Below are 72,089 nucleotides of genomic sequence, written 5' to 3'. Positions count from 1 at the left end.
GTTTTGAAAAAAATATGACTACAAAATCTATTAAAATTCCAACATTTTGCTGTCTTTAGATTTTTGATGCAACAAAAATTGAGTTTACTGGAATTTTTCAAAGTTCACTACTTTGCGTGATTTTTTTACAAATTGAAATTTCATCTGTTTTTGTGGTCCACTGTCAGGTTGTACCCGGATTATCAGTGCTTTTACTTTGTTTGGACCAATCAAGAGTATATTCATTGGAAAGCACATTTAATCTACATTCTAGTGAGGTGCTACAATTCACGCTGTGAGATTTCCCAAAAATATGAAAATTATAAACGAAAAATCATTCCTGAATTTCTTGAACTACAAGCAGCGGTCCAGCAAAACGTGTTTGTTTGCTCTCCGAGTAGGTACGGTGGGTGGTTATTCGGGCAGAGAGCGAAGCCGACAGACCAAGAAATGCACGACACGCATCGTTATTTCGTCTCTCGGCTTCGCTCTCTGCCCGAATAACCACCCACCGTACCTACTCGGAGAGCAAACAAACACGTTTTGCTGAAACGCTGCTTGTAGTTCTAGAAATTCAGGAATGATTTTACGTTTATAATTTTCATATTTTTGGGAAATCTCACAGCGTGAATTGTAGCACCTCACTAGAATGTAGATTAAATGTGCTTTCCAATGAATATACTCTTGATTGGTCCAAACAAAGTAAAAGCACTGATAATCCGGGTACAACCTGACAGTGGACCACAAAAACAGATGAAATTTCAATTTGTAAAAAAATCGCGCAAAGTAGGGTAAATGATCTTGAGCGGAACTAGTCGAAATCTGACCTTGAGCGGAACCATTTACTGTTCCTAAGATCTAGGCAATGATTATTCATGAATCTTATCGAAATGTTGAAATAACACTTTTTTAAGATCCTTTCATACAACCTTTGTCATTTTTGCTTAAATTTATGAAATGAAATAATGTTATTAGAAGCTGTTGAGGATTCAGGGGGTAGCATACCGGGTTCTGTGATCGGAGGGTTTATTATTTGCTGCTTCCGTGGCAGCAATCAACAGCAAAGCAGCGGGTGCACCTCGGGTCGGTCAAAATAAGCGCTATTGATTCGTTGCTAGCAGCCGACGGGTCAGGAGGAAAGTTTTGTTGCACTTAATCAAAGCCGCACACAATTCACAGCAACATTCGCGCCTTTCCGGGTTTCGGATGTGCTTTGGAAACACAAAATAGACGACCGATTTACGACGACAAACAAATGAAACACCACTTTATTAATTTAATAACTCGACCGACGGTACAAACAAGTAGTACGGAGCTGATGTTGCCACTACGAGACTTTATTTCAACTGATTTTATGTTGTGTTTTTGTTGTTGCATCAGCTGGTTGGTGAGTTACCGCGTCAAACAATTCATTCGGTAACTCACTGGAATGATGTTTCTTAACTAGGGTGTTTCACTTTTTTTACGTTTCACAATTAATAGAAATAATTCAAGGAAATTTTACACATACTATAAACTATAGGTTTGGTCACAAACAGAAGCTTTAAAAACATACGTATTTCTGCTGCAATTTTCACCAATTTAAGCTGACTTTGAACGTCAGTGTATAACCCTTGGCCGTTATAAACTGATTTTTAATGACTAAAATGGTAGAAAAAATCATAAAAAAGCATTATTCGGATATTTGTAACAAGTTTTCCATCAAAATATCAATTAATTGCGTGGTTTTTTAAAGTAAAATATGATCTTGAGTGGAACCATCTTTGATCTTGAGCGGAACTACTAGCTTCCAAAATAAACCGCTAGGTGCGCTGCCTTATGCCTTATGTCTCACACGTGATTTTTACCCCTGAATGTATGCAGCACCTTTTGTATATCATTTTTACGGACAGAAAAGATGTAAAATTAATTTCGAATAGAACCAAAAATTACTTTAATTGGTGTCACAGCGTACCAAACCAGGCCAAACCAGGGACGACGAAAAGAGGAGGAAGACGTTCTACTTTTTTTATGTCATAGTTCGAGAACTAATGAAGCCAATAAAGTATAGTCATTATTTCAGAATAAGAATCAATCTTCATTGCCTTAACTATTATTCGAACTTCAAGAAGCAGCTTTCATTTCAAGAGGTTGTTCTTGATGTTGAAATTCCAATTGAAAACTGTATACTAATAAACACAAATTCAAATATTTTTACCACAAATTCCTTCAGTTTTACAAAGTGTAACAAAGCACACCGGGTTAGTCATTTTATAATACTTTAAGATTCAATTGGTGGCCTGGTATTGATAACCTATCCGATTCCCTAGTGTTTGATGTTACACTTGAGCTCAAGCTCATGGAAATCGGTTTGGAAAATACTTGTTTTTATCAATTGAGCTAAATACTTAATGTTTCCATATTTTTTTAATATAAATAAATTTTATCGTAATTCATGCGAAACTAGAGTTTATTATAAACTTGATTCTATGAATTGCCGAAATCTCAGAAAAATCTGTAGTTTCACTGAATTTTGATCAAATTTTTATCACAGAATACATAATTTCGAAATATTCATAGATTTCACAGAATTTTTAAATTTTGAATGGATTTCCAAAATTATATTTTTATGGTCAATATAAAATTCAGGTTTCTTATTAAGAATTAGAAAAGTATGATAAAATTTTCATTGTAAACTGATTTTCCCCAAATAAATGTAAAAAAGATCCAATTTATCAGGAATTTTCAATGGATTAAATGACCATTAAAGGAATTAGCATCATAGAAATCCATCACATAATATTCGGATAAAATCACAAAAAATAAGATTTTTATTCTCAAAAACACCTTGATTAAGAGAAATGTACAGTTTTGTTTTACAAAATCTGAAATTGAAGGCATCCACTTTTGTCTTACTGACTTTGTCGTTACCTTCAAAAGTTGTTCGGGGCAATATGACCATATACGCGCATATTCAAATAAACATTCAAATATACTTACGAATTGAATTTTTTAGACAAAAAAACTGAAATTTGAGTTTATAGAATCGATTCTTTCGAAATAAGATACGGAGAATCAAAGTGAAAATTGTATATCTTTTTTTAAGCAAGAAATAAATTTGAACGGATATTTTGAGAACAATTTTGGATGGCTAAGTTTTTGTAATTTACGTAAAAACATTATTTTTTTAACTTTGAAATCCTTAAAGATGAAATTTAATTGTAGTTTTCGCAGTTACACAAAGATTAGGAATGAGAGCAATTAAAGACGTTTACAGTACAAAATGGTTCCGCTCAAGATCATATTTAAGTTCCGCTCAAGATCAGCGTGGTTCCGCTCAAGATCAGAATTCTTTCTTCAGTAAAACAGCTCTAGAGTTATTATGATTTACTCTAAAATATTCTACAAATCATCATTAGAAAGCAGAAACCAAGATCTATCCGCTGAACTAAAAACAAATTCGTTCGGATATAACCCCTATCCACACCGCTTGATCAGATGTTCCGAGTTGCATCGAATTGGGTCATTTAGTTCCGCTTAAGATCATTTACCCTAGTGAACTTTGAAAAATTCCAGTAAATTCAATTTTTGTTGCATAAAAAATCTAAAGACAGAAAAATGTTGGAATTTTAATAGATTTTGTAGTCATATTTTTTTCAAAACTCTACCATCGCTCAAACAGTATTTACTAGCAATCGAATGAAAACTAGGTTTTTTAGACCACTTTTTTGAACTTTTTGTGACCATTTCATTAAAAAAAATTTAAAAAAATATTTCTTGTCTTCATGATATAGGCATTAACTTCAGCTTTCATATGCATAAGACAAATATTTTTTTAGACGTGTAACATATGAACTACAGCAGTTTTCGTAAGGCATGTTTTTTCGGATTTTTTTTCTTCGATGCTGAATAACGAGAAAACTTGTAACTTTAGCTGTATATAACGTTCGAAACATATTTTACTGACATTACAAGGTTTCTATTGATATAAGTTTTATATGAAGTTCATAATAATTCAAACGAATTAAATAGATTTTACTTTTGGAGTGTCAAAATGACACTCTAAGTCGGAAAAGGGAGTTTTTTTGTCCAGGCTTCCAGGGTTCGTCCATAAATAAAGTAAAGATGCAATATTAAAGAACTTTTGAATTCATTAAGGGTCCCCGAAGAATTTTTTCTTTTTTGAAGCTTCTGAAAAAAGTTACAAGCATTCAAACTTGCAATAGTGACAAAATGACACTCTAATGCGGATGAGGGTTAAACACTCTTCTTCGTCTTGTTACGCGAATTTTAGATGAAGTGCGTAACACTCCAGAGTTTTTGTATTCAACTGTACTGAAATAGTTTTTTGTTCCAAATTCTTTGCTGAAGGCATGTTTTTTTTTCTTTATTTGAGAGGTTTTCAGCCACAGGCTGGTTCGCCTCTACTGAAGGCATGTTGATTTTCATTAAGTGAGTGGCTTTTTTTCAATGTAATTCCGAAATCGACGGTCTATCATCCTTTCATATATCTTACTGGGGCAAGATGTTAGAGAAATCGGTCGATAGCTGGTTAAAGTTTCAAAAGGTTTTCCAGGTTTGTGTATTGGAATTATAATACGTTCACGCAGGTATTCATTTTAATTTACAAGCTGCCACTGGTTATTGAAAATTTCAAGCACTAGTCATTTAGCTACTAGAGGAAGATGCCTTAGCATTTCATAAGAAATGTTATCTGGTCCGACTGATTTGCCTTTCTCACAATTTAGGGCAAATCATAATACTTGCGTTGAAAAATCACAGTCTATAGTTGGATTCGCTTCTATACTTGTTATAAATTATTCTCCATGTCTGTGTGAGACTCTAGGAATTCACTGGCGAATATGAAATTTTGTTCAAACTTCGATCAAAGTATTCGGCAATTATTCTTGGATCTTCTAACAAAAACGTCATCGATTTACATTTTCAGAGTTCGGACTTATTTGCGACCAATAAGTTTCGAAAAACTTTCACAAATAGTGCCGATGCCTGTGGAAGGGCTAAAAGAAGCAGCAAGTGTTTCCAAACTCTAGATCAAATCAGTAACTTAGCATGATTAAAAATTGTTAAGTAAAATGATAGTATTAAGATGAATGTTAATTTTTAACCACCAAGTATTAAGTGATTTTCTATCTCTTCAAATATTTCATTTCCAATGTTTTCACAATCAGAAAACCTAAACATAATGGATTTTTGGTGGAATTGAACTTGAAAAAAGCTCTACGAAACAAACCGTGAGCTGGATTACTTCGAACACCTAATTGCTCAAAAACGATCAGTTAATTTAGTAATGAGCAATTTCTTGTTCAGTAATTGACGCTACATGTTTTCCTCACTAGAGCTAGATTCAATCAAATTTATTCCACCTAACCGGCATGAGCTCACACTATGTTTCCATCAAGCGGATATCAGAAACGTGTCCTAGTTAAAACCGAATCGATTCCATCGCCATGCGGCTGTGGCCTCTCGTAGCGTCCATTTCCACTTCCAGTAGTAAGTACCCACCTAGCTAGTAGCAGCAAAACATCGGTAAACGATGATGGTGGTAAAATTTGATCAAGATATGCGACACTTGCTTATTAGTACGCGGCTTTTGACTCATTCCGCTCATTGCTTAACGGACGTTCGTACATAAATTTCGTTTATTTCAGTGTTGGAGCTTCGAGTAGTTGCCCGAAATGCAGCACTAACTATGAGGAGACGTTGTTCTCATCGTTTCCCTATGGATACAATTTCAATTTGCCGGTTAACCCTCGTCGTCGTCGTTGTCGTCTAGTTTGTACTTAGTTTGCGATCCCGCATCATCAAACATGCTCGGTCTCGGCTGGACCAGTCAGGCTAGGTCCTGTGAGTATATAGCTTTTCTGTGCTTCGAAAAATGGCTCTAAAATTTACGTTTTCCAACAAACAAGGACCGAGAAGACAACTCGAACATTACCGCAATATTTATGAAACATAATGAAGTTGGTGAGCCCGTGAGGGAAAAACTAGTTTCGGGTGCTTTTTTGGGGTGGTATCCGTACATTTATCTCTGTACTCTGTACTTCTGTCCAGCATCCTTGGGCCAGCTAGCTAGAGACTGTCATCGCAAACCGTAGCTCACCGAATCAATTTTCATTTTGGATAACAGATGACGCGTCCTGTTGGAAAATATTTCCACTTCAACAAATAAATCGATACAAGTTGCTTGTTTTGATCGGGAATTCTTCACCGTCGGATGCTGTCAATAATGTGCTGCAGCTGCCAAACCAACAAAAGGTTTTCCTCGCTCTCACTCGGTTGATTCATATTGCATTTCTCTGGAAGCTAAAAGCGCCACCATCTGGGTTTTTGGCCAGAATAGATGTCCCGGATAGCCATTGGCAGCCAGATCTGTTCGAATTTTGCTTTGCGAAGAGAGGAAGGCTACAACACGAAGTGGTATCTTCTATTTTGCGCTCAGATGACGCGATGGAATGAATTCTAGTTCGGTACACTTGAATAATAATTGGTGCAGCGGAAAATTCAATCTCAACAAAAATTTGGTTTCATGAAATTTAATATTTGATTGTATTTAAACATTTTTCAAAAGTCATAGCTGTTTATTTAAAATAAAATCTATCAAGAAAGTTGTTGAAAGCTCAAAGGTTTAAGATTCGTGGTTATTCACAAGATATCCTTAAACTCTTTTCACCTCTTCCGGTTCTTCGGCTACTCTTTAAGTGCCTGTATTCATAAAGCCTGCAAGCTATACAGTAGAAAGGCAGTTTAAAGAAATCATTTCAGATAAACTGTATTCTGCCCTGCTTTTATTTCACCATTTTTCTGCCAACAATCTGCATAAAATGCTGTGCCATAAAAAGGAGAGAAAAAAGTGATGTCTCACTATAGTGCCCAGCATCGTTACCACTTTAATTTGATTTTTAATGAAACATAAATATTATCACAGAATTAAACCGCAAATAAAATCCAACTAGGTGGAGAACTCGTGGCGAAAAGAGCGCAAAAAGCTCCCGTCGAATGTTTTCCGAGAGCTGGTGGCAAGCGCCAGAAAAAATAATTCTTGGCAGTTGCAGTCATTTTTCGACTGCCGGTTGGCTGGCTGGCTTGGAGAAAGAACGAGAGAAAGAAAGTCCTGCCTGGAGCCGTGTGCCTTCCGGTGTGATGAGAAATGAAGATAATCGGAATCGAAAAACGAAAAACCGTTCACACCGATGCGATGATGATGGTTTTTCAGCAAGGACCGAACCGAAAACGAATTGTTAAGCGAAACTGTGCTGTTTGAAGAAACAATTAGGTAATCAAAGCAGAGCGCGCGATGATTGAATCGGATCGGGGATTGTTGAATGAAAATGAGCAGATGTTTAAATAAGCAGCAAAATCGATAGGATTGGCGATAAAGCATTCATGATTCACCGTTGTCCCGCTTTTTGTTTCCAAAGGTGCTTAGATCTATCAATTAATAAATTCTTATTTGCTTTACACTCTTCAAATGATTATGGATCAATTTCTTCTTTAAAATTTTGGCAGCTCTGTTATGATTCGGTTTCGAAAAATACCAGAAGTTTCTTCCTTCGATTCACTTATTTTAAAAACAGCAGATCTATTGTATATTGGTTATCCACCATGGATGCATGGAATCACCGCAGTTTCTGCCTAAGTATGAGTTCACATGCATTCTTTAGATTATTAAGTTCGACAAATATCCAATGCAGCGCTTACGCCATAGCCGGACCCCATGGCTTCGTATGAACTGTTATGTAGTGAATGTATTGTGTTGATATAGGTTTATTTTGGAAGAACGAGTCAATTAAGTGGGCTAGTTCACTTACAGGTATTCCGGCATTCGTGTATATACCTGGCCAGCTTGCAACTGATTGAATATTCTTATTATATAGTCAGTTATATTATAAATGACATCCTACCTGTCGGCCACTAATGTGATTCGAACCCAAAAGTTTTCTTGCCGATACCGGGAATCGAACTCAGTACGCCTGGCATACCATAACCAGACTCGCGCTAGCCTATCCGCTAGACAACATCGGCGCTTTTAAAAAAACATTCTCCTTTAAACCAAAGAAAAACCAAAAATATCATCTTAGAAAAAAATATTTTGGAATATTTAAAGCATTATTGTTCAAATTTCTGAACATTATGGTCTGGTTATGTTGCATGATCAGATTATGTCACGTGATCGATTATGTCACATGGTCAGATTATGTCACATGGTTGATTAAGTAGCATGCTCTTATTATGTCACATGGTCCGATTATGTCGCATGATCAGATTCTGTCACATGGTCGATTATGTTGCATGATCGGACTATGTCACATGGTCTGATAACTTTGTATGGTCAGATTATGTCACATGGTCGTATTATGTCACATGGTTTATTATGCTGCATGAACGAACTATGGCACATGGTCCGATTATGTTGCATGGTTAGATAAAGTCATATTTTATTTATTTATTATATCACCTTCGACTATATCGCACAGGTGTGTACTTATTAACTAATCCTTAATCTAAAAGAACACTTACTTAAATTAAAGTCGAAAAAGTTGTAAACGTTATTAAAATGCCGACAAGTATTTTCCGGAGGGTTATTAAAGCCATATTGTGTACGATGAGTTGGGAGTCTTAGGATATAGTTATTGCATAACGTTCTAGACGGTGCACTGATCTGCAATTTTTCGACCAATTCTATGCTATCTATGTTGCTCATCAGAAGATCATAAATACACAAACGATGTAGAAAAGTTCTTCTTTCAGCGAGAGTCGGCAGTCCAATAAGCCTGCACCGCTGCACGTATATTGGTAAGTTGACTGGATCATTCCATCGTAGCGTTCGAAGTGCGTAACGTAAAAAGCATTTCTGGACTCGCTCGATGCGGTTAGCATGGACGTCATGGTAATGGGCCCAGACTTGAACACAGTATTCTAACACGGTCCGGACAAGTGAGTTGAACAGCGTTACCAAACAATAGATATCCGTAAAATCTTTCGTATTACGACGTATCAATCTTAGTGTAGCAAAGGCCTTTGCTGTGATTGCTCCAATGTGCGTTGGGAACTTCAGCTTAGAGTCATAAACGACTCCTACATCCTTTATCTCGCTCTTCCGTTGCAGCGTAGTCTGACCCATTCTATAGTCGAATAGATTGGATTTCGTGCTCTAGTAAATGATACAGTTTTGCATTTCCCTGCATTTGCTTGCATTCCGTTTGGGTTGCACCATTTCAACAAAGTGTCGTTATCATTTTGCAGTACGTAAGAGTCTAACGGACAAGCTATCGTTCTGAAAATTGTTCTGAAAATTTTCAGGTCGTCCGCGTATAGCAGTTTCGATCAGTGTATTAGAGAACATAAGTCGTTTATAAAGAGAACAAACAATGGGGGGCCGAGATGACTTCCTTGTGGCACATCTGAGGATATTGGAAAAGCTTCGGACACCACGGTGCCTATTTTAACGTAAGCTGTTCTATTCACTAAGTACGAACTTATCCATTTTGTGAGCCAACTAGGAAGACCCATCTATTCCAGTTTCTCTACTAACAGTTCATGTGGTACTCTATCGAACGCTTTTGTGAAATCGATTTGGACTGCATCAACCTGTTGTCGTTTCTCTATTTTATTTATCAACGTTGAAGAATAACACATCAGATTACTCAAAGTTGAACGTTTTTTTCACTAAACCATGCTGATCAGGTGACAAAACATGTTAAACACTTTGATATATTCTCTCGTGCATCAAACTTTCCATTAATTTCGGAATACAACTCTTCTTCTTCTTCTTCTTGTTTGGTTGTGGTAGCAAGTGCGACCACATTTAGATCGGTGACTGTGATCATATATCCAGCGGTATTCTTGTATGTGTTTATTTTTTGTTACGTGATCGTAAGGATTTTTTTACTAAAGTTTCTTTTTTAGTAATCTAGTTACAGTTTAGATGTTCATATACTATAATACAACTCAGTATAGATAAACCCCTGAAGGTCTCGACATTCTAAAGGTTACCTGATTTGTGTATCGGTGTGACGCAAGCGGATTTCCAAAGAGACGGAAACGTACTTTCATTCAACGAGCGAGCAAGCTGATGGGCAAGGCAAGTGAAATTGCACAGTTCTTCAACAGCGAAGGCAGAATATCATCTGGACCTGCTCTTTTGGATGCATCGATGGAACGTAATTTCATGTAGACCTCGTTTTCCGAGAAATTCATCATTGGTATGAATATTTCATAACCAGGCAAACTATTCAAATATTCATGGTCTATAGGAGGTGAACAAGTTCTCATAGCTTTTTTCGAAAAAAAAATAGCAAACAAGTTAGCAGATTCTCGGAGAGACTTTGCAAATTTTCTATCCAACTGAACCCGTTTGGGAGCCCCATTCGATTTCTTACGATCTTTCATAAATTTCCAGAAATTTTTTGGATCACTTTTTACCTGTTCTTCAATTCGGTGGTATAACTCCTGAAGCACTGGCTATTTATGGCGTTGTATTCAGCTTCTATCCTCAACTACGTAATCGACCGTCATGTGCCGAAACGCTCCACCAATGCTGAAAGCGACAAAAAGGCGGGCTCTTCGAAATTTCAACAAGCACAAATCTCCGCATACCAAGGAAGAATATCGCAAACTCAACTCCGCCTTTAAAAAAGCCTGTCAACGTGAAACGTATCAATTAGTTAGGGCTAGGAAAAGCTACTCTACGTTTTGATTGCCCGGCTGGGCGTTCACTAATTTTGATCTCCTGGAGAATTCGCTGGGGGAACTTTTTTTTCCCAAACTTCTGCTGATCGGGTGGAGCTATTGTGCAAAAACTGACTGTATTGAAAGGCAAACTAGTCTCGATTGGAATTTTAACAACCTGTAAATTTAGGGAACATCACTTTATGAAAATAATAGCACACAAACAACTGATTTTGATTGGACCATACATTTTAATTTTTATTGAATTTTTAGATCATTTGACTTGATCTTATTGCATGAAAACTTTTGATTTTAGTTTTAGGTTATCATTTTACTTATGCATGATTTTGCATTTTTGTACAATTCACTGTTAGATGAAAAGAAATAAGGTAAGTACTTGCGCTTTTAGTTTCTTCTTTTATTTTCAGGATGATGCTGGACTCGTTGCGGCCGTGATGCTCGTTGAGGGACCTCGATGAACAGGTAGGTAATGGCGGAGATGACGACGGAGTAAGAGAAGGATTCCAGGTAAGTTGCATGCGGTTCGGAATTGGTCGTCGTAGCCGACGGCTTCGACAGATTGGCCTATGTTGACGGAGGCCAGGTAGGTAACCGTTAGTTTAACGGTCCCATGCGACGAATTGACCTATGTTGACGGAGGTCAGCGTTTCTTAATGTCCGGGGAGTGGTTTTATGTGCACTTTTCACTGTAGGGTGTCTCACGGACAATTGAGTGAGCGTTTAACGGAGTCGGTCGGAAATGTCACTAAAAGGTATCTCCCAGGTCACACCAATGCACTTAGAACCTCCCAAAATTGTAACGGAAGTGGAGGTTTATTCACAATCCCTCGACCTTTGATGCACCCACACAGATCACCGGTGTCACGAGGTACATGGTGCTTCACGACACTGAGGGATAAATGGCCTTTTAGTCCACTACACTCGCGCTCACCCAACCGATAACCCGGGAAATTACTTTCGTGTAGGCATCCGGATTACCGTTGTTATACGGATCTTAACGGTTCGAAACGCGATCACTTGTAGCGTGTGATGTTGCAATCATCACTCACCCGGACTAGACTTTGATAAAGAAGACCTTGTTTGGGGTCCTTCGACCTATATATAGGTTTAAAGCTTCATCTTCTCTCTCTCTCATTTCCGCTTAAGTCCCAGTCCCCATTGATGACGTGTCCGTTGGTTGACAGGATAAATACAAAATTTTGGTTATGGTTGATGTCTTTCTATTCGATGTTTTTGTGGCATTTTATAGCACTTTTTGAATTTGAATTTTTGAATGTGATGTTCCATAGAATAATTAAATTGCGTATCCTAATAAATTTAAACATTGAAAAACTAGACCCTATCCTAAATAAATAAATAAATAAGTGCATGCCAAAACAAATAAATTCATAGACAAAATAAATAAATTTAATATTTCCTACACAAAAAGGAACAAACAAGAAAATTGATAAATAATTAAACTAACTAATTTCGACACCAACCTAGAGCTGCTAAATACAGGATTGTATTTAGAAATTTACGAACAATAATGAAAAAAAAATATAACAATATTTTCAAATATCAAAACCAGGAGACCCGAGCAGCAGAGGCTGGTTACAATCTTCCCGTACTCGGGGGAGAAAAAAACCCGAGAAAAATTGTGCAATGGACTATGGTGCTATGTCCATCAACCGCGGCTCCCTTAGTTCAATAAGCGCGCTACCGAGTACTGTGATTTTTCATGCTAGGCAGAGGAGCTGCTAAAGTACTAATTGCTCAATTTTCAAACGGGGTTACAAAGCACGGCCACAATTTTCCTGTACTCAGAACATTGTAACTTAGAAATACTTGTAAATCCATTTCCGCGGCTCCCTTGATTCGATAAGCGCATGCCGAAGCAGTGTCATTCTTTTATGAAACTGCTCCTTCGTTCAATTTTCGAATGGGGTTACAATGCACGGAACGACTTTCTCGTACTGATGAAAAAATTGCAGGATGGAAGTACAAGCACTAATGCGCGGCTCCCTTGGCTCGAAAAATACATGAATAAGTAGTGAGATTCACTAAATCTTCGAACAACTTTTTGAGCGGGGTTACAAAGCACGGCACAAACGTAGCTATCAAAACCATCTTAGTCGAATTCAGCAAAATCTCACGACTAACCCAAAATCCTTCTGGAATCACGTCAAGAATCAGCGGAATGAACCTGGAACACCGTCCTGCATGTTCCTGGATGGCATCATGGCAAAATCTGACTCCGGAATCTGCGATCTCTTTGCCAATAAGTTCTCGAGCATCTTTGATACATCTTCAATAACCGACGACCAACTGAATTGTGCCATCAGGAGTGTTGGAAACTGGCTGCACTGCGGGATTGGCAGCGGCGCTTCATCGGTGGTGGGAATTTCTCATCGTCGCGACGCCGGTATATTTGACGTCTCAACCCTGACATTCTACATCCGGCTTAGACCAATTACGAAGCGTTAAGCGAAGGAGTAAAAACCCAATTTATTAAATCCTAAAATTTGTTCCTGCTCACAATCAAAATTTCATTTAACTTGTACCAAAGTGCTATAGTGCATGCAAAGAACATTCTTCCGGGACTGCTCCAGTATAGTTTTGTGAGCTGAACAACAGAAGCTGGACAGTTCGGTTGAATCCGTTCCGGTAGACGTTAGGAAGCTTTCTAAACATCCACACTAAATTTGTAAGTCCTAAACTAGAATCGCAAAGCTGAAATATGAAAATTTACTAATTATACCTAATAAATTGCAGCTTGAAGCTGTCGTAAAAACTGCTATCAGAAGTAGTGTCTGCATTCCTTTCGTTGCTCGGAACAGTTCTTCAAGAAATTTAATTTCGACACCGCGAGAATGGCAGCTGTTGACAAAAACGCGCCTTCGCCTGCGACAGATACCGAAGGAACATCTAGCTGTGTAGCTTGCGATAAGCCGGACGGCGCCGGGAACCTTGTCCAGTGTGACCAATGCGACGATTGGTGGCATCAATCTTGCGCTGGTGTCACGGATTCCATCGAAAGCAAGCCGTGGACTTGCCGTAAGTGTGTTCCAGCTCCAAGTATCGCGAGTAGCACCACCACAACTAGTTCACGCAAACGCATTCAACTAAAATTAGAGAAGCTGGCTGAAAAGCGCGCTCTAGAACAAAAAGTTCTACAGGTTAAACTGGATGCAATCCATGCCGAACAGAAAATGGTCGATGAAAAGTATAAACTCCTCCGAGCAGCAGTCGAAGATCCGGAAGAAAACGGTAGCCATCGAAGTCGGGTAACTAGAAGAAGCAGTCTTCAACGTACCAATGATTGGCTCGACCAAATCTCAGAGCCCGAGAACGGCGTGTGTGATGCCGCTGTGCTCGAACCCGAAATTAGTCCTACGATTCCACAACATCCACCAAATTCTTTTGCCACACTTCCCCTAGCAGCAGGAATGCATTTCGGAACCACGCCCAAACTAAATGCAACCAACAAAGGCGGAAGGGGAGGAAATTCGAGGAAATTGATACCCACATTGAATGCTGACGTGCAACACATCGAGCAGCTGCAGAGAAAACGCGCCGGTTTGAAACAGCATCCGAACGCTGCGATACCAACTGCCTTTCCTCTTCCGGAGTTCAGAGCAGATCAACAGGAAAATTACTTTGTCCCCAACGTAATCACCGAAGACGGAGAAACCGAACAGCCTTCCCCTCCGACCAAATATACCTCCAACCAACACCAACAAGGTAAGCCCGTTCCAACTACTGATTTCAATTGCCAACCAATGTCTCCCATATCAAATATAGACCATTATGAGTCCCTGATAAGCCAATTTGGACACATGTCGCCAAGTGAATCAAATATAGCCCAATTTATGACTGATTATAAACCCACTCCCTCTCAACTTGCTGCTCGCCAGACCATGAATCGTGACCTCCCTACCTTCACTGGGAACCCGGCAGAATGGCCTATGTTTATAAGCATTTTCACAACCACAACATTGGCCTGTGGTTTCAACAAAGCCGAAAATCTTTTACGCCTTCAGCGATGCTTAAAAGGCGCGGCTCTTGACTCGGTCCGGAGTCGCCTTATGATGCCGAATTCCGTTCCGAACATTATTGATACACTCCGAAGCTTTTATGGAAGACCGGAGTTATTAATTAACGATATGCTAGCCAAAATTCGTTCTATTCCCCCACCTAAAAATGATAAACTTGAATCGTTAATTGAATTCGGCATTATCGTCCAGGGTTTTTGTGATCACCTCAAAGCTGCGAATCAAGAGAATCACCTGTCAAATCCGTCACTACTTTCGGAGTTAGTACAACGTTTACCTGATAATTACAAGATGCAGTGGGCGGATTATAGTGTAGTGAAAAGTGATGTCGATTTGCATGATTTTGGAGAATTTATGAACAAATTAATTACCTCCGCCAGTCGTGTTACCTTGTACACGGGGCCAACTGGTAGATCGGAAGATCGTAGCAAACCGAAGCGCGGTTTGCTTCATGCGCACATGGACGTCGGTCAAACAACTAACCGGGTACTGAAATGCGTTGCGTGTGATGGAGATCATCGTCTCAAGGATTGTGCGGAATTTACATCGTTCAACATAGACAATCGTTGGCAGTTGGTACTCAAAGAAGGACTTTGCAGGAACTGTCTTAATTTCCATGGTCGTCGTTCCTGTAGAGTGCGTGGTCAATGTGATGTGAACGGTTGCCAGCAGCGACATCATCCTCTGCTACATTCCCCTCGTCTCCCTCCTCCTTCTAATGAAACTTCGAATAGTTTCGTAAACCATCATACTGTTACGTCAGCTGAAAATCACACGCATCGGAGTTCGACCTCATCTCATCTTTTCCGTATTTTACCGATTACTGTGTATGGAAGCGGAAACCGAAAGCTAAATACTTATGCCTTTTTGGATGAGGGCTCATCTCTTACACTCATGGAAGAGGCGCTAGCTCAGGAGCTTGGAATCCAAGGTGACCCTCAAGTGCTCTGCTTGAAATGGACTGGAAACGTGACCCGAACTGAACGCAATTCACAAAAACTAGAATTAGAAATATCTGGAATTAATCTTACTAAATATCACCTACAAGATACCAGAACGGTGAAAGCTTTGACACTTCCAAAGCAATCATTGCAATATGATTCACTGTCAACAATGTTCCGCCATCTAGAAGGCCTGCCAATCTCCAGCTATACTCATGCAGTGCCACGGATTTTGATTGGAGTGAATAATATTCGGTTAACTGTTCCACTTCGAGTCAAAGAAGGCAAGCTCAATGAACCAGTTGCTACCAAGACACGTCTTGGTTGGTGTGTATACGGGGGAACGGTCGGTTGTCTAGAAAAAGCAACGGTGAATCTTCATACATGCGTGTGCATAACCGATAGAACCCTTCATGACACGGTTAAAGATTACTTCGCATTGGAAGATACTGGTATTGCGACTTCAAAGGTTTTAGAATCAGCAAACGATATCCGGGCAAATAAGATTCTGGAAGAATCAACTATTCGTGTAGGCCAACGATTTCAGACAGGTTTATTATGGAAATACGATCTTGATCTAATAGAGTTTCCGGATAGTTTCCCTATGGCCATGAAACGGTTTGAATGTCTCGAAAGAAAGCTGGAAAAAGACCTGAAAATTAAACAAACAATTGAACAGCAAATTAAAGATTATTTAACGAAAGGATATGCTCGTCGAGCCACTAACGATGAACTTAAAAATAGCGATCCTCGGAAAGTATGGTACTTACCTTTGGGTGTAGTAGTAAATCCGAAAAAACCGGGAAAAGTACGCATGGTTTGGGATGCTTCCGTCATGGTAAACGGAGTTTCGTTAAATACAATGCTGTTGAAAGGACCTGATCAGCTAGTTGCATTGCCTAGAGTTCTTTTTCGATTCCGTCAATTCGCAATCGCAGTAACGGGAGATATAGCAGAAATGTATCACCAGATTCTCATCCGACCACAAGACCAACAATCTCAACGATTTCTTTGGCGATCCGACCCGAACAAAAATCTTGAAGTATTCATAATGCAGGTTGCGACGTTTGGATCTACGTGTTCTCCCGCATCCGCACAATACGTAAAAAACCGTAATGCCATGGAGTTTGCTGAGAAATATTCGAGAGCTGTAGAAGAGATTATAGACGGTCACTATGTAGACGACTATATGGGAAGCTTCGCCAGTAAAGAAGAAGCTAAAAACGTCGCTGTTGAAATACGCGATGTTCACGCCCAAGGTGGTTTCAAAATACGAGACTGGAAGTCCAATTGTTCCGAAGTTATCGAAGTATTGGAGGAACAAACAACCAGCAATCCGTCGCGCGTTGGAATTAATTCGACGACTAGCGAGAAGGTGTTAGGCATGCAGTGGTTCTCAGGGGAAGATCTCCTAGCCTACTGTATCTCATTTCAACCAGATTTGCAGAAGCTTATTACTAACAGAAATAGACCTACAAAGCGCCAAGTGCTTAAATTTCTGATGAGTGTGTTTGATCCTCTGGGATTGTTAGCAGCGTTCGTGGTGCAAGGAAAAGTGTTGTTGCAAGATGTATGGCGTGCTGGAACAAAATGGGATGAAGAAATTGATGACCAAGGTTTTGCGAAATGGATACGATGGACTGACCAATTCCAATTGATAACGGATCTGAGGATTCCCAGGTGTTACTATCCCAGCGCTACCGATCTTCAGTACAAGTATTTAGAACTCCACATATTTGCTGACGCCAGTGAAGACGCTTATGCTGCAGTTGCCTTCTTTCGTATTCCTGTTTCTCATGATTCCTTCCAATTCTCCTTGGTTGCGGCTAAGACAAAAGTAGCTCCTCTGAAACACTGCTCCATCCCTCGTTTAGAACTGCAGGCGGCCGTTTTGGCGACTCGTTTAGCAACGTTCATCAAAGAAGGTCATACCTTGACAATTGACAAAATAGTATTCTGGTCAGACTCTAGCACAGTTTTGGCATTGATACGCTCTGATCATCGGCGGTATAAACAATTCGTTGCTTGTCGGGTTTCTGAGGTCTTAACGACAACTACGATCGCTGACTGGCGGTGGATATCGACCAAACTTAACGTAGCAGATCTAGCAACAAAATGGGGCCAAGGAGGCCAACTGAATTCAAACAGTCCCTGGTTTCAGGGCCCTGAATTCTTGAAATTGGATGAACAGCACTGGCCTAAACCGAAATCAATTTTAGCTACCAACGAAGAGATGAAACTTTGTGGAATACATCATGGTATTACTGTCCCAGTACCTATAATTGACCCTTTACGTTATTCGCGATGGACTAGGATGCTAAGAGTGACGGCGTACATTTTACGATACTTTAACAACGTTCAGAAGAAGAGGTCAAAGCTTAATAGTATTTATCTCACTCGAGATGAACTGCAGAACGCTGAAAATTATCTTTTTCGTTCCGTACAATGGGAGGCGTATCCAGAAGAAATGTCAGTGCTGCTGTCGACTACAAATGTTGGTGTAGAAAAGAATAGTCCACTGTACAAGTTATCCCCTTACGTAGATGAGCAAGGGGTGCTCAGAATGGACGGACGAATAGGAGCAGCTAAGAATGTAGAAGAAAGCACCAAGTTTCCAGTGATTCTGTGCAAGCAACATCCGATAACTGATCTTCTTATTAGTCATTACCATAGCAAGTACCATCACGCAAACTTTGAGACCGTGGTGAACGAAATCAGGCAGTGTGTCTACATTCCACAGATTCGATCGCGCGTCAAGATCATAATAAATGGATGCCAATGGTGCAAAGTGTACAAAACCCGTCCCCAAGTTCCCAGAATGGCTCCGCTACCGGCAGCGAGATTATCATCATTCACTCGACCTTTCAGCTATGTTGGGCTGGATCTTTTCGGACCCGTTTCGGTCAAAGTTGGCAGAAGCAAAGTGAAGCGTTGGGTAGCCTTGTTCACGTGCTTAACTATACGTGCAGTACACGTGGAGGTGGTGTATAGCCTGGACACTCAATCTTGCATCATGAGTATCCGTCGTTTTGTCGCTCGACGTGGTTCCCCGCTTGAGTTCCATTCAGATAACGGTACAAATTTCCGTGGGGCAGACAACATACTACAAGAACAGATTAGAAACATCCAAGAAGGACTGGCGTCAACGTTTACTAACACTGTAACAAAATGGGTTTTTATTCCTCCTGGAACGCCCCATATGGGAGGCTCCTGGGAGCGTATGGTAAAGCTTAGTTCTTTTAGAAATGGGACAGTTACGAATGCCTGTATCTAAGAAACCATTCGTGTGAACGAAATACTTTCTATGGAGAAAAAGAAGGTAATGTTATGATCTTTCATGAAAAAATTTGAAAAAAAATATTTACCGTTTTTTGTTAAAGAAATTTCTACTTTATTCTTGGTATCTCCCATTGGCTGGCGCACACTTTTTTCAGTCATGGTATTGATCAGTTTCTCCAACTTATACTTCGTAAAATCTATATTTTAGGTGGCTTCACCCTCCTTCTTCAATTTCTGATACTTTTTTGTCCAATACTTCTCTGGAAACTGGAAACTGGAAGCATTTTAGTGGATACAGTTGTTTCGAAATGAACAAATTTGATTATTTTTGACCACATTTTTGAACGTTTTTTTTTCGGTACCGGTTTTACAGCTTAAGAGCTTTGGAACTATCAAAAAATGTTTGTTTGAGGTTGGATTTCAATGAGTCATCACTAGGCAACACTTTCAGCTTATCGGAGAAAATTGTTTTTGACATTTCAGCGATCTACCCTTAGTTTTTCGTTTATTGAAAATTAAAAATGCTGGTATGAAACTTGACTTCCTTGATGATCCTTAACCGTTGTTGCCGATCATGTGCTTCTCTCCAATGCTTGATTTGAACTTTGTGGACATTATTGACAGTGTTTTTTCATACTTATCCACCACAAAAACTCAGTAATTCCTTGAATAATCAACGGTTTTGTCAGCCATCAATTTGATAATGACGTATTTTCAAGGAAACTGTGCAAAATTATTTTTTTCTTTTTCTCTTGCATCGTACATATCTCAAAAACGCATTAATTTTTAATTTTGAAAAAAATAGGTCGAATAGTACTTTTTACAGGCAACAAAATGCTGTCAAAATTTTCAATATCCAATAACTAGGTAACGAGCTATTAGCAAATGAAAGTGTCCCATTTCTAAAAGAACTAAGCTTTACGCTCTGTAAAAACGGCGCTGCGATCAAGTATTGAAGCCGGACGAGCGCTGAATGACGAAGCTCTTTTGACCCTACTGGTTGAAGCTGAAAGCATAGTGAATTCAAGACCGCTGACATATCTTCCATTAGAAGCTGAAGAGAAAGAGGCCATCACTCCAAATCATCTCTTACTTGGCAGTTCAACCGGCGTAAAACAACCCGGTATAGCACCGGTCGACGAAAGATTGGATCCGTTTGACCGGTGTTACGGGGGGGAGGCTGTTGGAAACTGGCTGCACTGCGGGATTGGCAGCGGCGCTTCATCGGTGGTGGGAATTTCTCATCGTCGCGACGCCGGTATATTTGACGTCTCAACCCTGACATTCTACATCCGGCTTAGACCAATTACGAAGCGTTAAGCGAAGGAGTAAAAACCCAATTTATTAAATCCTAAAATTTGTTCCTACTCACAATCAAAATTTCATTTAACTTGTACCAAAGTGCTATAGTGCATGCAAAGAACATTCTTCCGGGACTGCTCCAGTATAGTTTTGTGAGCTGAACAACAGAAGCTGGACAGTTCGGTTGAATCCGTTCCGGTAGACGTTAGGAAGCTTTCTAAACATCCACACTAAATTTGTAAGTCCTAAACTAGAATCGCAAAGCTGAAATATGAAAATTTACTAATTATACCTAATAAATTGCAGCTTGAAGCTGTCGTAAAAACTGCTATCAGAAGTAGTGTCTGCATTCCTTTCGTTGCTCGGAACAAGGAGTGTTTCACCACTGGGCTTTTCTTTAAACGGTATTATAGTCGAGGACACAACCATCTTTAAAGCAGCCACTAAGCTCAAAAACTCCTTCTCTATGGGCCCGAATGGGATACCAGCTACCTTCCTGAAGTGATTTATGCCTTCTTTGCTGACTCCTGTCAGGCTTATCTTCCAAGCTTTGCTTGACCAGGCCACCTTCCCCTCACTATGGAAAGAAGCTTACATGTTCCCGGTTCATTAAAAGGGAGATATGAAAGATGTTAATAATTACCGAGGAATTTCAGCTCTGTGTGCTATAGCCAAACTTTTCGAATTGGTGGTTTTAGATCCCTTTTTCATGTTCTGCAAGCACAACCTCTCCAACGACCAGCATGGATTAATGCCTCAACGCTCAGCTACAACTAACTTACTGACCTTGACCTCGATTGTGCATGAAAGTTTTGCAAAGAAATCCCAAACTGATGCTATTTATACCGATCTGTCTGCCGCATTCGACAAGGTGAACCATGATATTGCCATCGGAAAGCTCGTGCGTTTAGGATTTTGTGGATCTCTTATTGGCTGGTTCCGCAGTTACCTTACTGGACGTAAATTAACAGTTCGTATGGGTAATTTTTTTCAGGCAGTTCTCAGTTTCATCAGGCGTGCCTCAGGGAAGTCATTTAGGGCCGTTAGAATCCCTAATTTACTTCAACGACGTGCTGCAACTCCTCGATGGACCAAAATTGGCGTATGCCTACGACTTGAAACTGTACTACTCTATCAATGGCTCCGAAGATGTGATCTTCCTGCAGAACCAGTTTAACCTCTTTGCCTCCTGGTGTGATGCCAATCGCCTACCTTTAAACCGTAATAAATGTGTAGTAATATCATTTTCCCGCAAACGACGCCCGTTCTCAGCCGTTTATTTCCTTGGAAACGATGCAATCTCTCGAGCTCAACACGTGAAAGATCTTGGTGTGATCCTCGACGCGCGGCTGGATTTTAAGAATCACACCATCTATATCGTTGACAAAGCCTCCAGAAGCCGGGGTCTTCTTTTCCGCATGACGAAGGACTTTAAGGACATCTATTGCCTGAAGAGTCTTTACTGCAGTCTGGTTCGATCGATCCTCGAATATGCTTCTGCGGTTTGGTGCCTATATTATCAAAACGGTTCTGATCGCATAGAAGCCATCCAACGACGTTTTTTGATGTATGCCCTTCGACACTTGAACTGGCAAGACCCTTTTCGACTTCCCAGCTACGAAAGCCGCTGCCGGCTGATCGACATCGACAAGCTGCAAGCCCGCAGGACCGCCACTCGTGCTTCTTCCGTCGCTGATCTGCTTTCATCAAGAATCGACTCTCCCGCACTTTTGGAAGTTCTTCCACTTAGCGTCCGACCTCGTGGTTTGAGGAATCGGGGTCTTCAGCTCTTCGTTCCTGTTAGACTAAACAATTACGGGTCAACTCTGCAATAATTGGCGTCATCAAGACCACTTCTCAGAGCATTTTGATTTTGACGTTTCGAAGGTTGTATTCCGAAAAAGAATTCTTAGTGTTCTCAGTTCAGTTTAGATTTGTATTTGTAGTTAGTCCCTTAATTTTTAAATATCATTTGGATCAATCTATGATCTGTTGATTTAATAATAATAAATAAATAAATAAAATAATAATTGAATAAGAGCTGTATATAAAAATGTCAACCTTGCTGTTGCATCTCGTATGACGGTATATCATATTTTCAGTTTATGTGTATGGGATCCTCTATTCCATAAAAACTGAAATTCTTAAGTGTATCATACAAACCATCCTTGACCTCGAAAACCCTCGAAAACTTCACGTCGTTTTGATCACCCGTTTATAAAAGTTATGGTGTCATTTAAAACAGACCTTCATTTTTATAGATCAGATTTACCAGGAACTGCTACAGAACACTAGGCAGATGAAAACTATTTTAAACTAGGTTTTTATCATCTTTAATGGTGATTTTGTTATCTTATTTTAATCGCCGCTGGGATATATTCTTATTTAATTTTTGGCATTTCGGCGAGTTGTGAAAATTCAAGGTAGAATATTTAGAAAGAACATGAAAGTATTATAGGTGGAAAGATCAAAGCTAGAGCGCTTTGGGTAGAAGAAATTGAATAGTTGGTGAAAATGTGAGCAGGGCTTTTGTTGTGTGAACAGCTTTTGAACTACTTGCGTGATTCTTTGCCGCGCGCCGTTTCAATGTTGATAGGAAGCGATGAAGAAACCCATCGCATTCCTACCCACATTGAAACACGGACGGGTCGAACACATGAGATTGTGTCCGACCGGGCAAAAAATCACCCAAGCAGCGCTCACATGTGCTGTTCTATTGCTAAGCCAATTCTATCGATGCGTGCTACTTTTTTAGGTACATCGGATGGTTGCTACTTTTGTTTTCGCATATTATCCATCCGATGCCTTACTTTTTTGCCAAATGCATCGTGGTGAATTGTGTTGTAATTTTTGTTATCCCATTTCCCCCCTTCTTTAGCCAAGTGATTCTGTTATCTTATTTTAATCGCCGCTGGGATATATTCTTATTTAATTTTTGGCATTTCGGCGAGTTGTGAAAATTCAAGGTAGAATATTTAGAAAGAACATGAAAGTATTATAGGTGGAAAGATCAAAGATTGAAACCCGTCCGTGTTTCAATGTGGGTAGGAATGCGATGGGTTTCTTCATCGCTTCCTATCAACATTGAAACGGCGCGCGGCAAAGAATCACGCAAGTAGTTCAAAAGCTGTTCACACAACAAAAGCCCTGCTCACATTTTCACCAACTATTCAATTTCTTCTACCCAAAGCGCTCTAGCTTTGATCTTTCCACCTATAATACTTTCATGTTCTTTCTAAATATTCTACCTTGAATTTTCACAACTCGCCGAAATGCCAAAAATTAAATAAGAATAATGGTGATTTTAGAATGCGTTTGTTCGTTACACTTTCGTAAATCCACTCAAAAGAAGAACAATGATGCGGCGTGTATTGAATATATAGATGTAACACCAATTAGATGGGACGATATTTGCAATACTTTAATTTTGTTAAAAAAACACACATGATTTATATATGAGACAAACACAGGCTGAAATTAACGTGAACCGGATCAACACAAAAATTATTAAAAAAAAGTTTTTTTGTAAAGAAGAAATGACTTGCATGACTAAACATTTCATAGCTATTTAACAAAGGATTATTTATTTGTATTTTTCCGTGCTTCATATACACGAGGAGCAGCTTTAGATTGATTCTTCATACTTCTCTTGATGTCATCTCGGCAAAACAAAGGTTCAGAAAGCTTAGACTGCTAATTCCAAAATTCTGATACAATTGATTCAAGACTTGGTTGGATTCGATTAGACAAATTGATTTAAACTTTGTACATGCAACGAGACAAAGTATGATTGTTATTTCATGAGTGAAATTGCATGCAGTTTCAGTTTTCCCAAGAATAAAAACTATACAACACCAAACGTGTTCCATCAGTCTCTCCCTCACTCACTCAAACGATTATGTAGTTATACAGTAGCAGGAACGTTGAGAAAAGATATAAGAAGAATCAACCACGCAGCATTTCGTTGTTCACTTTTTTCTTACCCAACCCATCCTCATACCAACAATTTTCCGAACCACAAATCCGAAAAGCAAATTTTGATCCGATAAGAGAGCTTTCGTTTCAAATTTGTTGAATGAGCCAAATCAAGTTTTGTGGCAGAAAAAAAAGAGATAAAATCCTTCGCCTTCCCCACTGCTTCCTTTTTCGACTCCTAGAGCAGCAACCTTTAAGCTTGGTGAATATATTTTGTCCATGTGTGAGAAGAAAAAAAAATGTCGTGTTTGAGCATGGGAGCTGTTTTTCCGAAGTTTGAATCCGTAACGATATCCTTTGACACAGCAGCTGGGAAAATCTGGGCAAAAAAGCCGGACAGACGACACAAGTTCTCCCCATATTCACAAGTCGAATGCTCGGATATTATGCTTTGCGGTATATTTTCAAGCATAACATTTGCATAGAATCTAAATATTGTTCCTCGGGATAAATGTTGAGCCCGGAGGGGGGTGGAGATTTTGCAGGCAACTCTGCATTTCTGGAATACCAACTTCAAATGAAAAAGGAGAATCATCGAAAAAAAAGTGTTCCCTCCTAGTCTCCTCCTTGTTGGGGTATCAGCTGCAGCGACGACAATCGAATGGACTGTGAATAGTTCAACGACATCTGTTGAGCTTTCTACTCGCCAACCACCACGACTACGAAATACCTACTATACTAGAAAAATCGAGCTTCTGCGAGTTCCTGTATCGATCTTTGGCAAATATTGAACATTTCAACAACCACAACTGTCAGTGTGCTTAGTAATTGAACATCTACGATGGCATTTTACCCTTGGAAAGTATTGAACTTCGGGATGAATTTACATAAGCATCATCTATCGACTGGTTAGATATGCATTGGCATTGGCTCGTTTGAACAGCAAATACGTGCATACAGCGTGAATGCTAATGTTCGGATGAACTTGCGTACGTTCCATAAAAAGTTGCATGCATCTTTTGCTAATATATAATTCATACTCTTTTTTGCCATTACTAATGCATTGAATTTTGGTACCTTTTTTTATCCCTTTCCCAGTGAGAATGCAAATGCAGGACATGGAATGCAATCTAGGCATAATTGAATTAAGCGTGATGAAAAAACTTGCTCGATTTGAAATTCACAATGCACAATGCCGAATGTGCAGATTTTAATTGAAATAAAATGCGGTTATCCTTTCACTTTTTGACCAGAGCTCCAGCATCGCCGATTGTGTTAAAAATTCAATAACGGCACGTGCGTGGCCTAGTGAATTCTTTTTCATGAAATAAGCCACGTTAGACAAATATTGTTCCAGAATTAAAATTTTATTAATCCTTTGTAAACAGCAACTATCAATCCATTCATAGCCAGCTGAAGCTGTTTATATGCGCTGATATTGTTTTATCAAATTCCATAAATACCCAAACAGTAAAAACATTCTCAATGCTTCGGAGTGCGTGGCGTTCACATGGACATCGCTGAAGCAATTTCCCCAAGTTTTTTTATTAGACACCTTTGAGTTTGTATTTATTGAACGAGGACGAAGAAAAGAAAACCGATTTAAAGCTCTTGACAGTGCGTGGAATGTAGCCTTTTTTTAGAAAATTTAAGAGAAACTTAATAAGAGACCAATTCTAATTTATTTACAAAAAAAAAACCCTTTTTAGACTCACTGCTTTTCTGCTACTGCTGCTGCTGCTGCGGATACCCGTCGATGCTGCCGGACACTACGGTGCTGGATCTCGCTGCCGTGGTACCACCAGGATTTGTCGGGTCGACCGGGTTTCCACCAGGTTTCGACCGGGATAGCGGACGCCCTGGTGCGGGCCGGCATTTCTTGCCTGCCTTAGGCTTTAAGGTTGGGCCTCGGATTCCTTCCGACGGCTCTTTGAGAGTTTAGCTCTGAGAACCGTAGTTCTCGATGGTTTCCTGAACTGTTTGTTGTCGTGGTTCAGGAAACGTCCTTGCCGTATGGTGACCTAGAAGCCGTATGTTAACGGACGGCTGTTCGGTCTTCTTGGGACGCGGGCACTGTTAATGGCTACTGTGCCTTGCACTAAAACTTGTTGCCACAACCAAGGTCCAAATACGAACCGACACTTGGTTGGCGGACGACACACGGACGCGTTCCCAAGGGATAAGAGTCCGGCCCATTGGTGAGTCGGTCTTTTATCACCTCCTCCGGTAGGACCAATCGGTTACGTCGACGCTTGTGATTGGACCACGAATTCTCCACAGTGTTTCCGCATGTGGCGCGGATTGTGTCTGGCGCGGTTTGTGTCTCGGCTACATCAATTTTCTAGCAGTTGAGTCAACCTACTCTGCTGCACTGAGAAATCTGCTACCCTCCTATTTTCCAAACTAAACTCAAATGCCCAAATTAAATTTAGATTTAAAATTAAATATAATCCAAAACATTTACTGCGTGTAAATTTACATTTACTGTCATTTTGTATTCAGGGCTAAACGGCCACTGAAATACCCAAAATGCCAGTTGTTACCGAGTAGGAGGTTACAACTCTCAAGGATTTCATTTTGGAGTTACAGCATTCTTACTTAACTTACTTACTAATCCCGCGCCGATCCTCCGGTGCATAGGGCCGTGGTAAAAGACCTCCACTGTTGACGATCCGGAGCCAGCGTCTTCACCTGGTCCCAGTCAAGATTCTCGTCGACAGTTCGGATTTCAGCGGCTAGGCTTCGCCGCCACGAGTTTCTGGGCCTGCCTCTTCTTCGATGACCTTCTGGATTCCAATCTAGCGCTTCTCTGCAAATCTCGTTTTCATCTTTTCGCAGCGTGTGCCCAATCCATCTCCACTTACGTTCCCGAATCTCGATTTCTAGCACCCTTTGATGACACCGGCAATGTATTTCCTCATTCGAGATCCAGTTGCCAGGCCAACAAGCGCGGATGATATTCCGCAGACAGCGGTTTACAAATATTTGCAGTTTTCGCGTCGTCACCGCATATGTGCACCAAGTTTCGCACCCGTACAGCAATACGGATTTGACGTTTGAGTTGAAGATTCGGATTTTTGTTCGTAGAGAGATCTGACGTGACTGCCAGATGTTTCGGAGACTCGCAAACGCAAATCGGGCCTTTCTGATCCGGGTTTCGATGTCTTTCCTGGTACCACCATCAGGCGTTATCTGGCTACCAAGATACTGGAAGCACTCCACTTTCTCAACTTGTTGCCCAGCTACCATGAAACTGGAGGGATTTCCTGTGTTGATCTCCATCGACTTGGTCTTTCCGACATTGACTTTGAGACCTGCTACCTTGGAACTTTCGGTGAAGACGTCGAGTTTGCTCTGCATATCCGGTTGGGTTTGTACGAACAAAACAATATCGTCAGCCAAGTCAAGGTCATTCAGATGCTCCATTGTTGAAGGATTCCACGGCAATCCTCGGTTCGGTGCACAGTCGATCGATCCAGTCAGAATCTCATCCATTACGATTAGAAAAAGTAGCGGTGATAAAATACATCCTTGTCTCACTCCAGCAGTTACCGGGATTGGTTCGGACAAGACACCGTCGTGGAAGACCTTGCACGAAAATGCCTCGTATTGTGCTTCGATGAGATGGACTAGTTTCTCTGGGACCCCTCGTCGCCTTAGAGCCGCCCAGATGTTTTCATGGTTAAGTCGGTCGAATGCTTTTTCGAAATCAACGAAAACCAGGCAAAAAGGCAAATTGAAAAAATGCAACGAAATGTTTCAAATTCGAGAATTGAAAATAAATATAAAATTTCAAAAAATAACAAAAGATAATAGGCTGACAAAATTGACAACATTGAAAAAATCAACTGATTTGACAAATTCAAAAATAAAAATCAAATTGACAAAAATGATAAAACTGGCAAAATGAACAAAATTGACAAAAACTTTGAAATAGAATTTTTCCATTTTTGTCATTTTTGACATTTTTGTCATTTTTGTCATTTTTGTCATTTTTGTCATTTTTGTCATTTTTGTCATTTTTGTCATTTTTGTCATTTTTGTCATTTTTGTCATTTTTGTCATTTTTTTTTCATTTTTTTCATTTTTGTAATTTTTGTAATTTTTGTCATTTTTGTCATTTTTGTCATTTTTGTCATTTTTGTCATTTTTGTCATTTTTGTCATTTTTGTCATTTTTGTCATTTTTGTCATTTTTGTCATTTTTGTCATTTTTGTCATTTTTGTCATTTTTGTCATTTTTGTCATTTTTGTCATTTTTGTCATTTTTGTCATTTTTGTCATTTTTGTCATTTTTGTCATTTTTGTCATTTTTGTCATTTTTGTCATTTTTGTCATTTTTGTCATTTTTGTCATTTTTGTCATTTTTGTCATTTTTGTCATTTTTGTCATTTTTGTCATTTTTGTCATTTTTGTCATTTTTGTCATTTTTGTCATTTTTGTCATTTTTGTCATTTTTGTCATTTTTGTCATTTTTGTCATTTTTGTCATTTTTGTCATTTTTGTCATTTTTGTCATTTTTGTCATTTTTGTCATTTTTGTCATTTTTGTCATTTTTGTCATTTTTGTCATTTTTGTCATTTTTGTTTTTTTTTGTCATTTTTGTCATTTTTGTCATTTTTGTCATTTTTGTCATTTTTGTCATTTTTGTCATTTTTGTCATTTTTGTCATTTTTGTCATTTTTGTCATTTTTGTCATTTTTGTCATTTTTGTCATTTTTGTCATTTTTGTCATTTTTGTCATTTTTGTCATTTTTGTCATTTTTGTCATTTTTGTCATTTTTGTCATTTTTGTCATTTTTGTCATTTTTGTCATTTTTGTCATTTTTGTCATTTTTGTCATTTTTGTCATTTTTGTCATTTTTGTCATTTTTGTCATTTTTGTCATTTTTGTCATTTTTGTCATTTTTGTCATTTTTGTCATTTTTGTCATTTTTGTCATTTTTGTCATTTTTGTCATTTTTGTCATTTTTGTCATTTTAGTCATTTTAGTCATTTTTGTCATTTTTGTCATTTTTGTCATTTTTGTCATTTTTGTCATTTTTGTCATTTTTGTCATTTTTGTCATTTTTGTCATTTTTGTCATTTTTGTCATTTTTGTCATTTTTGTCATTTTTGTCATTTTTGTCATTTTTGTCATTTTTGTCATTTTTGTCATTTTTGTCATTTTTGTCATTTTTGTCATTTTTGTCATTTTTGTCATTTTTGTCATTTTTGTCATTTTTGTCATTTTTGTCATTTTTGTCATTTTTGTCATTTTTGTCATTTTTGTCATTTTTGTCATTTTTGTCATTTTTGTCATTTTTGTCATTTTTGTCATTTTTGTCATTTTTGTCATTTTTGTCATTTTTGTCATTTTTGTCATTTTTGTCATTTTTGTCATTTTTGTCATTTTTGTCATTTTTGTCATTTTTGTCATTTTTGTCATTTTTGTCATTTTTGTCATTTTTGTCATTTTTGTCATTTTTGTCATTTTTGTCATTTTTGTCATTTTTGTCATTTTTGTCATTTTTGTCATTTTTGTCATTTTTGTCATTTTTGTCATTTTTGTCATTTTTGTCATTTTTGTCATTTTTGTCATTTTTGTCATTTTTGTCATTTTTGTCATTTGTGTCATTTTTGTCATTTGTGTCATTTTTGTCATTTTTGTCATTTTTGTCATTTTTGTCATTTTTGTCATTTTTGTCATTTTTGTCATTTTTGTCATTTTTGTCATTTTTGTCATTTTTGTCATTTTTGTCATTTTTGTCATTTTTGTCATTTTTGTCATTTTTGTCATTTTTGTCATTTTTGTCATTTTTGTCATTTTTGTCATTTTTGTCATTTTTGTCATTTTTGTCATTTTTGTCATTTTTGTCATTTTTGTCATTTTTGTCATTTTTGTCATTTTTGTCATTTTTTGTCATTTTTGTCATTTTTGTCATTTTTGTCATTTTTGTCATTTTTGTCATTTTTGTCATTTTTGTAATTTTTGTCATTTTTGTCATTTTTGTCATTTTTGTCATTTTTGTCATTTTTGTCATTTTTGTCATTTTTGTCATTTTTGTCATTTTTGTCATTTTTGTCATTTTTGTCATTTTTGTCATTTTTGTCATTTTTGTCATTTTTGTCATTTTTGTCATTTTTGTCATTTTTGTCATTTTTGTCATTTTTGTCATTTTTGTCATTTTTGTCATTTTTGTCATTTTTGTCATTTTTGTCATTTTTGTCATTTTTGTCATTTTTGTCATTTTTGTCATTTTTGTCATTTTTGTCATTTTTGTCATTTTTGTCATTTTTGTCATTTTTGTCATTTTTGTCATTTTTGTCATTTTTGTCATTTTTGTCATTTTTGTCATTTTTGTCATTTTTGTCATTTTTGTCATTTTTGTCATTTTTGTCATTTTTGTCATTTTTGTCATTTTTGTCATTTTTGTCATTTTTGTCATTTTTGTCATTTTTGCCATTTTTGTCATTTTTGTCATTTTTGTCATTTTTGTCATTTTTGTCATTTTTGTCATTTTTGTCATTTTTGTCATTTTTGTCATTTTTGTCATTTTTGTCATTTTTGTCATTTTTGTCATTTTTGTCATTTTTGTCATTTTTGTCATTTTTGTCATTTTTGTCATTTTTGTCATTTTTGTCATTTGTCATTTTGTCATTTGGTCATTCTTGGTTGATTTGGTTTGGTGTTTTTTGGACGATAGTGTTTCACTGTTTGGTCGATTTTTGTTTTTTTTTCACCTTTCTGTACCGTTTTGTGTAAGGGTTTTAGAAGTTTTTTCTTGAATTTTTGATATTTTTGTGTCTACGTTGTGTTATTTTTTCATTCGTTTTTTCAATTACATTTGTGATTTTTTTTGTACAATTGTTGTTGAACTTTTGGTTATCTGTTTTGTTTGTGCTCACGCTACTCAACAATAATTAGCAAAAATTGTAACTCAATTTGATTTCAATTCAAACATTTTATTTATTCTTTTTCAAAACCTTCCAACTCTCGATGTTTGAAAAACTTTTCCCGGTTCCAGTTGAAAGATCTCCTTGCAAAACGTTTAAAAGAAATATAGCTGCCGCTTAAAAGTGTGGCAGCAAATACGACGCCATGATGTATTATTGCCCGTCTCGAAGTTGGCAGTTTGTGGCGTGAAAAATCCATTGTTCTCCCATGTAACATATCCCCATTTGCCTCATTCACAAGAAAAGCTCCCACGAATCCGTGAATTCCTTCAGCTTAGTTACCTTGAGCAGTAGTAGTTGCGATATTTTTTTCTCCTCCATCTATTTTGAGAAAAGTGTGAAAACTTTGAAACTTTTCCCTTCACCTTTCCGCTAAACAGAAATGAAGGGGTATAATAGCACTATTGAAGCGGTTGAAAAGTTATCACGTAAATATGAGTGCTAGGGGGGATGACGAGGGAGAAGGATTTGAAACAACTAGACCACTCAAAAGTGCACGTTTTTCTAGTTCGTGGTGGGAAAGAAAGAACTTTTGTACACAACTCTAAAGTGGGCAATGCAGTGGTAACATTCTTCCAGTCAGCTTACAGCGCAGTTTGTTCAAAGTTGGACTCTCTTTCCTCCACTCTATAGTGGGCGAAAAATGCAGTGCAGTGACGTTTTGATGAACTGCATAAAACGCCATTTATGAGTAAAGTTGTCATTGATGAAGCGAGCTGAAGGAAAACATCGCGAATTCGTTCTTTACGGGAAAAGAGCTTACGATATATAGATTCATAGACAATAATTTTGAAGAATAATATCGAGTATTTGGTTGTATTATCATCATTCACCTTGACTTGATGGTTTCATGTTGTAGATTATGAAATTTTTCCAATAATCTTCGTATAAGGTAGCGTAACTCTTATAAATCCAGTTTTACTCTATAGTCCATGAACTCATAGCGTCCTGGATTTTTTTTTAATTTGGTTGGTCTTAAAGCGTTTAGTAAATCATTTTTGTTTTTCAATTAACCTGTTACTAAATACGTATAGTACCGTAAAATGGGGTAACTTTGACCAACAATAAATTTTAGCACAATAACTCAGTCTATAGTTTGATTTTTTGAAAACTTATTTCTGCATTTGAAAGCCAATACTAAATATCAAATAGGAATTTGATTTGTATTCGATTTTTTTTCTGTGTTTTAAAAGGTAATTTTGAAATTATAAAATATCTATTTTTCCAAGGCTCGCAAACAAACAGCACTCCTGAAATTACCAAAATGCCTTTAGAAGCAAACGGGTTGAAGAAAGTGAAAAAACAACTTTTTTTCTTTGTATGTGTATAGTGATAGTGCTATTTTTTATAGTAATCTAGTCATAAATTTTTTATATTTAAAATATAAGGACACTTTCAAATGGTTGACTTTGAAAAAAAAAGAAAGTGGAAATTGTGAGAGGGCCTACAGGAATATGTGAAGCTTAAATTTCATTTGTATTTTGTAGCTCCAACTATGCAGCAATTAATTTAATTTTTTGCCCCTAATTGTATGTACAATAACAGTTCTTTTTTGGATTATAAATGTTTTTAAAAGAAAACGTTAAGAAGCAAGGTAATATTTATAAACTTGCATTAGTGAATTTAATGACGGTGTTTTGTATTCTTTATGATCCAGAAAACTCGTTAAAAGCGTTAAAAATTGAGACTGATCAATATTACTCCAAAGCATCAGATTCAAAACAGAGACGAAATCGATTTTTAAATCAAATTTAAAGTAGTTTAATCAATTTCTGCAACCATGTTTTACGTTCGTTGGAGTCCAGTACTGGTTTTTAAAATATGAAACATGCCTCATTTCCCTTATCAGAAAAAATAATCGAAAAATATTAAAAACAGTGATCAATATTACCCCGGATTACGGTAATCATGTTAAATAGGGAAAGAAACTTTGATTTTTGCGATGTGAAAGAATCTTGAAGTAAGTTTGGAAAGATTTTCTCTTATTTTCTTGTAACTTGATAAATTATTCATAAGAGTAGGATTACAGTTACTATAAACATTTTCGTATACGTTTCATCCCTTTTTCCTGATCCTTGAATCAGGTCCATGAAAAATGATCACTAACCAAAAAAATTAATCATCGGCGTTTGCTTCAAAGTTTATTTCATGTTGAAACTGCTTTCGAATTTATTATTACAGAGCATTCTTCGGAATAACCTTCTTAAAAAAACGGTGCGTTTGAATAAGACGGTTCATTTGCAATTTAAAGAAGACTCCTAAACCGGAAGCTGGAAACCATTCCGCTGTCACTAAGATGTTCTAACATCATTTATTTGCTCTTAATTACCGGCAAGAATCAATCATCCATTTCCTTAAGCTGAAGCCCACGACTAGCAGAAAGCAAAAGAATGAAAAGCAAGATGTGGAAGACTTCGGACGACGACGATGGACACACCCTTTTAATCAACTGCAACTGGAGCAAAAGTCTTACCCTACTATAGGAGGAACCCCTAGCTACCTACGCTTGAAGTGCAGCGCACGTTTTAAGCACGAGTAATTAATTTTTGCCACTGAACACAATTTTCTCTAGCGCTTCGCATCTCCGCTGCATAATGCAACATGATCGTGTTGATGCATTTTTTATTCCACTGACTGTTTCCTCTTTGCTGCCTCGTTGAATCAAGTTCCGGTACTGTGCGGGGGTAAGCTAGAAAAAAAATGGTTCAATCCAACTTCCCCCCTCATTCAAGGCACGAGTCTTGTACTTCGGAGAAAGTTCTCGACTGGCCGTGGCAAAACATCCATCACGGGAGAAAGCTGAGAAGCTTTCCTCCAAGCCACTAACAAGATTTGTGCCCGTCGTTCTACTCCCTATCTTATGCATGCTGCTTGTGGATGGTTTCGCGCTTATTCATTCCGAGAGACCCTACTTGGCCGGCAACTTGATGCGCAATACTTACTAAGGGGGGGGTGGGGGCGGGCGGAGATGCACTTTCGGCTTCTCCTGTTGTTGAAGTTCCGAATGGGGCGAAGCGCGGACAAGCTCCAAGAACAAAAGAAAAGCTCCATGGTTTGGATCTTATCCCGGCCAATCTAATTAAGTAATTACACACATTAATTTTTATACAGCCAAGATATTGCGGTTACTGGGAAAATTTCTAATCGAGCGACGGTAGCCTTCCGTGCGGTAGGCTAGCCGGAGCAGTAAACACAGTTAAAAAATTCACTCTTACTCACTAATTTCATTGAAATGTTAAGAAGTAAATTCTTGAATCAATCTTCAAATCATTATTTTGCAAGAGAGGACAAAACATGAAGTCATCGGAATGAAATATTATTATTCTTAGTATTCATTGAGATTGAATTAATTACGAGCGTTAAAATCCTAGACAAAACAAAAAATATTGAACACTATTGAAAACACATTTTTCTATAGTCCTACACGCAGAAAAATTTATTTTAGATACAATAAGATTTTGAACGAAAATAATAAAATTTTTGGTTGGGAAAATGCACAAATATATTCCTGGTAACTCTGACAACAATTATCGATTTAATTTAAAGTTATCGTTTGATTGAAAACGAAATACACCCTTTTTGAAAATGATCCATCATTCTTGTCAAAATAATAAAAAAAAATTGGGTAAAAACTAAAAAAAATGTGAGGTTCGAAACAGCGAAAAAGATCAGGTATAAAATAATGGGTTTATGATTTGAAATAATTTAGTTTTTCTTTCAATAATTTTTTTGGTTTTCGGAACTTTTCAATATGTTTAGAATACATTTTTTATTCAGTCAATTTATTTTTCAAACTTGCTTCTAATTTTTCTTACTTTCATTTTCTCTGAAATCGAGTCATCCTCGTCAAACAACAGCAGCAGCGGCATCTCTTCCAAAACTACGCACTGGTCAACAGCCCATCCGGTGTTGCTGCTGCTGATTAAAGTTCACATTCACTTGTTCATGATAATGGCCGTGCACAGCAACTGTCGTTGGTTGCTACTCAACGAAGGGTCTCAAATTCTGCCATGTTAAAAAACAAAATAAAAGTAGATTAGTAAAGAAACATTAGATTTTTCAAAGGTAGAAAGAACTTACCTTCCAATTCCAGCCGGTTCCTTCGGAGATTCCAACTCTCGGCCGCGATTCCACCGCTGCTGCTGGCCTTCACCCTCAATGGCAGTTTTCGCCATGGTGTGTTTGATGGTCATGATGAAGCAAAATTTTCTCGATTTTTATCTTTTTTCCAATTTTCAACCTATGTTTATATTTTTTTTTTTCAACTACACGTTTATTAAAAAATACTAGGTTTTCGTTTGAAAACAGACCAAATTTCGATTTCAAGTAATAAAAAATGAGTGTGCAAAAATAACAAAATTATGTTATTATTTCCAATCGATTTTTTCATGAAAAGAAACGAAATATATGCATTAAAAATGCAAAATAAAATAACAAAACGTTTTGTTGAACCGACCCCCCGTCTTTTTTCTGCGTGTATTTGCCGCTGATAGTGTTCGTGATATTATGCTGGTTGTTTAACCAACACTTTTCAGTTTTGGGACAATTAACCTAAAAAACGACCATGTGTGTCGACCGGCTGCCCGTTTTTTTGTACCGAGAGTTTTGGAGGTTAATTGTCCCGTCTCATCTGTACACGCTCAGCGAGTGTGCGTAAGAAATGTCAAAAACAACTCTATAGCCTGAGAATTAACGAATTTGGCATGACGAAGATTTTTGATGCGATAAATGCGTCTTTGATACTTTATATGCTGGTCGAATTCAATTATGTTGTCGTTAAAATGTAACAAATCGTATATGAGAAGTTAAAAAAAGGAGTTGTGTACGGATAATGATCTATTATAGGGAATAATACCATTCGCATCGCAAAAAATTGGACTGCGCACTCATAACTACGAAACTTGTGCGATCTGTCAAATCAGTATAAAATCTGTCGGTTTTCTACATGCTAACCGCTTTTCAGTTAAACTTTATACGGATAACTCCGACTGCAAAACATAGCACGAAATCCAACATTCAATGAATGATCGCTACCGTGTCGTCGAACTCTAAACTTATTTAAACAACTACAGCGTTTTCTTTTTTTTCGTGAATTTGTCCGCTGATTGACCCCATCGCAAACAGTTTTTTTTTATTATTCATTTTTCCGTGATTTCGACCGCTGATTGACCAAGCTCAAGGCAAACACAATTTTTTGTTTTATAAACAATAGATAATCCGATAATAATATTTGGTATACATGTTTGTTTGACAACTTTTTATTAAATCATCTTTAAATGTTTTCCGCTTGTTCATCCGATTTAATTTCAGTCGATAAATAATCCTTATGTAGAACAATGCTCATTTTTTTCTTGAATACTGTAATTTTTATTACAGTGGTACCCTACGGGAGCCCAAATCAGCTATCGCAGAAATAGAAAAAAATAGTGGATCAGCAATATTTCCCCAGTTGACTGTTGATGGTGGTTGAGTTGGGAGTTTACTCTTGCTTGGCTCAGCTGGCTTATTATTATTTCTCTTGTAGGTCTATTTTGTTGGCGTTCGGAGCTTTCCGGAAATTTTTTCTCGCCTCTATACTTGCTAGTTTTTTTTTCACTTGCTGTTTGTTTTCGACCACTGAGAAAAACAAATGCTGCAACTTGTTCCACTAGTCTCTCCGCGGTAAAGAAACTCATTGAAATGTTGTTCGTGTTTCAAGCTTTTCTTTCGGGCGCGTCTTTGTGGTTCAATTAAACTTTTCTTTTCCTTCGTCTTGGAGGGGTTTTAATTTTTGTTCCTCGGAATATTCTGCTAGTTTGAAATTGTTTCCAACTTTCAACTCTGAGAATTGAGTTGTCTAAGTGTTTTCTTGAAGGTCAAATTTCCTATTCAATTGAAATGAAAGAATGTTTCTATCATCAATTGTTTTTGGAATTTTGGGTAAATCCTTGCTCAAAATTTCAAACTGTAATAGACGGTCCGCAAAACTATCGAGACATTTTTCGCCATTATTATGAAACATCTGTTCAACTTAGTTCTGTTATTTAGAGCTTTAGGAGAAGATGTGTTTTGGACGATAACACTTATGTCCGATTCGTTGAAAAAGAATACGTAGTATTTGAAACGTTGGATGAAGCACAAATAAAATTGTTTTAATCACATAATAACACCGAAAAGCATTACATAACCTTAAAATCGTCCCGGTAGGAAAATTATTTTATTTAAGTAATAACTTCATTACATTATATCAAAATAATTAATGAATGTGTGCTGTGATAAACAAATGTTGCATCTAACCCTGATGATTAACGGTTATCTCTCATTGAATATCAATAACGTCCTTGTAGTCAATGGATAGGTTGGAAAAATAGTGAAAGGGATGATAGATATAAATTTACGCTTCATGACCGAGGTAGCTTTTGCATTCTAACAAACAATTTTTTTTTGGAGTATGCATTTGTCAACATTTTAACTTTATACGGCAGTGTTGCTTATCCAAAGCCTCAATCAGTTTTAAGTTGCAGCAAAAACTGTTATTTTTGCCGCTATGCTAGAAAAAAAGGAATTCAACATATTTATGCCAACCGTACTCAAAAACGGGCACGTGGAGACAAGTTTGTAGTAGGTACTTGAATCGACCTTCAAAATATTTTCTTTTGTTACTGGATCCACTTGCCCCATCTTACCCTGGAAGTCACCAAAATAAAGGAAAAATAAAACTTAAATTGCGATAAATTCGGCAGGGAAGGTTGAAAATACTTAAGGTCTAGTGCAAAATGTACGTATCGAGTTTTACAACAAATGTTGTGAATATCATATTTATATTAACTCAAAACTAACAAAAGCTAAGTATGAAAAACATATTTTTTAAATGATTTCAAAAAACTTTTTAACTTTGCATTTATTAGAGATAGCGCTCTTTTTATATTAGTAAAGTTCCACTTTTCGATAAATTCTAAAATTTGTAGAACAAATCTAGAGTTTGTTTCGATAAGGTCGTATGGACCACATAACGTGTTTCGAGAAAATCGCTGTTGAAACACATTTTTAATTCTTGTATTTCAAATAACTCAAAGAGTTGTCAGGAAATTTGATATGCGACGTGGAAATCTGTGAAGAACATGCTAGTGTATTCGTTGTATCTATTAGTTTAGTTATATTCAGTGAAGAAGTTCTTACGAAATTTTGCATTAGCTACTTGGCGCATACGTCGTTATGAAAAAAAAAAAAAACTTTAATTTCATCTTAACTAAATTAGTTTTTTTTTTCAATTTTTGTTATTTCCATCCAAATTACTGGGAAACTTTAGTTTTACTCAACAGAAAGAAAAAATGTTAGCTGGATGTACAAAGATGATGACCAAAATTGGTACCCAAGTGATTACCGGAATCGGTGCTGCAAGAGACTGTCCATCGGAAATATTTGAGTCGGCATAACATTGCTGGCTGCTTGCTGATGTAATGCTGATGATCGTTCAAGTAAATTTACCCAGAATGCCGCTAGTTATTTTGGCTGCCTCTGTAAAAAATTATTAAGCTTATATTTTTCCCAGGATATATTAACATTCGATGAACTCACCTTAACATATTTTTTTTTTTTTATATATATATTTTTATTTATTTCACCAAACATCGTAGGCTACATATATATTCTTAAAACTAGTAGTACAATCTTAATATTACTTTAAATACTACAATATTAGGTTCTCAAGTGCCTGTCGCCGTAAAAAGCACTTTTTAGCTGCTGTTTAGACATAGTAAAATCTATGTTCTGGTAGTTTTTATTATAATTCTGCATTAGACAATTGATTGGACTATTTTTACCATAATCAGTTCGAGCAGAGGTTAAAATAAACAGATTTCTGGTTTTCAACTGGCGACTCGGACAATAAAAGTTTAACTGATTTAGTAGATAAGTAGATTGAACACGCTGATTAATTATGTCGTTTACAAAGGAGATTGCAGCAAATTCTCTTCTAACACTTAATGGTTCAATATTTATTAGTAAACAGCGTGATTCGTAGCTTGGTAATTGGCTCTGAGACCATCCTAGATTGCGTAAAGCAAATAGAACAAATTGTTTCTGAATGGATTCTAAACGGTTTTTATGAGAAATTTGAAAGGGGGACCACACAACGCTACAGTATTCAAGTATGGATCGGACATAAGCTGTGTACAATGTTTTAAATGTATATGGGTCTTGAAAATTATAACTAAAACGTTTTATAAAGCCAAGCATACTATTTGATTTTTGAATTACTGAGTTATAGTGATCTACAAAGGTAAGTTTTGAGTCCAATATAATACCTAGATCTCTTATCTTATTGATTCTCTCCACAGGCTCATTTCCTAATGTAACAATTTCATATGACGGATATTTTTTCCTTGTAAATACAATATGTGAACATTTTTTCACGTTTAGTTCAAGAAGACTTTTACTGCACCATTTGTAAAAAATATTTATTTCATTTTGAAACACCCTGAAATCTTCTTCGTTGTTGACTATCATATAAAGCTTCATATCGTCTGCGTATATAAGCACGTTTAGCTGGTTCAGTAAATAAGTAATGTCATTAACGTATAAGATAAATAATAAGGGACCGAGATGGGAGCCTTGAGGCACACCAGATGTAACGAAGATGCTTTTCGAAAGTGAACCATTGAATCTAACAATTTGTGTACGGTTTGTCAAATACGACTCAATCCATTTCAGCAGTTGTGTACTGAATCCATTTTTATGTAGTTTAAAAATTAACAAAGGGATGTCGATTCTATCAAAAGCTTTACTGAAGTCTTTGTATAGAGCCTGAACGGAATTTCCTTGATCCATAGAGTGGATATTATAAGAAACGAATTCAAGTAAATTAGTCGCTGTAGATCGTCTTTTAACAAATCCATGTTGCTTTTCAGTTATGAGTGTTTTTATTTGATTATATATTTTTTGATTCACAATTGCTTCAAAAAGTTTCGGTATGCACGATAAGATTGCAATACCCCGGTAATTTTTAATGTCAGACTTTTTTCCCGACTTGAAAATAGGTACAAGAAAAGATTCTTTCCAAACTTGAGGAAAAACACCGGATTTCAACGATGAGTTGAACAATAGAAACAAGGGCATACTTAGTTCATTTACAAGATTTTTTAAAAGTAATGGAGGAATTCCATCAGGCCCGGGCCCTTTGGAGCTATCCAGGGAGCAAATTGATTTGTGTATTTCCTCAAGGGTGATTGAATCTACCACAGTCAATGATGCTGAGTCGGAAAAATAATCGAAAAACGCAATGTCGCGATCGGCTTCCGAAAAACTGGTGTAAACGCTTTGGAAGAAATTGGCAAACAAATTACATATTTCATGGGAATTATTACCGTTAGCGCTGTCCAAGTGCATACGAGATGGAAAATTATTACTTTTCAATTTGGAACTTACATACTTGAAGAAGCTTCTTGGGTTAGATTTAATGTTTTCCTCTGTTTTCCTATTCTATTCTTCGAAGGAGGTATTAATGCATATGGCTAGTTTGTTGCATGCTTCTTGATATTCTAAACTATTAGCTAGCGATGGTGTCTTTTTCCAGTTTTTATGCGCTTTCTGCTTTTTATTTCTAAGATGCTTTAGCTCTTTTGAAAACCATGGCGGATTTCTGTTATTATTCGTTCGTCGCTTTATTTTTATTGGGACATATTTACTCAAGATATTACCAAGAATGTTATAAAAAATAGCTACCTGATTGACAGTATGGTTTTCGCTTTGAAATGATGATTGCCAATTAACTGATTGTAATTTAGTTTTAATCATCGTGTAATTTGCATGGAAAAAGTCAAGGGTCTCCTCATATTCGTATTCTGGTATTCCTTTATTGTCAGAACATATAATTGAAAATTCGATAGCTGTATGAAAGATCTCATTTTTCCAAATTGGATTAGTAGCTTCCAAAATACAAAAGTCATCAGTCAAGTTTGAAAACAGTAAATCGAGATAGCGATTGCAGGCATTTTTCACATGATTTATTTGATTAAGACATAAGGTAGCAAGATTGTCGAAAAGGAATTGTAATGTTTCATTATCTCCAAAAATCGGTAAAAGGTTTGCTTCATTATCTTCATCGGGTAAAAATTGTAGATTCGATTGATTAAAATCGCCATACAGGTGAATTTTGAATTCGGGTTGGAAGCTTTTGAATAATTCTGTTATGCTCAGTAGAAACTTTTGGAAATAATCTTTACTGGCATATTCTGGAGGAAAGTAGATCGATCCAAAAATATGAGTTTCCTTGAAGATTTGAGCTTTTGCCCACACCTGCTCAAATTCTTTGTGCTTAGTCATTTCAATGAGCTCAGAATCGAAAGCAGAGCTTATTGCTACTACAACGCCTCCGCCTGATTTCTTGTCAGACAAATTGAAATTTCGGTCATCTCTGTAGACATTGTAACGCGATCCAAAAATTTCCTCGCTTTTTATACTATCATCCCAGCTTGTTTCGGTTCCTAAAATGATAGTATAATTACTTGCTACTAAATTTTTATGAATTGTGTTTAGTTTAGATGCGCTTCGCATTCTGTTAAAGTTTTGGCAATATGCCACAATTTCTTTATTATTGATAACTGGGTGATCGCACGAACGAATGGTAACATGATCCGCTTGGTTCATAAATACAGAGGAGCTAGTGCTTACATAGGCACGCGTCGGTTCGGCAGAAAATATGGGTTGTTATACATTACCGGGTTGAAATATAATGCCGATGGGTCGTGGTGACAGCACGGTGCAACTAGAGGTGCGTTGAATGGCTGATTGAAGGTAGCGTATGGATGAGCAGGTGGCACTGTCGTCATCGTGTTACTGTTCTGGTATGTTGATGAGTTCGGAAGGTGTGGAGAGACCGGGGGTGGCGCAGGAATATTTGAAGGCCTTTTTCGATGCCTTAGCACATTTGGTGAAGCAGAACTAGGACCGGGGTTCAATGTTTCTCCCCGTTGGAAGTTGATGAAGGTCGGGATCTTCGCTTTCGGAGTTGATTTTCTATTAAAAGCGACTTTTGCGGCAGCCAGTAGCTCTTTATCAGTAGTGGCTCTTGCTTTTGATGAATTTTTTACGGGGGATTGTTTTCGTGACTGCTTCTGTTGTTTTCTTGATAGGAACATTTCTTTTTGTCGTTGTTGATGCTGCTGTTTTGATAGTTAAAGTTAAGATAGTTAAATAAAACATTATTGATCATGATCATTAATTGAATTTTTTATATTTTGTACACTCGAGTGCCCCAAAGACCCGACTTTTGAAAAAGTTATGCGCTGCAGGCTAAAATTGATCCTAGGCCTAGTACAAGATCTCATGCCAAATTTTGGCCAGAACGGATCACGGGAAGGGGTCGCTCAACGAGTCTGAAGTTTGTATGGGATTTCGAGACATTCTGTTCGGGAAAAACATGAAACACCAGTTTTTCATAAATAACTTTGGTTCCTGTCGGCCGATTTCTTTCAAAAACGAGTTTTCTTAAAGCCTAAATTATGAAAAATATTTCATCCGAAGACTGCATTTCGATTAGAGTTAAAATAAAACAGAAATTAGGCTTCAAAAAAAAGGCTAACTTTTTTAACGGTGATATTCATCACTGTTAATGAGGCGTCAATATGTCCGACCACCTCGACTCATTAACAGTGATGAATACCATCCTTAAATAAGTTAGCCCATTATTGAGGCCAATATCTTATTTATCTTAACTCTAATCGAAATGCAGTCTTCGGATGAAATATTATTCATAGTTTAGGCTTTAAGAAAAACCGTTTTTGAAAGAAATCGGCAGACGGAAACCAAAGTTATTGATAAAAAACTGGTTTTTCTTGTTTCTCCCGAACAAAATGTCACAAAATCCCATACATTCTTTAGGCTCGTTGAGCGATCCCTTCCCGTGATCCGATCTCGCCCAAATTTGGCATGCGATCTTGTACTAGGACTAGGATCAATTTTAGCCTGCAGCGCATAACATTTCACAGGTTTTGAATTTCCCATACAAATTTGGGGCAGTCTATTGTACACTCTCCGAAGCACTTTCTGGAGAAATGCAAAAAGTTGCGTAAACTACTATGCCGAACAAGTTGTTTTGCGGCTTTTTGCAAGCACGGCGATTTATTGCAATGCAAACAGTCGTTAAAACCAAGCTGCACTCGAAAATAAGAAAATTATTATACGTCTTAAATTAAAATCATGTTCTAAAATTTCGTTATTGATCAAATGAAACCAAATTTTTACATAATGTAAAAAAACATGTTTTTCAATCGTTTACAGTGAATTCCTCAATTTTGGTTATGTTGGTTCATACGACCTAATCAAAACAATCTCTAGAAATGTTGTCTCTCTTTCTCCTCAGTTTTTTTTTTTAAATTTTTATCGTAGTATGCTGTGACTAAGTTTTGAAACTTTCACGTTATGGGGAACAGTTCAACTAGTAAATGTTCTGGGGCAAGGCCATGCGTGGGGGAGGCGGGGACGGATGGGAAGGGGGAGATTAGATGTTAAACACCCTCCCCTCCATGGAGGTTTTTCCAAGTAAAATTATCACCGAAGTAACGAAAAATGACTAGACCTTAAAAGGTGTTTAAAACTAAATGCTAACAAGCAAATCAGAAATTTGACTCACCTCCAGCGGAATTTTATCTAAAATTACACAAGGTTTGAGAAGACATTTCATTTCATGACACTATAAGACGTTCACGAATTGAAATCAATTTTTTAAACTTTTATTTAAAAATTCAAATTCAATCAACCTTTTTATTGAAACTCTTAAATAAATAAATAAATAAATAAATTAATAAATAAATAAATAAATAAATAAATAAAAAAACAAATAAATAAAAAAAACCTAAGATATAAAACCTAGTATCTTCTTATTTATTACTAAAAATTTATACAGTGAGCGAAATAAGAATAGCACCACTATGTGTTTTGCTTGTAAAAATATGAATGTTTGAAAATCACCAAAATTTTCTTCTATAAATTGTTTTGAATTGTATAACGGATAAATCAAGCATAAGTTTACTTTTTTTGGACGTTGCAATTGGCGTTGAGGACCAAAACTATGGAAAAAGGGTGCGAAATAAGAATAGAACCACTTGTGTTTATCAACAAAAACAAGATTATTTCTAAAAATTTACTGTGTAAAAGTGAATAATAATGCTTCTACGAATTATTTGAGTAGTTTACTGCATTTTAAGGAGTTTTCTAGAATTCCAAAGATTTATTTTTTTATCGATTTCGGTTGGCGATTCATAGTGAATCCGATGCATTTTCTCGACAATATTGCAGAAAATATTCAATAGTGTTTAAAAAAGAACCTTTTCCTGGTCTCGATCGATTGCTAAATCACAACATTATTGCCAAAACGTTGATTGTTAAAGTGGAAGACTGCCTTTCTTGACCTTAACACTAAAGTTAGATCTGAATTATGAATTGACAATCTTATAAAATCCCACGGAATTAAATCACAGAACACTGACGTCACAACGTCAAAGGCTAAAAAACAGGTAGCAGTTAATTTAAACGACCGCTTTTTCCGACACGTGACCGAAAACTTGATACCTGAAATCGTTTAGTCATTCTTCGAAACCCCCATGTGCTAATGTTTCTCAATCCGAAGCTTAATGGCGTCGATATCACAAAAAAAGGGAACAATTAATAAGGACGACCCCTTTATTCTGACTTCTGATCCAAAATTTCAAACCTGAAATCAATTATCATCTTCCGAAACTCACATGTACAAAATTTCATCTCAATCTGATGCATAACTTTAATAAAATCGCAATTACAGAGAACAATTAATATGGACTACCCCTTTTGCTGGTCCCTGATCCAAAATTTGACTCCTGAAATCATTTATTCGTTCTCTAAAAAAAATTTTGAAATTTTTTATTTGAATCCCATGTATAATAACGTCAAAATCAGAAAAACAGTGAATATGCACGTATGCACGACCCATTTGGTCGACCTCTGTTCGAAAACTTGAAAACTGAATTCAATTGCTGGCGCTTCAAAACTCCTATGTGCCCATATTCATCTCAATTCAATCAGTAAAATCCAAATTCAACCAATATTGCAGAAACAGTGACCAGGTAATATGGACCCCATTTTCAGGCCCCTGAATCAGAATTTAACTCCTTAAAATCTGTTGTGCTCCCATGTGCTAATTTTCATCTCAATCCTATGTATAATAATTTCAATAAAGCACAAACATTGATCAATTGATATGGACGCCCCCTTTCTCCGAGTCCTGACCCAAAATTCAACGAACCATTTGCTCATTCCTCAAAACTCCTATGTGCAAATTTTCATCACAATCCAATGTATAATAAGGTCATTATTGGGAAAACAATATTTGTCTTGTATGGACGACCCCCTTCAGAAGGGGTCATCTGAAAATCTGAACATATTTTTCATCATTTCTGGTCCTAATGAGTCATTGATTCGAAACTTTCATTCTGATTTGTTTTAAACATTTCGATTTATTTTTTCAGTAGAATTTTTAGTTTTTTGAATATGTGTGATTTTTGAAAGTTAAAAATGGTGTTAGAAATCAATTTCCTTATTTATTGCGTATTTATAGTATAGTTTTTATTTTTAGCAAAATATGAATTTTGAAAACCCTCCTTATGAATCAATTAACAAAGGAAACTTTGTATCGTATTAGGGAAAAAAGGTTTAAGCTGTTGAAAAGCGGTATGTCTTTTGACCTTGAAAATCCATCAATTCAACAGACATCACTGCTTGTGCCTAGCGAAGTACAACTGCTAATAACTTTTTTTTTGACTAAAACGATAGAGTAGTAGGTAGAGTAGGTAGAGTAGTTAGAGTTAGAAAAAGAACGTTCATAGTGTGAAACAGTAATAAGGTTTTGAAGTTTCAAAGTAAAATTCGTCTAAGAAAAATGGCTCTATCATCAGCGAATGATAAAGTTTACACTCAGCCCTTAGATTATCTGAAAGATTAAGGCTAAGCTAAGCTAGGCTTAGCAGTAATACAAACAATCAACCGGATGACTTGGAATAGATTTCAATTCGATTGGCAGGTACATGTAAAATACAATCAATTACACCATAAGGGAGATACAAGGCGAACAGATGCACTGCTGTTATTCAACAAATGCTTTGCATACATCTCATCTCCGGACTCCGGAGGCCAGAGAGAGTCGCAAAGAAAAACCTCATCGTATACCGTCGAACGAATCTGTTTCAGCCACTAATGCAAATAGAAAAACTTGAATAAAATCAGTCGGTAGCACACGATTTCACCTGCTCCCTGGTGATGGCTATGTTCTATTGCCAAAGTTGGAGAAAGACAATGCCACCTTGGAAGCAGAAAAGCGCGGATAAAACAAACTCGTCAATGACAATGTTGAGTAGAAAATTCAATGTAAGGTAAGCGAAAACCCTTTTCTCGTCCTCATGCTTGGCGAGACAACTTTCCGAAAGGAGTTAAGGGAAACGGGATCTTCTTCCCCTCCAAACCCTTTGATTTCTTTTCAGGGTGGATATCCATCCTAATGGGCCACCCAAAACATCATTCACTTCTCGAGGCAACGGCTGATGAAGATGGCGACGAGGAGTTATTGTAGCAGAATAAATGTGTGGGAATAAAAACTCACCGAAAGGGATTTCTCAAGTGCGAACGACTTGAAAGTAAGTAGAAGAAGCAACAGCAGGGGCGCGATGTTGTGGCGTCAAAGTTTTTCCCCGCCATTTTTATTTTCCATTCATTCAACCAGCCAGCCAGGAGGGAAATTTCTCCCAGAATCGTGTTGCATTGGCTTTGATCATAATAGAATTCAACTTGTTTTGTTTTTTTTTTTTTTCACCCAAAGGTGATTGCGGTAAAAGTGCTTCTAAAGGATTACCAGGTTCAGACTTGGTGAAACTTGATGAGTTGGCAAGGCACTTGAACTTTTATTATCGCGTGCAAAGCTGGGATTACTGAATCCGAACCTGGATGTAAATACTTTGGTAAATATCAACATGTTGTTTGAAAAAGATTACCTCTGTTATAGTAAAGACAATAGCAATCGTAAACCATGAAAATTAACAAAACTTCTGGCTAAATGTTTATAAGGAATATTTCTGAATGTGTATCTATCTGGGCGAGTTTAACAGGGAGCAATAACATTATAATAGAATATAAAATCAGAACATGATCTTGAAACAGTGAAGTACCATTTCATAGTGGGAATTTCTAGGCTACGTTAACAGCATGTTCTTCATTTAAAGATTCGTTTTTTTTGTTTCGATTATATTCGTTTAACCATCTTTTAGCATTCGCGAATTTATATAACGTTACAATTGGCGGACAGTTATTGAAAAACTTATCCGGTACAACTGTGATCAATGTTTGCTCTTGGGCTCAAACTCGCGGACATCGGCTCAGGAGGCAACTGACTTGCCAAATGAGCTAAAACACAAGCCCAAAATGGTTCGTTAGATATTCAAGGTAATTGAAAGATTGAAGCCTTCTCACAGATTCTTATTACAAATTCGATGTTATAATATAAATAAATAAAAAAATAAGGGAAAATATGAGGAATTCATAATAAAAGTCTGAAATTCAATCTTTTTTCATACATTTTGAAATTCATTATGAGAAATATTTCAGTAATAAATTGACAACATGACAAAAATGACAAAAATGACAAAAATGACAAAAATGACAAAAATGACAAAAATGACAAAAATGACAAAAATGACAAAAATGACAAAAATGACAAAAATGACAAAAATGACAAAAATGACAAAAATGACAAAAATGACAAAAATGACAAAAATGACAAAAATGACAAAAATGACAAAAATGACAAAAATGACAAAAATGACAAAAATGACAAAAATGACAAAAATGACAAAAATGACAAAAATGACAAAAATGACAAAAATGACAAAAATGACAAAAATGACAAAAATGACAAAAATGACAAAAATGACAAAAATGACAAAAATGACAAAAATGACAAAAATGACAAAAATGACAAAAATGACAAAAATGACAAAAATGACAAAAATGACAAAAATGACAAAAATGACAAAAATGACAAAAATGACAAAAATGACAAAAATGACAAAAATGACAAAAATGACAAAAATGACAAAAATGACAAAAATGACAAAAATGACAAAAATGACAAAAATGACAAAAATGACAAAAATGACAAAAATGACAAAAATGACAAAAATGACAAAAATGACAAAAATGACAAAAATGACAAAAATGACAAAAATGGCAAAAATGACAAAAATGACAAAAATGACAAAAATGACAAAAATGACAAAAATGACAAAAATGACAAAAATTACAAAAATTACAAAAATGACAAAAACTTCCAAAAGAGCAAAAATTACAAAAAAGATTGAGCCTATACAAATTTTAAATTTGATAGAAATGACAAAAACTAATCTTGAGAATATCTTTATAGAAATTTTACAGTACTGAACTGAAATAAGACTAAGAGGCACCTCGTTTAAACATAATGAAACTTAAAACTTATTCCAAATTGTACACTTGATTCTCAATTTTTGATTGAATAAACCCAGAATTTTAAAGCAAAAGACTTATCTCCAGCAATAACTCTATTGCTGTTACATGGTTTTTTTCGAAAAATGAACTTAAGACTAACCGATTTCATGTATCTTTGATAGAATCGTAGAATAGAATGAAAAGTGAAAACAATAATAAAGCATTCAAAAATCCAACTCATGGTCACAGTTTGAAGTTAAATTAAAAACAAAATCCCTCCAGAGCAACACCCAAAGCACTACTAAAAGAAAAGCAAATTTTATATTCATGAAACTTAATGAAACCCACTTATTTACATTGTGCAGTGGGTTGTTTACATGCATAATAGTTGAGATTTGGTTTTTTTTTTCTTCTCATCAGTTTTTCCACACCATCCAATGTAATGGCCAAGCATCGCCAGCAAGTGTTTCCTGCAATTTTTCCGCAAGGACCGCCAGTGTTTGTATGTGTAGTTTTTTCCGCAGCTCTGGCTCTCCCCTTTCGCTGTTGCAAACTTGAAAGATAAAATTAATTTTCGCTTTTTGCTGCGGAGAAATACTTTGCAACTCTTTGTTGGACCTTTGAGACAGGTACCTGAAGTGGATGGTTGGTTTAACCATTAAATATTATCGTGGGTACAAATTTTAAACATTTATAGCAGCTGTAATTGGGGTGTGGCAAGAAAATTATTGCTTGATTGATCTAATAAATCAATTTGCCACCATTTCGTTTGTGGTAGAAACTCTGAAGAGGGGATCGACAATTGAGTAATTGCGTGGAAATGAATTTCGCGGATCATAAATTGTAGTAAAATTTTATTTGGTCCAATTCTCCAGTCCAGGAAAGGTGTCCAGGGAAATCAACCACCACCAGGGCGCTAGGATACAATCTGCTCCGGAGAATCCGTGGAAATTAATTCATGCGGCATTTAACACATTAATTGTGTCACGTGAAACGGGTGATTTGTTCCACATTTCGTTGCTCGACGGGCGAGGTCTTTTACTAAATCAAATCCGGGGTCGCAATTTGTCCCATTCGAGAGTACAATTTGTCCAAACGCGTGGTTATCGGCGAGACGAACACTGTTCGATTTCACCCAGAGCCCCTTCATTTTAGAAAGGTAGATGATTGAGGACACAGACTCCGACTGACAGAGACATATTGTTTCGCAATTAGAATGTTTGTATTAATCGTTGATTTATGGGCTCGTTGGATTGTTTGATTTTGAACGAATAGTTTCAACTGTTGCATTCGGTTAAACGCATCACTGACTGCATTGATTTATTGTTTCATTTCAAGAATGAATTTCGGTATTATGAACTATTAATTTTAGTTTGCACCTGAAAACTTACTGAATTTGAATTTAAAAATTAGAACTGAAATAGAAAAAAATATTCTGTTCTGAAGTAAGAATTTCAAATCTGAACAATAAACTCTGAATCTTGGAATTAAAAAAAATTTGACGAATATCGGCTGCTCCATCATGAACAATAATCGTATTTTAATTAAACGCATTCATCGCACTGTTCTATAGGATCGGACGTTAATGCATTTATTCAATTACACCCAACTGATATTGGCATGATTAATGCACATTCATTGGCACAGTTCTTGGAATGCTCCCTGAGCTGGTTTTCCGCGGAAAAGCGTATGCAAGTCAAAGCTTTTATTCATGGAAATCGGAATGAATTATTAAAAAAAAATGTTTTAAATCGTTGTCTACAAATAAATGTTTATTTACCGAAAAATGACAAGTATTGGAACAGTTTTCGTAGCATTTCTATTGAACTGAAATCTGTTAACAGAATGATTCGTGTCTCAGTCTAGGACAAAAAACCAAAAAAAAAACATGCAAATGAAATAAATTCAAAGAATTTTCGAAATAATTCAAGTATAGTTTTAAAACTAAAATTTTTATCCAATTTTAAATACTTTGGAATAATTTAATGATAACAAGTTGAGGTCTTAGATAGGTTGCCGGGATCACAAAATATCTAACATTTCTAAAGGAATTGCGTTTCAGATCTTATTTTGGTAACAGTGCCACATGAATCAAAAGGGGTTTCTGATATTTTCTAAGAAAAAATTTCGGGTGAATATGCAAAAACTTACTTAAAATATTACTACCAGTAAATTTTCTGACTTGAAAATGCATAAAACCTTAAAAAAAATCCTTTTCGTAATATTTGTAATTATTGTAATTTTTGTAATTTTTTAATTTTTTGTAATTTTAGTAACGAGTATTTGCAATTTTTGTCATACCAGTTTTGTGATTTTTTTTTAAATAATAACTTAAATAAATGTTATAATTTTCATAACTTTTGTCATTTTTGTCATTTTTGTCATTTTTGTCATTTTTGTCATTTTTGTCATTTTTGTCATTTTTGTCATTTTTGTCATTTTTGTCATTTTTGTCATTTTTGTCATTTTTGTCATTTTTGTCATTTTTGTCATTTTTGTCATTTTTGTCATTTTTGTCATTTTTGTCATTTTTGTCATTTTTGTCATTTTTGTCATTTTTGTCATTTTTGTCATTTTTGTCATTTTTGTCATTTTTGTCATTTTTGTCATTTTTGTCATTTTTGTCATTTTTGTCATTTTTGTCATTTTTGTCATTTTTGTTAATTTGTTTTTTGTTTTGTGTTATTTTTGGGTTAAAATTTATTTTTCAATTATTTTTGTGGATATTTTTGGAACTGGTGGGTCTTTTTTAAATAGCTGTCGAGTCACTTTTTTGTCATATCTTTGTTGTTATTGTTTATTTCAAATATATTTGAAACCTTACTCATCTGGATTTTTGATAAACACCGTGCGAGATAAACCCATTTATCGATCCAACACTGACTGTGTGTGTTGCACGATTGCTTCATGACCTCGAAAACGCTCAACTCAACAAGCAAGGAGAATCAACCAAGAAAACGAGATGGGGTGAAATTCCACCAGCGGCAATCAGATCACGACACGATACGATGCTTTATTTATATTCACATTAAAACTAAATTTCTCTCGTCGATTCCCTTCGAGGATGATATCGGTCGTGGTAGCGATAGATTTTGCTTCCGAAACCGAACTGGAAGAAGGAAGTAGCAGCTTTCTGGCCCCTTTCGCTCCGAACTAAATACGTTGTGTACTAAACAGATGATAAAGCTTCAATTTCGGTCGGGCGGAGAGACTTTTTGGTTCTTTCCGAAGAAGATTCACCATCACCAAACTGAACATTGGCCTTCGACAACCTTCGAAATTTCCGAAAGCCCTACAGCGAAACGTGCAGCGTTCATCAGGGCAGAGGAGAGCGGCACATCCGCATTTGCCAGGGAAAATGGTTCCGCAATCTCACTGTTTCCTCCTACATCCTTCTCGAAAGAGAACGAGAAGATGGTACAACATCGGCTGGTTGCCAGGAGGCGCTGAACCTGCCCCACAAATTTTGGTTTTGTTCCTCTGCTCCGAGGCTCCGAGCAGGAGTTCAAGTCGAGGCGGCAAGCAAAATCATCACAAACCATTCTGTTTCTGAAATGAGAGAAAACCTACCTCACATTAGAGGTCTTTCTCCCCAAAACAAGAAGCAACAGCAACAGCAAATAAGAAGACGAAAGCCGAAGAGGCGGGGGCGTAGATACCTACTAAAGTAGAGCCCTCGAGCGAAAAAGCAATTGTTTGCATTTAAGACCAGCACACCGACGGGGGTAATAATCGTAAAATAAATAATGCATTACCAAATTACTTTGTTTTCGTACTTTTGGTGGTCTTTTCTCTGGCTGTTTTTGTAAATATTGGTTTTTTGGCCCGTGTTTGGATTGTAGGTATTTCTTTGCTGAGGGATGGCTTTCGGCCATTAGGTGTGTGGGAGCTATTTTCAAAGCCTGGATGTATAAGAGTTTGACTTGGCTTCCCTCTCGTTCTCTGCTGACGTGCAAGGTGTAAATGTGGAAGGCGGAAATGATTACCAATTACGTTCGCCTTACATTGTTGCGTGTAATTGAATGAATTGACGTAACATTGCGCCTCTCACTACTTTAAGACTGGAATGAGTAACTTCAGTCGTTTACGAGGCTTTACAGGAAGATAACGCACTTTAAGAAGTTTCAGTGTCAAGACACTTAAATTAAAGGGAATGTTTGAATAAACGTCTGCTGCCTTTCCTGAATAAACACGGTTGTTCCGTACTGTTTTGGCCAGATTTGGCATCTTGCCATCGGTTAAAAGGCCATGGAGTGGTACGCCGCCAACAACGTGCAGGTGGTTCCCAAGGACAAGAACCCTCCGAACACGCCAGAGCTCCGCCCAATTGAGAAATACTGGGCTATTGTCAAGCGGAACCTAAAGAAGATCAAAAAACTGCTAAGGACGAGCAACAGTTCAAGGCAAACTGGCTTTCTGCGGCGTAGAAGGAAGGTGGCTGTACAAAATCTGATGATATAGGTTAAGCGTAAGTCCCGACAATTCGGATTTGGAAAAGCGGAAGCCTAACTGAATATTTTTCCTGAATTTTAAAACTAAGGCTATGATCATTTAGTATCCGGGCAGTTTCAAACGGTTGTATTTTAAAAACTATTCGTTTGATCGAAAAACATTCTATGGAGGAAATGAAGGTGTTAATATGACATTTAATATAAATATATAGAAAAAAAATTTATCAATGATTTCAAGAAATAATCTTACTTTTTCATAAAATCTTTTTTTTTTAATCTTTGCACACTTTTGTCAGTCATGTATTGATCTAATATTTTTACCACAGAAGAAAAACCTTTGCAAAATCATGATATTTTACACAAACTCACCCGGAAAAAGCAATTGGAATCTGGTTGGAACCTTTTCATTAGTAGATATCTCGAAAAATTTGATCTCTTAAATCCGGTTTTATCATAAATTTTTTCGTCCATCAGGACACATCTGTCACATTTTGTAAAAACCGGTTGCACATGTTGCAATCTAAGGATTTGTTCACAATTAGTTATTTAATTGGTGTCTACTATTCGGAAAACACTTTTTGACTGACGGAAATGGATTAATTGCATTATTTAAGGGGTCTGCATTCAGTTATCCCCAATAACCATAGACATTTTACCATATTTAAGATTAAGGGTTCCATTCCGATGCTTGATTTGAACTTCGCGTGGATTCTAGAGTGGCTCCTTATACTTCTTAATCATTCGGTCAAAAAAAGAATCAGAAAAAAAATCAACAGTTTATGAGTTTTCAAGTCGAAAATGAAGAGTTTTCGAGGCGCAAAATGCGCAAAAGGCGCAAATTTGTGCAAAATTATTTTCACCGTGTCGTTTTGCATCGTTAATATCTCAAACACACATTAACTTAAAAATCTGGCAAAAATAGGCAAGATAGTGCTTTTCATACAACGCTACACAACGCTGCTAAAGTTTTGCATATCCGAGCTCTAATAACGTAGCTATCACCGAAATAAAGTGCCCGGATACTAAATGATCATAGCCTTAATTAAACTTGAAAAAGAAATTCAATTTGATTTTGTAAATAAACAATTTCACCGATTTACACGCGTTTTCCCTTGACCAAATTTTTACTGTATAACCCTTTAATTTTAAATTTTTGTAAATTTTAGAGGAAAAAAACCACCAATTTTTCGAACTTCGATGGTCTATTTTATATGAAAACTACTCAAAAATCCAACTTTTATTGTATCTATCTTGAAGAACAAGAATCCTTTTACTGATTTACTGATACACTGATTTTTCGTGACGACACAGTCTGTACCAATACTAGAGCAGGGCTGCCTTGGCCCTACTTTTTTAAATATTCCTTGGGATAATGCTGTTGTATTAAATTTTTTACGATCATTCTATAATGTATATTGAATGTATATCAAAACAGCATAATAATGTAGCTACAAAAATTCGATTTTAATATTTTGTGGGTTGATATTGCTTTCAGTCTCAAGTTTCTTTTTCAGTAATATAGTAATTTCCGAACATAAAAAGATTTTTTTTGTTTTGTATTCAGTTTTAAAGTCCATGAACTTAATGCCTACAAAAAATTCAAATATATCATTGTATCGATATATTGAAGCCTAAAATTTGCGATCTAAAATTAAAAACTCAGAATCAGTTTTATCATTCGAAATGCATATTTAAATTCAGACTTACAATTAAGATTTAAAATAAATAATGAAATCAAATTAAAACCACAACTACTGAATTTTAATTATAGATTCATGAATAAGGACTCTGAAACTTGGTTTTTAAAATTCTGATCTAGAATAAGGATTTGGATTAGTATTCGTTGTGAAATTCAAAAACAAATTGAAAATTAATATATTAAATTCGGGTTTAGAACTCGGATTTAGAATGCAGGTTTTAAATTTAAAATATGATTTAGCTCGTTTATGAATTTATCAAACAAGATAAAAATATCAAATTAACTATTTCGTAGAGTAATTCAAGATATTACAAACTTATAAATTTGGTTGAGAACTGAATTTCAAAACTTAAAATTTTTAATGAAAGCAAGTTTGTTCACACAATTGAACTGAAAATCACAAATGTCTAGTAGAATTTGTGTTAATTTTTTAGTTTAAAAATTTTGTCAAGTTTTTTAACTGAAAAAAAAATCAAATTTTAAGTTAAAAAATTTGATGAAAAAAATATGCTAATAAAGAAATATGTAGCTGATCTTCATCTAAATCAGCTGCACAAAACTCTACAAATATTTGAATTTTGAAGCTTTTTTTAAATTAAAATAAAAAAAACTGTAAATCAAAAAAATTTGATAAAGTTTGCAAGAACCAGATTTGAACCGAAAAATTTCAACCTCTGCCTTTCATTTTTAAACTTATTTTTATTTTCATGGATATGGTTAAAATCATTGAATTTGCTAAAGAAATTGGAAAATTAAGTTTACTTAATTCAAGTTAAACTTAAGTTTTTTGTTTAAGAAATTGAAGGATTTCCCAGAAAATTTACTTTAGAATCTAATCAAATAATGCTAATCTAACAGATTATTTAATAAATATAAAGATTTTAACATTCGATGAAAGTGAATTCCATTTTTTTTATTTGAAGTATCATCATACAAATTTAGCTCACCATTTTTACGATTGTAGGACGTACTTTCTTAAGTTGGTTGATGTGAAAATACTCAAAAATTAATAATTATATAATTAAAAAATAATGTTTCAAATTTTACTATGCTTTGTAGTGTATCAAACATCTGTGTTGGAAATGATAATACGAATTAAGGATATTTTTTGACAAAGATTCCAAATCCGAAATGTCTAATATGTGATACTTTCCACACATTTTGTCACTTGTGTAAATATTTAAAAATAATATTATAAGTTGGAATCTATTTACCATCTCAAAATTAGAATAAGAATGAAAACGTACGGACGTAGGTTTCCGTTATTGTTGTCCCACGAATTGAGTCCCAAACGGCGTCGAAGGATTCGGAATAGCAGGAACAACTTTGGTCATCAACTTGACCAGCGATGGCGGAGCAAAACAAAGGCCGAGAAGCGAAGCGAAATTTTCGGTTGGAGACACATCCGTTCGCGCGAATAGGTTTTGAAAATCTAGATTTGAAAGATTGATTGCGATTTCATTCTTACGATACTGAATAAATGATAAAGTTCTTTTTAAATCATTTCGTCTTATTTTACGTTAAAACTTGAGTTCAACATTGGATTTCAACTCAAGTAAAGCTTAGTTCTTTTAGAAATGGGACACTTTCTTTCGCTAATAACTCGTTAACTAGTAATTGGACATTCAAAATTTTGACAGCATTTTGTTGCCTGTAAAAAGTACTATCGGACCTATTTTTTTCAAAATTTAAAGTTTACGTGTTATTGAGATATTTACAATGCAAGAGAAAGAGAAAAAAATAATTTTGCACAGTTTCCTTCGAAATCCATCATTATCAAATTGATAGCTGACGAAACCGTTGATTATTCAAAGAATAACTGTGTGTAAGTGGTGGAAAAGTATGCAAATACTGTCAAAAATGTCTCCAAAGTTCAAATCATGCATTGGAGTGAAGCACATGATCAGCAACTACGATTAAGGGTCATCAAGGAAGTCATGTCTCATACCAGAATTTTTATTTTTAAGTAAGCGAAAAACTAAGTGTAGATCGCTGAAATGTCCACCAATTTTTTCTCTGATAAGCTGAAAGTGTTGCCTAGTAATGAGTGATTCAAACCTTACCTTGAACAACGATTTTTTGCTAGTTCCAGAGCTCGTAAGCTGTAAAGTCAGTACCGAGGCTAAGGGACAGATGATTTCTGATGAACGACAAAACCTATGAAATACCCTATTTTAAACAAATTTCAGCGTTTGAATCCTATACCATGCCTGCTCGTGCAAGGTCCCGGGTATTTTAAAGTATGTCTTTCCACGTTATTTTGTATAAAATATAATGATTTGCCAAAATTCTGCTCCTGTGAAAAAAAAACTTCAATTTTCAAAACGAAATTTTTTATTTTGGCTGTTTTTAAAAGCCTAAAAAGAGTAATCTTGTTTGTACCCTTCGCAACCTACGATCTATACTACCCGATTATACTTTAAGTTCAATCTCATGATGGTTTGACTTCGTTATTGTTAGATTTTGCCAGCAGAAATTCCATTAAAAACGCTCGAAAAATGGCTCAAAAATAATCAAGATTTGTTAATTCCGAAACAGCTGTATCCACTAAATTGCCCTCAGTTTCTTTTAAAAGAGAAGTAATGGACCAAAAAGTTGCGGAAATTGAAGGAGGAGGATGCTGCCACCTAAAATACAAATTAGGCGAAGTTTAAGTTTGAAAAACTGATCAATATCACGACTGAAAAAAGTGTGCGCCGGCCGATGGGAGGTACAAAGAATAAAGTAGATTTTTTTCTTACAAAAAACGATAAATATTTTTTTTCAAATTTTTTCATGAATTATCATAAAATTATCTTCATTTCCTTCATAGAAAGTATTTAGATCAAACGAATGGTTTCTGAGATACACGCATTCCTAACTGTCCCATTTCTAAAAGAACTAAGCTTTATTTAAAAAGTAATCAAAACAAAAACAATAAAAAGATCAAAACAAATTTTATTCAGACATCCATATGAGAATTCATTATCAGAATATATTATAAATAAACAGATATTTAAAATCAGAATAGAAAATGGAATAACTAATCTGTACAAAGAAAGAGCGTCTTTATTTTGAAGTAAATTTTCGCTATTATCAAGTCATTGGAAAACAAACAGAATGCTTCTTGAATACTTGAGAATCAATAGTTGGCAAACAATTTTGAATTTTTTAGATCAGGGATAAGCAACGCTCGGTCCCCGAGAGGCTTTGTGCGGCCTGCGAAGCTTTTTTTCAAATTCCATTTCTTTTTCGACTTTTTTCCTCGACAGATTGTAAATTATAATAAAATACTAGTCCATACTATACCTTAAAAATATAAGTCGATAACTTGATCAAATATGCATTTGACTCACAATTATTCAAATGGTTTACTTTTCTTCGAGCATTTCGAGCATTTATGTGTTTTTTAAAGCAAAAGTGTATTATTATTGATTTGCAAAAAAAATATTGTGCAATATGTTTTTAATCAGATTACATTTATCCCTATAGTTCAACTAGCAACTTTAAATCCTCAATTCATGAAAACAGGGCGGAAGAACAAACAAAAAATTGGAAGGGTAGAGATGATCACAGACATTTCTACTGACAAATACTGACAAAAAATTATTTCCAAAATAACTAATTTCGTACTTCATTATGTTGTTATTGACATGATCGACACGAGATTCTTATCGACATGACTCGATATGAGTTCTCGACAAAAATAATATCTGTGACTTAATTGAAAAGGTCAGGGACGGCTATTTTCAGAAATTTCATAGTCTTAAATCATGACAAAAATCGCAAAATTGAGTCATTTTACTTTAATATCCACATGATCAAAATTAGATTAGCTTTAGAAATTCTTTCTTAGTGGTATCTTAACTAAATATATAAAGTCTATATAAATTTATTGAGTTTATAGATTTCATTACAGTAGTTTCTCGATTTTATCACTGTTCGATTTTATCAATACTTGCCAAATTCACGCTCGATTTTATCACGGTTATTGTTTCGATTTTATCAGGCTTTTAAAGAAATCATTCAGAAACCATTTCCAGGATTTAATTTTCGCTCAAAAGCGTAGAGCGTCTTTGTTCATGATATTTTTTATGGTTTATTTTATGCTATATACGTATTCAATAATATGAAAATGACATTGAACTGCATATTTCAACTGTATAGTGTTTAAAATCGTCATTTGGATTTTAAAAACACTTGTAATAATCGACATAAGTATTTTAACGTTACGCTAATACTAGTGTTGTTGTTTGTGCTTGGTTAGCCGCTCTAAAAAAGTAAACTTTTTTGGTTATGCGAATCCTATAAAAATGTCGGTGAATTTAGGCGGTTTTGAAAAGAGATAAATTTCTCTGATTTTTTGTTGAATTTGTTTATTTAAAAGGGTGGCGTGCGCAAACCTGATTTGACAGCCTTTAGTTTTGTCTGAGTGGATAATTTTGGAAGATCAGAATGAAATTCTACTAGCTTTGCCTTAAAATATGAATAATGGACTAAGATTTCTGTTTTTCTACATATGAAAAACAAAGGATTATCTGCCCATAAAAAAAATTTCGAGAAACACACTTTTAAAGTCTAAGTTGAGCAAATTTCAAAATATTTTTCGAAAAGGTAAACTTTTTAGTAATTCAAAGGTCTGAAGATTGAAATATTAAAATTTGCAGATGATAATTTTTCAATGCATCTTTGAACTCTTTATCAAAGCGAAATAAGAGATAACGACTGTTAAAATTTCATAAAAACTTAAAAATTCACTGTAATAAGATAAAGACTATAAAATGGAGATTCTACATGGTTTCATTTCAAGGAAAAATTTAAAAATTGCTATAGAGAAGAATACTTTGAACTAAAATCAATCCTTTGTGTTTAGTAGTATTTGATATTTACATCTTATGATCACATTTATTGATACAAAAACGTTTCCACTACTTTAAACATCATAAATTATTGATTAAAGGCAAAAAAAACACTTTTTCCACTTTAATTTTTAGTTTCGCCAAATTCACGGTTCCGCCAAATTCACGGTGAAATTTTTTTTGACCGTGATAAAATCGAAAAACTACTGTATAGCCAAAATCAAATTTAGTATAGATATATTTCATGAAATATGTTTAAAAATCTGTAAAATAATGATTTTTTGTAAATCTGTAAAATAAAATTTTAATCTGCACAATTGTGATTTTTTCAATTTGAAATACAATTTATCCACTGTTTGTTAGAAAAAAAAAATGCTTTTAACAAAATTTAAGGGAAGCAAATGGTGACTATTAAGAGAGGGAAATATATGAATAAGCTTTCGATACAATGTAGAACCCTTCAAAAAGCTGTGAAGCGACTTATCGTTATTCAACCAGCCGCCCAGATTACTGATGGAGGTTTTTCTGAGGAAAAATAGCGGCGAATTTTACCTGGGATTCAAGACATCATAGTCGAGAACTGGAACTTTCACGATATTTGTTTCTAATGAAAATTCGTTAATTTTTCTCAACGTCTTATCTCAATCGGAGTGAAGTAAAAAGACAAGGTTTGGTGAAAAAATTTTAATGTACGATAAAAAAATCAATAAACAGTTGTCGGGGCCGTACCTTCAACTCCTTCGAAGTGGTTAAACGATATTCCTAACGGCCGATGACATCGAATTTCAAATTCCACAAGAAAGAATGAATTTTGCCGAAGTTCCTCCAATGCATGCAATTGATTTCAGCTCCTTAGAATTTCCGATTCCAAATAACTTCGACACTCACGATTTCACAAAATATAAACGCACATTTATTACGGGACTACGAATTTAATAAATAACTAGTTGAACTTAACAATTTTATTCTTAAGGACTAGAACTTGTTCTTAAACTAACATTGAACGTGCTAAAACGGATTCCGATACCGAGTGTGGAGTGATGAGAAGGCTAGATTCGACTGACTACTGGTTTCGAATGTTGACTTCATCAGGATTGTTGCATGCGATGTTTTCCGAGTTCGCTCTCGCAGATCTCGAAAACCTCCAACCGGCCTCTGACGAAAGTGAAAGCGAAACAATAGCAGATGGTGATGATTCCCTCGGAACAATACCGGCTGATGATCGTCGACTGATTGCTGGTGGCCTCGATGGGGTATTGTTTGGATCGATGGCTTGGTGATTCCGGGTAGAAAAAATCTAGTTGGTGCAGGCTATTTTTAGATCTCGGTTCGTTGCTCGCTAGTCCGGTCGAGTTGAAAACACCGGCTTGAGCGAGATCAGCTGGTTTGGGATTTTGGGTTGGTTGATTGCCTGCTATCAGTGGTGTCACTAGGGGCTACTGCGGTCGTAGACATCCTCACCCACCCAGAAATTGCCAGGATTTCTGAAAGAATATAAAAAAAAAACTCCTCTTCGACTAGCGTGGGAAATTGGACAATTTGGGAGGATTCAGAGCTCAACTGTAGGTGTACTTAAGGGTTCTCTGGGTTCGATGGGAAGGATGCAGATTTTCTCAACAGGGCGATCGATGCATCCTTGTGCGGTTTTCAGCTTTACGACTCGTACCACTCCGTCACTGCCAGGGTATGTCTGTTGAACACGAGCCATTTTCCAACGTAGAGGTGGGAGGTTCTCGTCCTTCAATACAACTAGGGTTCCTTCGGTGATGCTAACTGGGGACTTCCATCGCTTGGTCCTAGCTTGCAGCTGGCACAAATACTCCCTCCGCCATCGCTTCCAAAATAGCTGGAACCGTTTTTGGACCTGCTGACATTTACCAAGTCGATTGAAGGGCACATTCGAAACGTCCTCGTCTGGTATTTCTTGGAGTGAGCTACCAATGATGAAATGAGCAGGCGTTAGGGGCTCCAAGTCGTTAGGGTCGTCTGAACAGGGTGTCAACGGTCGGGAGTTTAGACACGCTTCGACCTGAACCAATAAGGTGTTGAAATCTTCGGGCGAAACTGGCTCTTCTCCGAGCACTCTAAGCAAGTGATTCTTTGCTGATCGTACTGCATCCTCCCAGAGACCACCGAAATGAGGGGCGCTGGGCGGACTAAACCTCCACTGTATTCCGGAGTTTGCGCATTCTCTGGCCACTTGATCACGATGGGAACGATCATTCAGAAGTTTTAAAAGTTCTCTCATCTTGTTACGGGCGCCAACGAAATTGGTCCCGTTGTCGGAAAGTATTTCTGCGCATTTTCCTCTGCGACCAACGAATCTGCGCAGCGCTTGAATGAACCGGTCAGTGGTCAAATCTGAGACCAGTTCCAGGTGAACCGCCTTTGTGCATAGACAGATGAAGACACAAACGTAGGCCTTGACTGCTGGGCGTCTGGGTGAAGGTCTGACATAAACAGGACCAAAATAATCCACACCACTTCGTCGGAAGGCTGGGGCGATGGTCACTCTAGAAGCAGGTAAATCGCCCATGAACTGTTGGACTGGAGATGGCTTGGCCCTAAAACATTTCAAACAACGGTGAACTATATTCCTCACAGTTTCTCTTCCTCCGAAAATCCAGTAACGCTGTCTCAAAACACTCAACAAAAGCTGTGGCCCGGCGTGTAATAGTTTCTCATGATGATACCTGATAAGCAACGTCGAAAGTTGATGCTTAGCAGGAAGTGCAACCGGATATTTGGCGTCATTAGGCTCATCAGAATTCCTCAGTCTTCCACCAAGTCGAATAACTCCTTCCGTTGATAAAAATGGGTTATACCACCGCATCGGCGAGCTCCTAGACACCGATTTCCCTGTCGTTAACATCTTCCATTCATCCGCAAACACTATCTTCTGAACCTGAGAAATAAGGTCGAATTCAGCACGTCTTAATTCCGACACAGAGAGAAAACTTCGATTTGGATCCGCTGTAGAGTTTCTCAGTCTATTATAAAGCAACGATTCCAGGCGTAGAAAATAAGCAGTTTTCCGAACAAGGTCAATATATGAAGAAAATTTCGAAATATACATAGAAACAAAATCCTCTGTTTCAGAGGCAAAAGCGATAACAGTAGTACGACGCAGTTCCTCATCTACTTCTTCTTGAACACGAAAAGCTGGCGCTTGAGGCCAACCATCCGATAATTCACTCAACCAGGCTGGTCCATTCCACCAAAATTGGTTCTCTACGATATTTGCTGGCGACACTCCTCTCGATATTAAGTCCGCCGGGTTCTCAATGCCTGGTACATGGTTCCACTTGCATCCCTGAGTGATAGATTGAATCTTCGACACCCTGTTTGCCACATACGTCGTCCACACAGTCGGAATCGCTTGCAACCACCGCAAAACGCAGGTCGAATCGGTCCAGAAAAACGCCTTAGCCGCAATTTTCAAGGAATCCTTCACCTTTTCATATTGTTCTGCAATCAATAACGCTCCAGAGAGTTCGAGACGTGCTATCGATTGACATTTTAATGGGGCCACTTTGGATTTCGACGAAACCAATCTAGTCCAAACCAGACCGTGAGAATCTCTGCTACGAATATAGATGCAACCTCCAAACGCCTTCTCAGAAGCGTCCGAGAAACAATGAAGTTCGAGCTCAGTCGGGTTGGGGAGAATAACACAGCGATCAATTCTGATGGTGTTCAGCCAGTGCAACTCCTCGTGAAATTTTCGCCAACGCTCACCCACCGTGGAAGGTAGTTGCTCGTCCCAATCAAGTCTATCGCCTTCCGAGTTTTGAAGAGTCCACAATTGTTGCATATAGATTTTCGCCATTGTAATAGTGGCTCCCAGCAACCCTAGGGGGTCGAATAACATGGCGATAACAGAGAGAACGTTGCGTTTCGTTAACTTCAGGTCTTCGATTTTTGGCAAATTAAACTGGAACATGAAGGTATCCGGACCAGGCAACCAAGTCAGTCCTAAAGTTTTGACAGAGGGATCTGGATCCAAATCCACGAACCCAGGAATCGCTAAATTATCTTCCGGAATACCCTGAAGAACCTCCGACCGATTACAGGCAAACTTGCGTAGTCGAAAACCTCCACTTTCCGTTATCTGCTCCAACTGCTTCCTGAGCTCAATAGCTTCTTCGAGGATGTTCACTCCGGTAATGACGTCGTCCATGTAGGTGTCATCCGCCATCGCTTGCGCCGCTAATGGAAAACGAGCTGCCTCATCTGATGTGAGCTGTTGCAGAGTCCGGGTAGCCAAAAACGGTGCCGGCTTCGTGCCGTAGGTCACCGTGTTCAGCTCGTAAACACCTACTTCCTCGTTCGGATTGTTGCGCCATAACACACACTGGAGAGGTCTGTCTTCGGGTTGAATCTCAATTTGGCGAAACATCTTCTCCACGTCTGCCACCAGCATAATAGCCTTCGTCCGACACCGCATAATGATGGACCTGAGGTCATCCTGTACAACCGGCCCGGTCATCAAGCCGTCGTTGAGCGAAACTCCCGAAGATGTCTTGCAAGAGGCATCGAAGACTACGCGCACCTTGGTAGTCGTACTCGCCTCCTTTATTACCGGATGATGTGGCAGAAAACACCTTCTGAAATTGCCAATATCCTCCGCCGGAACCTTCCGCATGTGACCAAGTTGATGATACTCTTCCATAAATTCCATGTATTGGCGCTTCAGTTCTGTATCTCGAGCAAATCGACGTTCGGTACCCAAGAGCCGTCGATAAGCAATGTCTCTGGAGCCACCGAGCCTTGACACCGCAATCTTTTTCGTTGGCAGAGCAACACTGTATCGCCCACTTGAATTCCGCTGAACCGTCTGCTCAAAAATCTCCTCACATAGACTTTCCTCCGGGGAATAGTTCCTCTTTGATCCAATCTCCTCGGATTCCCAAAACCGTGACACCAGCATGTCAAGTGTCTCGTTCGCCGAGACGTTGCAGCTGACTCTTAGTGAGCTATCCGGTTGAGAAACACCTCCACATACGATCCATCCGAAGACTGATTCATTGAGTGCTGGCAAATTTGCTCCAAGCGATATTCTTCGACCAGTTTCGAAGAACTCGAAGAAGCACTCAATTCCCAAGACGAGGTCCACGCTATTGGACTGGAAAAAGGCTGGATCAGCTAGCGAAATTCCCTGAGGAATATTCCATCCACCAGTGTTGACATCTGCTGTCGGAAGAGTTGCCGTAACCTTGTGTAAAACCAAGAAACTAAGTTCACGAGCATATTCAGATGTACGAGACTTCACCACAGCGGTGACCTTCTGCTTCACCTTCGTTGCAACTTGCCCAATGCCGAGAATCGAAACATTCACCTTGTTTCGAGAAACCGTTATCCGTTGACTAAGCCGTTGAGTCATAAAATTACTCTCAGATCCGGAATCCAACAGCGCCCTTGCCGGAAGCTGATTACCCATATCGTCTTCAATAATGACCACCGCTGTCGCTAGTAAAACACGAGATCGAAATTGCGAAGCTGAATTCACTGTTGAACCAATTGGAGCTGCCATGTTCGCCACACGTGTCGATGATTCTGCTTCCTGATCGTCGGAGAGAGAATCATTCCTCGATGCGTTTGCTGAAACCTGGCCGTTACTGTTGTTTTCAGAGCGGAAGCACACCAGCGAATGATGACGACCACTACACTGCTTGCAGGAGAATTTCGATGGACAATTCCGAGCCTGATGTCCCGTTCTTAGGCAATTTCGGCACAACCCATGTGTTCGAAGTAGATTCACCCTTTCCGAAACAGTGGAGCGCTTGAATTTTGGGCATTGATGAACACCATGCTGTTCCCGTTTGCAGACGATGCATGTCCCTGGTTTCTGCTGCTGTTGGTTCTGCTGCTGCTGATACTGTTGCTGCTGATACTGCTGCTGCTGCTGCTGATACTGCTGTTGCTGCTGCTGTGAAGCGTTGTTGCTGACCCGAACGTATGGTTTCTGCTTCTGTCCCGCTGTCTGCTGATAACCACCCTTCAATTCCAATGCCTTGGATGGAAGCGCCTCTAGAACCGCAATCCGCCGCCGAATAAACTCCGTCAAATCTCCGAGAGTATCCGCCTCCTTGCTAGCTGATAATTCCTCCCACCCCCTACGTGTGACGGGATCCAAACGTGTTGAGAGAAGATGCACCAAGAGAAGCTCCTTGTAGTTCTCTGGCTGCACAACTTGATCGAGGATTTGAACGTTCTTTTCGAAACCTTCCAGCAGGAAGTGAAGATCCACTGTCGACTCCTTGTTCAGATGGGGAAGAGAAAATAAGGCTTGGATTTGTCGTTTCTTTAGCTGCTTGCTATTGTTGTAGCGTTTGAGCAATGTTTCCCACGCTACTGTGTAATTGGCCTGCGTAATTTGAAGTGAATCTATCAGGGTTTTTGGCTCCCCTTCAAGACAACCCTTCAAATAATGAAATTTTTCAACTTCGCTAAGATCTGTCTTCCAATGGATTAACGAGGTAAACAGATCTCGGAATCCAAGCCAATCTTCAATGTCACCATTAAAAGATTGTAATTTTATCTGAGGCAACCGCACATGATCCATCCCACTATGGCCTGACGATTCGTTCATTCGAACAGTGTGATTGATCGAATCCGGCACCGCAAATTCTCTAGCTCGATCAACCAAAAATGCTTTGCAAAAGTAGTACTGGTTGCTCAAATCTTGCCGTTCCTTGTCAAATAAATCATCGGTCTCCTTAAAGTCATCGTGCGCTTTGATCTGAACTAAAGTGTCGCAAAAGTTTTCCCACAGCTCATCAATTTTACCCAATCGAACCTCAATTTGACCCTGAGTTGAATCCTCTCTGTACCCGTCGACAAACATCCAAATGTCGGAAAAGCTGGTTTGGATTTCCTTCAATTTCACCCGTAAAACCTTCAGCGACGGCGGGGCCTTCTCTGCAGCAGTTGACTTCGGCATTATGATGACGTCAGAACCGGAAAGGATGAAATGTGGGTGTAGATTTCCAAAAAGTGTCCAAAATTCGGCTGAACATATACTGTCCAGCAAATTACCTTAGAAACCCTTTCGTTGCACCGATGGTAATTTGTGGACCGTCTCCCAGAAACCGAGTTTGTTCACCAGCTCAAACGCTCGAAGAATTCATCAACAGGCAAAACGAAGAGGAGAAGGATGCGGTGTAATATTCCGAAAAATTGCAACGGCTGAACATATACTGTTCACTTTACCTATGAACCCAGTAATGGCGCCAAATCCAAACCAAACGACCAGTGAATACCAAAGAAGGTGACTTGCTCTAACGAGCAGTTCCAGAATTGTTCTGATCACGAACAGTTGTTGCTCAAGGATGTGTAGCACGTTGAGTGAAGAGGATAATTTTTCATTTACAAAAGTGTATTATCTATCCTAGCTATCGTGGACATATACTGTTCATATAAATCTCACCCGACAGAACTTTTAATAGCGCAGCCTCTTCCTTCACGCTCGATGAACGTTGTTGGTTTCCGTTGTTGAACACGTGTAGCTTCACCAGGGCACCAATACCTAGTTGAAAACCGACGACCTTCACCGGTTCAAAAAGCACCAACACCGAGACCTCGATGCGGCCCAGTGCCACTTCCGGCCGAGATAGGATGAGTAGCAGCTCCCTTGCTACTATGATAAGCGATGTTGAGCAGCAGCCACACCGAAACCTTCTCGATGCAGACCAGTGCCACCTGCAGACCAAGAGGGATGGCCAGCTTTCCTACGACGATGAATTGAAGCGCAGCAGCTCCCTTCCACTACGATACCGAATCCGAGTCACAAACCACACCGAAACCTTCTCGATGCGGCCCTGAGCTTCGAACCAGAATGGTACGAGATGGTTTTTGAAGAAACGCAGCAGCTCCCTTGCCACAACGATAACCACCTACGACCAGCACCTACTCCGAGACCTCCTCGATGCGGCCCAGTGCAACTTCCGGACCAGGACCGGATGAGCAGCTCGACTGCGACGGTGAGTTGAGGCGCAGCAGCTCCCTTGCCACTACGATATTGATTCCGAGTCGCACCCACACCGAGACCTCCGAAATGCGGCCCAGTTTCACTCGCGAACCAGGTAGGGATCACCGTTTTCCCTGCGACGGTAGCTAGAGGCCACGCAGCAGCTCGCTTGCCACTACGAAACCGAATCCAAGGAGCACCCCGATGCGGCCCTGTGCTGCCTTTCACCACAATGCGATGAGCACCGTTGTCACCACCGATAGTTTCTGTCGAATTAGCCCTGGGAAAGCGATCCAATATCGCCTGAACCGACTCCAAGCGGTTACGTCACTTGCCACGTCACTCCGGATTATGATGATCGCAATAGGGATCGAAGAATGGTGTTAGAATCACGAATATCTAGACAACGGCTGAACATATACTGCACTTATAATTACCTGAGAGAACAGTTAATTCCGCACGTGCAGCAATGTGGCTCCAATCAGCCGAGGAAAATGTTGCCTGACCACCGTTGATCACCGATAAATGTTCCAGGCCCGCCCAAATGCCACCGAAAAGCATGCAATATAATGGCAGGTGTTCAGCATGCAACACCCAAGCCAAGCCGTCCCGATGCAATGGCGCGCTGATGATTGAGGTGTAGAACAATGCACCCTTTTTCGCGGGGTGTAACAATAGGGGATTGTTCACCGCTGATGATGGCGCTTCCTTTGGTTGAAATGGCGCCAACAAGCCTTATTGTGCGTAACCAATGTGCGTTTCGGATTCCTGGTTATCCTCATCCGGTTCGAAGGACCACAATGTCGGGGCCGTACCTTCAACTCCTTCGAAGTGGTTAAACGATATTCCTAACGGCCGATGACATCGAATTTCAAATTCCACAAGAAAGAATGAATTTTGCCGAAGTTCCTCCAATGCATGCAATTGATTTCAGCTCCTTAGAATTTCCGATTCCAAATAACTTCGACACTCACGATTTCACAAAATATAAACGCACATTTATTACGGGACTACGAATTTAATAAATAACTAGTTGAACTTAACAATTTTATTCTTAAGGACTAGAACTTGTTCTTAAACTAACATTGAACGTGCTAAAACGGATTCCGATACCGAGTGTGGAGTGATGAGAAGGCTAGATTCGACTGACTACTGGTTTCGAATGTTGACTTCATCAGGATTGTTGCATGCGATGTTTTCCGAGTTCGCTCTCGCAGATCTCGAAAACCTCCAACCGGCCTCTGACGAAAGTGAAAGCGAAACAATAGCAGATGGTGATGATTCCCTCGGAACAATACCGGCTGATGATCGTCGACTGATTGCTGGTGGCCTCGATGGGGTATTGTTTGGATCGATGGCTTGGTGATTCCGGGTAGAAAAAATCTAGTTGGTGCAGGCTATTTTTAGATCTCGGTTCGTTGCTCGCTAGTCCGGTCGAGTTGAAAACACCGGCTTGAGCGAGATCAGCTGGTTTGGGATTTTGGGTTGGTTGATTGCCTGCTATCAGTGGTGTCACTAGGGGCTACTGCGGTCGTAGACAACAGTGATAAAGACTCAAAATCTATAGCTTAAAAAAGAGTGATTTCCAAAAAAAAATATGTTTTTCTAAATGTAACATATCACTGTGCTATGACTTTGAAGTGATTTTTTTTCCGGAAAACGGTTCAAATTTGTAATAAACAATACAAAGGCTTCGACAAATTTTCAAATTTGATTAAAAAATTCGAATTAAATGATATCTCTTTTTGCAGAACCATTTTTGCAGAAAAGACAAAATGAAAATCAATGAAAAAATCTAATAATAATAAAACATTGTGTAAAAACCTTCTATGACCAAGTTATGTTCCATATCAATTTTAGCTGGAATTGTCCGTCTTGTGTTTAAAAAATTGTGTTGAACTTCTTTTCAAACTTTTCAGATTAATAATGTATTCATTCTTGTTTTCTTTCTTTTTCAGATTTCATTTGTTAATAATGTGTTTTGATTAAGAAAAAGGCCATTTAAATTTAATATTTTTTGAAATTTTTTAAATTTTTAAAAAGTAATATTTTGAGGGCGGCCCACTGGAAAGATTGTAAATTCAAGTTGACTCGTTGGTTCAAAAGGTTGCCCACCCCTGATCTAGATGAAAATAAAAGTATGTGCTCTATATTTGTTGTCAGATGTTATTATAGGGAAAGTTTCGAACATGAATTAAGAAATAAGAATATTATACGTACAAAATGAATCATATATCATCAAAATCGATACACTAATCGGTAACAAATTTTTCTATTATTATGCTAGCAACGCCAACGTTTGATGTTCATCCGCTCTCGGATACATACTTTTTGATACCTTAATAAAGGCCTCACTAAAAATTTCAAGTCGTAGATATGCTATCATTGTGGACCCCCCCTCATAATCCAAATTTGCTTATTTATGTGTATTAACAATTTCAATCTCTTCTTCTTAAATTGAAGCAAGTAACACTTAAAGTATTCGATGCAACATTCTAGGCTATGTATTATTGATAATTCACTATTTATTTAAGGTTTCTTTTTTTTCGGTAAACTTTACCAATGAAGCTTAAAACCATATCGATCTGGTAATGAATATTAATTTTAATGATTTGCATTTGCTGTATCACAATAGCCGCAGGGTTATCAATTTATGACAACCGATATTGTATCATGCGTTTAACCGATCGTTTTGTTTTCACATTATTGAAAAAATGTCATAAATTCATTTTAAACCTTTTTCCCCACAGATGGAAGGGTCGATTTTTGTGACGTTCCATTATAATACACTATCAATGTTCGGCCCAACAGACTATGCACATCAATCAACTTCGGCTATTTCGCCATTTTATACGAAAATCACCGATGAACAATTTCTGCGGTAGGACATAATTTATTCATGTTAATTGGGAGGCTCATGGTTGGCTAGCTTCGGGTTACCTACTAAAAGTTCAATGCAATCCAGCTCGATGTTTGTCCTAGTAGTCTAACCAGCCTGAAGGCCTCCGGGTGGTCTGATCCTACAGAACCAAATCCCTAGACCGACACACCGGTGGCAAAACACGACAAGCATGGACAATGGCAAGCAAGCCAACCAACATCATCAAAGTTCCGTACTGCGACAACTAAGCCGGGGAACCTTAACAGTCTCTTCCTCCATGTTTTGGCCAATCGGTCGCAAAGTCAAAACAATCCACCCCCTCTTGCTCGTTAGCTCGTTAGGGAAGGGAGGGAAGGAATGAAGCTTTTTCCCCGATTTGATCCACACCGTTTCCGGCCAATGAATATGGCAAAAGCTCTCGGAACGCCTCCGCAAAAAGCTGATCCCAATCGCAAAGGGTCTTGTCTGCTGGCGTTTGGGTAAGAGGACTGGGACCCGGAATGTGTCTGTTGATTTGTTGAGGGAAGCAACTGTTCAATGAATTCTATGAATATTTTATCGGAAACAATTAACGGTGGTCGGTCGCGGAACACAAAAGCTTCTTCTTCTGTCAGAGGTCGGTTGTTCCCTCAATTGATCCCATGCCATGTTCACTGTGGTTCTCTGCTAGCGATTCCGACGTGGGTGTTGTGTGGCGTTGGGTTTGGCAAGAGCAAATTGAACGTGCTGATTTGTTTTTTTTTCGGCTGTCGTATCGGTTTGTTGTTGTGTTGTTGCTGGAGTGTTTTCTGTTCGTGTAAGCCTTTTCCTATTATTGCCTAAATAATTGACGAATAAATGTGAAAACATGGGCACAGGTGGAATAAAAGGATTTTTTCCTCAGTTCCATCACGATTGCCGAACACAACATGTGGGGGTTTTAACAAAACGAGAAAATACTCATTTATGTATGCGGTCCTGTTAAGGGGACAAAAAAAATCTAATTGATTCGTGTGGGACGCATATGGTGTGTTGAAGATTTAATCTGGCTTCTAGTCAGATCGGTAGGTCTGTGATTAGCATTGGGATAGATTGAACGATTAATTGATATCATTCTGGGTTGTATAGAATAAAATATTTCTCGAACTTTTTTTCGATTGAATCAGTCCAAGCTCTAGTTTCAACGTTTACACTTAATCCGATTTTTTTCTGAAACATTGATAAGCAATTGAAACTGTAAAACACAACTTCAGATCCATTTGAAATAATAAATATCAGTACCAAAACAAAATTATCGTGAATTACAAAACTGCGGAGAGAAATGCTGGTGCTTTGAATAAAAACCCGATCAAATACACTTGACAGTGAATCGGAGCCATTTCAACAGACTTGGAACAACTTTTGAATAAATAAATCGGAATGGTTAAAAGTTAAGTTTCTGAAACACGAATCACAAAACAGCCACTGAACCAGGCGCGGTAAGCCCTCTCTTTTAAAAAAAAATTGGCCAATAAAAACAATTTTAATTTCTAACTTAAAACGGGATCATATCGTGAGGGGGGAAGTAGGTCCTGCACACTGCCCTTTCCTTTCCAATTTGATCTCATTGGACTAAATCAGATTTTTTTTTTGAAAAAAATTCAAAATAAGAAAAAATATCAAATCTTTTTCAACCCGTTTTCTGTATGAACTTATTTCGTTTTCTTTTGATAACAATTCCATTTGCAAATATGCGAGA

The 72,089-nt window shown here is 37.3% G+C and overlaps 2 protein-coding genes across 2 annotated transcripts; one reads left to right on the top strand and one right to left on the bottom strand.

The window, feature by feature from the left end:
* Positions 1 to 13,520: 13,520 nt before the first annotated feature.
* On the top strand, positions 13,521 to 26,031 carry LOC129750567 (uncharacterized). The gene is made up of 2 exons (XM_055745533.1): positions 13,521 to 18,866; positions 25,849 to 26,031. Exons 1-2 carry the CDS (start codon positions 13,521 to 13,523, stop codon positions 26,029 to 26,031), a joined length of 5,529 nt encoding a protein of 1,842 aa, XP_055601508.1.
* A 15,689-nt stretch (positions 26,032 to 41,720) lies between these two features.
* Positions 41,721 to 66,465, bottom strand: LOC129750565 (uncharacterized). The gene is made up of 7 exons (XM_055745532.1): positions 65,438 to 66,465; positions 62,605 to 65,239; positions 62,216 to 62,427; positions 61,095 to 62,086; positions 60,665 to 60,903; positions 51,786 to 51,926; positions 41,721 to 42,215 (listed from the first exon to the last, which is right to left on the bottom strand). Exons 1-7 carry the CDS (start codon positions 66,463 to 66,465, stop codon positions 41,721 to 41,723), a joined length of 5,742 nt encoding a protein of 1,913 aa, XP_055601507.1.
* Between the last annotated feature and the right edge of the window lie 5,624 nt (positions 66,466 to 72,089).

Source organism: Uranotaenia lowii, chromosome 3 (assembly GCF_029784155.1).
Source record: "Uranotaenia lowii strain MFRU-FL chromosome 3, ASM2978415v1, whole genome shotgun sequence".
In the NCBI taxonomy this organism is placed as follows: domain Eukaryota; kingdom Metazoa; phylum Arthropoda; class Insecta; order Diptera; family Culicidae; genus Uranotaenia; species Uranotaenia lowii.
Note: the sequence above shows the minus strand (reverse complement) of the source record. Positions and strands in the feature narration are given on the sequence as shown.

Bases quoted from the DNA above. Each gene is read 5' to 3' on its own strand.
- LOC129750567 (XM_055745533.1), top strand. From the start codon at position 13,521: ATGGCAGCTGTTGACAAAAACGCGCCTTCGCCTGCGACAGATACCGAA. The intron at 18,867-25,848 runs GTAAAGCTTAGT...AACCCTTTTTAG, and splicing joins GAGGCTCCTGGGAGCGTATG to ACTCACTGCTTTTCTGCTAC.
- LOC129750565 (XM_055745532.1), bottom strand. From the start codon at position 66,465: ATGCCGAAGTCAACTGCTGCAGAGAAGGCCCCGCCGTCGCTGAAGGTT. The intron at 51,927-60,664 runs GTTTTCGAGATC...TCTTTCGAGAAG, and splicing joins TCGTCAGAGGCCGGTTGGAG to GATGTAGGAGGAAACAGTGA. The intron at 42,216-51,785 runs GTTTGGTGATGG...CTATCAAAACAG, and splicing joins TTGTCGAAGGCCAATGTTCA to CAGCATCAACAACGACAAAA.